Source organism: Papaver somniferum, chromosome 3 (assembly GCF_003573695.1).
Source record: "Papaver somniferum cultivar HN1 chromosome 3, ASM357369v1, whole genome shotgun sequence".
Taxonomy (NCBI): Eukaryota; Viridiplantae; Streptophyta; class Magnoliopsida; order Ranunculales; family Papaveraceae; genus Papaver; species Papaver somniferum.
In genome coordinates, this window is record NC_039360.1 from 213407281 (window position 1) to 213479369 (window position 72089).

Sequence of the window (72089 nt, forward strand, 5' to 3'; positions counted from 1 at the left end):
CATAACACTACATAGCTCCAGCTCAAACCCTGTAAAACTCACCAAATACACAGCCACATCTCCTTGTTCTTGCCTTCCAATACAGACCCATACTCCCATCAGTTTCATTTCCCTTTTCTTGAACGTGTTCTGTGCCATTCTCTTCTTTATGTATCTCTTGGACTTCTGTAGCTCCCAAACTCATCCAAACTCCTGTAAATTCAATTTCACAACAGACCCATAGTTCAGAAACTATTCAACAATCGTAAATCTTCACATTTGGTCCTCATTCAACCAATGACAGCTGATAGGTGTCTAAAACACCTTAATATTTATCTATTGTTTATGCTTTCTTTGCTAAGTTTTCTTGTAAATTACGCATCTTATGTTTGCTTTGAGTGTTTAGGTACTTTGGAGTCATTTATAACAAACAGAGAAGAAACATCGCTTAAAAGGACAAAAGTATTGGAGGCGGATTATTTCTCATTATTTGCTTTTATTTCTTCATCTCGATCTGAAAAGCATGTCGGCTTTAGTGATGCAAATATTGTCTGAAAAGCATGACAACTTTAGTGATGAAAAGAAATTGAAGAGAAGAAGTGGATTTGAGAAGTAAAAGACGGCTGCTATTGGTGGAAGAATTCAAGCGAACAAAAGAGCCTTCATTTGGAGCAAGGAGGGAATAATCGTCGTTGCACAGGCAAGCGCTGTCAGAAGCACAATGGAGGAAATGGAGTCATAATTCTACGGTGGCTCATATAAACTTATAGGGTGCCTAGAATTCTGGTTAACCCTTATCTAGTATACCTGGGAGGCTATATCCACGTTTATTCTCCTACAGAAGACCTAAAAATCAGAGAAGAATTTCTCTTATCATTTACATTTATTCCTCTCTACCTGAAACTGAGAGAAGGCGGCCATAGAGATCGTCAGAGGAACTCAGAGAAATCAAAGGGATTTTGAGTTAAGCAGTTAATGAAGTTGATAATTCAATCGATTCAGAAAATGGTGATGTTCTCTTAAGAAGAAATTAAGGAAGAACTGCAGTCATTCAAAGAAGAAATTGAAGAGATTGAGAGGGGTTTTGGTTCTATTGGTGTTGCCATTTATAAGCTGAGCAGGAAACTGAGTTCGAGTTCGATTCAGAAGGGGGATTTAGGGTTTTTACAATCAAAGAGAGAAATCCAGGAAGAAAAGATAAAAGTGAAGATGGGTTTTGGTCAGAGTTTGAATCCATGGAATTAAGAGTTCGATGGTGATATAGTAGTGGAGTTGGTGCTGCTGCTGAAGTACCACATGAAGAACTGCCGTGTAATTGGAGTTTGGTGTTGTCGAATTGAGCTGAGATTGAGAAGTAGAAGATGTTGTTCTGGCCAGTTACTTATGGGTTAACTGAGAATTAGAAGATGGTAGTACTAGTGCCACTGAATCTTGATGCCGATGGAAGAACTGGTGGGAATTATGGTCAAAAAAAATATGATTTTGGTGACTTGTGCTGATTCAAAGGGTTATGAGCTGCAATTGGAGATGAATCTGGTGGTGCAATTGGATAGGATGGAACAGCGTTGCTTCAAGGATTAATGGGTTGTATGAGTTAATTGATTACAGGAGCAAGGAGGAACTAAGATGGTGTTGTTGCCATTGAGTTCGGTTGGACAGAATTTGAGACAAGGAATTGTTGGTGACGGTATGGGTTGTGCAGCTTGAGTGTGAAGTTGCAGTTGGAGGTAGAATTGATAGTGAAGCTGGTGTTGTGTCACAATGAATAGATTCGCAGTGAAGGGTTGGATTTGTTGCAGTTAAAGCTGGTTCGAGTTGACTTGGTGATGCCTGGGTCTGTGATGTATGGGTATGAACTGATGGCATATGGGTATATGGATGCCATGTTTAGAACAGTGGGTTCTTGGAAGGCCTAAAGCTGAGATTGCAGAGATTATCTATGGTGGTAATGGAAATGCAGATGGTTTCATAACTCTTTGCAGAAATGCACTGGTGGTGTTGTTGCTGTGCAGATGGAATGATGATGATTTAGAGCAGAATGGGGCCGCTGTGAGAGTTTGAACTGAGCAAGAGTTGCAGATAGATCTACATGTGCAGTTGCAGGTACCGAACAAATGATTTTCATGATGCTGAAATGATAAGTGGAATTGTTGGAGATGGCAGTGCAATCACAGATGATGTAGGAGGAATCACAGGTCATGGGTGCAGCTGCAATGGAGGAACTCAATGAGAAATTAGGTCTGTAGATGGATTTGTTGGTGTTTACAGGCAAGATTTGGTGGATGCTGCTGCTCGTGAGGAAACTGATGGCTAGAGTTGAATGGAGATAGTATGGTTGTGACAGAGTTGGTGGTGCTGCTTCAAGGAACTGACATGGGTAGCTGTTAATTAATGGCTGAGAAGATGCAAGTTATGGTGAATGTGCAGCTGGTTATGAGGTTGAAGTGATGCAATCGATGGAGTTTGAAGTTGAGAGGAATGGCTCAAGTTCAGGGGTTGTGTTGATTGAATTTGAGTTTGCAGAAATAAGTTGTTGCTGCCATGGGGGAATCTGTGTGGAGCTATGGGCAAAGATTTCAAGTTTTGGAGATGCAGCTTTTGCAACTGTTAGTTGTGGTACTGATGTGGATTGATGAAGTTGAAAGTGCAGGGATGGAGGAAGTTATGTGTTGGTATTACAAAGGCTGCAACGTAATGCAAAGAGCAGTAGCTGGTGGAGCTGTGAAGTGTGCTGCAACTAGTGCAACTAAAGATGTCGGAGCAGTGCCTATGGAGATAGAAACTCAAATCTGAAGACAGTGCAACTAATGGAAACCTTGCTTCATTAGATATGTGTGTGACTGAATGGGTATGAATGCTAGATGAATGTTAGGTTTGCATGGGAGAAGAAATTGGCAAGAGTTAGCCTGGAAAGAAACAAAACTCTGCCTGTATTTTGTTCAGGCGAGTTAACTCGGTGAGTCGATCCGACTCAGCAGATCCAGTACTTACTCAGATGGATTTGGACCTGGCTAATCGGCTGTCTGAGATTCAGTTTTGGCAATGGGTTGAGCTAGTTACGGGGATTGAATTGTAGGTGAACAGAAAGGATATAAAAGCAAGACCTTTCCTATCTTAATCTAATCTCATCTTTTACTTCTACTTCGTATCCTAGGGTTTACAACATGATAGTTTTATTACTTCTTCTTATTTATGAACTCCATTGATATGAGTAGATAATTCTCTTTTGGTTAAGGAATAAATTGGATTTCCAAGCATGGGTTTTGTGCAATGAATTATTTTTGTCTCCATACTTGTTGCTTATGATTCGCTATTGATATTGTTTTATGATTTGAATGCTAGTTTAGTCGAGTCGCGAATCGATTGAGTTTGTTTTCATCTCTATTGCTAGATTAGGGTTATTATACGAAAAAGTGATAATTCCTGATTACGAGTAGCATAATTGTGAGTATTGCTTGTAGTAATACATCCTAGTAGTCACAAGTGGATCATAACCTATGTTAAAATGGATTAGTGCTTTTACACGTTCGTTTGCATTGATTAGTCTTATTTCATAGAACTTAGTGCTCTTAGGGAGTTAAACTTAATTGTGCTTTTACACTTTAGGTTACTTTCTAGGTAGAATTCACTTTCACATCTTTTAATGTGTTTGTTGATGACAAGAGGAAATTAACGGGATATTCTTGCGATCAAGGTATCCTAGGACTTTTAATAAAATGAGAGATTAAATATCAATTCTAGTTATTGTTACAAATTCATGTTTGTGAATGAAGATGAAATCCTTAACCAATATCTTTACATCTTTGATTTACTTGTTTATTTCTTGTTTTGCTTTTAGTTTATTTTACTTTACATAAAATAAAAAAATCCCCCCTTGCTTTTACATAAGAAACCGAAACATATTGACAACCCAAGACCTCTCTGTGGGAACGATCCTTTCTTACCATTGCTATATTTTATATTTTGAGTAGTGAGAAAGTGTAATTTATTTTTGACGCATACGACAGCGATCAGCATCAGCATTATTATCTTCCCTGTTCAACTGCAAAAAAATTCGAACCAAATACCCCATTTAATCCTTGATAAACAGTCACAACTCGTTGGCAAGCTGATGGCAGTAAAAAGAAACAACCGCAACGAAAACCCCTCTTGAATCTTCTCGGAAACAACCGCCAGAACTTATCATATCAACAACACAAAACCCACTACAGTAAACTGGTTTATTTCCTGAAACTCACAGCTATAGAACTTGACCCATATCTCCTCCAATTCGAACCAGTCTAGCCCTGAACTCGAGCCAGAAAAACCACCAGAACATAGCTTCAGTTCTTCCCTGATTTTCTCAGCTTCAGAAATTCTACAAACCCTTCATTTAAATCAGCCATCAAACCCTTATTCATTCTCATCTCAAATTGCCTTCAATTTCAATTTCTGCTTCAAATACATACCTTCTTCTGAGATCTCAATCTTCAAATCCCTTTATCAATTCCTCCACCAGCAGAAGCTCTCGGATTAGCAGAATCGTCTTCTCGACCTACCTGATTTCTCTCAACTGAAATCTCCCATCTGTTCTTGCTCTTGAAATTCAGCCGTTGCGTCGCTGCTTCTCGTTTCTCTCTTTTCTCAATTTCAAGAATAATTGTAAGAGAGAGACACTTCTCTGGATGTTAGGGTTAGGTAATGACTGAAATTTGTATAGGCACCCCACTGCTTCAGATAAGGGCTAACCAGTTCATGAAAGGCTTGTCGGTTCAGAAAACTGACATGTTTATTTTTTATCTTGTTCAACTGTCAGTTGCGGAAACTAACATTTCATTTTTCCACTCCTTTGATGCGCAACCTTAGTGATAAACACATTTTTGCGTCCGATTTGTCTCGATTCTATATATTGTTAGGGCTCATTTTTGTACTTATTATGGTGTTTTATTTATTTGTAGGTATTTTTGGCTAATAAACATTTTTGGAAAAAATTGGCTCGAAAAGTTGTCGGAAAGCACCCGGAGGACATTTGCTATTCGGACTCTCACTTTGGATAAGGGGTAACCTAATTACTAAGGTGCATCCCATTTCCAGGCAGTTGCTAATCGCACCCCTACTCTGGATAAGGGGCAACCATCTTCAACATTAAAAAAAAAAAGGATTTTGGCGGGAAAAAATGCAGTTAAAGAGCAGTTTTGGCAATCGTGATTTGAAGGAGTTTGAGGTCGATTAAACCTCTGATTTTTCATAGGATAGACTCCTTATGGGTCTAGGAATCTGATATGGGTGTTTAAATCGATTAGGGCTCAAACGACGAATTTTTCTCACAACAAGAAAATATGGAAAGTCACGTGTGTGACCTGTTTTAGGGAATTTTAGAGTGATTAAAACGTTGTAAACCTTCCCAAAGATTTGTATCTATCTAAGGAAGAGTTTAGAATAAAAAGGAAAGCACAGAAACGCGTAGAAATCCTAAAACAAGAAATTGTCGCAACTTGGCCGTGAAGAGAAGGAAAGAGATTTTGGAAGATTTGGGAGAGATTTAATCGGTATTTTTGATATAAATAGATGTCTTGGGTCATATAGAAGAGGTGTCGAGAGTTTGGGAACCTGAGGAGAGCCAGAGAAGAAGAAATCAGAGCTTTACCAAACTCTGTTTCTGCTGCTGCTGCTGTTGAAGAAGAAGAACGCGAAGAACATTGACCCTCGGTAGACAGTCGCAGAAAAGTGTCACTGTTTAACAGCTGAAGAACATTAAGTTGTTCAAGGCAGTCTTATTCTAGGGTCTTAAATCAGCGACAAAGCAACAGCTTTTCAGTAACAGTTCCATTGTAACAGCTGTTTTGCAACACCAATACACTGTTGCAAACAGTCTGTGTTATTACTTTTCACTCTTTTAATCATCTTTTGAGCAACAAACACATATTTTGAGATCATGACTAATATGAGGAGCTAAACCCCATTGCGGAGGCGATAGAGGAAGCTATTTTTCCAACAAAAAGTGGTATGTTCTATTTTATCTTTTTATTTGCAATAATTATATGATTATTTGCCTTGAAATATTATTGAATATGATTTTTATTTGAGTGATTGTGATCTATTTTGATGGAGTATGATTAGTTTTAAGACTTTTGATGCTTCATACTTGGTATTTACAATTGTTACTTTTGAAAATCTACTTGTTGCAATATTTTAGAATCAAATTAAACAAGAAAATTGCATAAATATAAGTATTGGTTTAATCACTTTGAACTTGGAAAATAGTGGAATCTTAGCCTCAGTGTTTCTTTTAGTATTGATATCATCTTTTATTGAGTTTGCTATAATTTTTAGTGAGTTTTCTATTTTAATATTAGGATTTAAGTCTAATTAATATCCTTCACAAGTCTGAGAATCGAACCACTTTTACCACTATCTACAAATCACATCAATATTTGGCGCCGCCGACGCGGACTTGTTTTTAGGGTTTTAGATTTATTTTTTTTATTTTTTTGTTTTTATTATTTTTGTCTTTTTTTATGTTTTTGGGTATTTATCTTGTGTCTACAGGTTCTGGATCATAAACAAAATTGAGCCAAGGAGTTTGGTGATTTCATAAAGACTTGGAACTAAAGATTAAAGCAAAAAGAACAAAAAAAAAGACAATTTTTTTTTCTTTTTTTTAGACAATTTTAGTTTAGGGTTTGTTTATTTTATTTTAAAAAAAAAATTGTATTAGGGTTTATTATTTTTGTAATTTTTCTTTATTTTTTTGGACTTTGGGACTTTGGGACATCATTTTTTTTTATGACCCTATGGAAGGGTACTTTAAATATAAACTGTTTGCAGAGAATGAGGAAAATTACGATATTGTCTCTGCACCTTGGGTTCGTACACTAGACATCGGAGTCAGTGGCCTGAGTCGATTATAACCGATTCATCCCCCGTATGGAACGGGAGGTAAGATTCTAAACACTCGCGAATCCCCTGTCAGCGAGTTACTGGACTCCTTCGTATGCATATATGTTGAGGACTGAATACGGACATTTATTTTTCTAGTAAAGGGCAAGGCCTGGCCATACAAGATAAGGGTTCGGATTTCATCACCGTTCTCTTCTTGCCCGCTTTAGGAACACGTAACCTACGCGAACCTAAGCCTAAAATTTTGACTAGAACGAGACCGATAGGGTAACGAGCTTAACAGGAAAGTCATTCGAAAAATATTGGTTACTCTTTTAAGCATACTTCGAAGTTCTTGACGGTTTCTGTAAGTTGAATGCGTGATGCGCCGCCTTGTAATACCGGTGAGGCCTTGGGTATCAAAGCTCCACCGAGCTTCCCTCGCCTCTATTCAACTTACGTTAACTCGGATTGATTCCAGAGGGGTTTGCTTAAATTGTAACGAATTCCCGTTCGAAGGATTAGAAGCTGGTCTAGAAACAATCTAAGTGGAGCCATCATGCTTTTTGTTTGCTAGAAATCAATAGGTTTGATTTGGTTGAGTCGGCCTTGATCTGTGTTTGCTTACCCTTCCAATTTAGAAAATTCTATTGTATGCCTGAACGTAAAAGAGACGCACTAGGTAGATTTGTTAAAGAGAAACCTAGTAGTTCGAAGCGTCTCGATTACCTTAATCTAGAAAGTCCGGCTTTTGAAGAGTCTTTTTTGAACGTTCTTTGACTGAGGAGAGAATCCTGTTGCTCCGATAGCGCCAGAAATGGCAACTTTGAAAGCTTTGTTGAATCCAACTAGGACTACCCGTCCTTCGTGTATTAAGTTAGCTGAAACGGAGGCACCCTATGAACTGAAACCTGGGACCTTACAGATGCTCCCAATCTTTTTAGGGAAAGAAAATGAAAACCCTTATTACCATGTTAGGGATTTTGAGGAAATTTGTAGTACTCTAAGAATTAGAGGCTTAGATGATGATGCTTTGAAACTTAGGTTATTCCCATTTTCCCTGAAAGATAAGGCCAAGTCGTGGCTGTATAGTTTGGACTCCGAGTCAATTGAGACATATGAACAACTTACATCTTCCTTTTTCAATAAGTTTTTCCCTAGGCACAAAACATCGTCTATTAGAACGCAAATATGCACATTTTCACAACAAGAGGGAGAATCTTTATATAGGTATTTGGAAAGGTTCAATGATTTATTATCCCAGTGTCCTCATCATGGTTTAGAAAAGGTTAGCCTAGTTCAGATCCTTTATGAGGGTTTAGATTATTCCACAACGACCATGGTTGAGTCTCTATGCACTGGTGGATTTGAAAACCAAACTGTTGATCCGGCGATGGAATTTTTTAATGAAATCGCCGAAAAAACCCAGCAATGGGGAAATAGTAGGGCACCCCAGAAAACAATTCTTTTAAGTAAAGGAAACGTTAATAGGGTAGAAGGAGGCTATGAATCAGATGCCAAAATTGCTGCTATAGAAAAAAGGTTAGAAACCTTAGAAGTGGGCCAGACTAGTGGTAAAGTGGAGCCTTTTTGGGAAGGCCAGAATATTGAAGAGCAGGCTAATGCTCTTTACAATAACACTAGATTTGATAACCGTCAAAAGATTGACCCATATTCAGAAACCTATAATCCTGGTTGGAGAAACCATCCGAACCTTTCGTGGTCTAAGGGCCAAAGTCAAGGTCAGTTTAGTAATTCTAATGCTTCCCCAGGTTTTAGCTATACTAAGAATCCTTCAGGACTAGCTCAGTTTCAGAATCAGTCAGATAAGAAAATCCTAAGTTTAGAGGAATCTCTCGCCTTGTTAACTCAGCAAACTGCAAAATTCCAGTTATCCGTAGAACAAAGTCTACAAGCTAGTAACATGATAGGACAAGAAAATAGTCAGGCTATTTCCGAGTTAAAAACCCAGGTTGATCTGATAAGTGATTCTTTGAGAGAAAAAGGTAAGTTTCCTAGTCAAACACAACCCAACCCTAGAGGAGTTCATGAATTAGGTGCAAAACCATCGAATCAATTGAATGTTGTTAGATCCCTTAGAAGTGGTAGAGTTGTAGACAATAAGGTAACCATGCCCGATAGTGAACATACTGTAGTTCACCTCTCAGGATCTCACCTCTCAGGACCAGTAGCTGAAGAGACTGATAAAGTTTCTAATGATGTGAATTCGGTTCCTAAAAGGTCTGATTTTAGGCCTAGATCCCCATTTCCTCAGCTATTAGTACCAACAAAGAAGGAATCGAACTTTAATGACATAGTGGAGGTTTTTAAGCAAGTTACCATAAACCTTCCCTTATTAGATGCAATTAGGCAAATTCCTGCTTATGCCAAGTTCCTTAATGATATGTGTACGCGAAAGGGAAAACTTAGCGTCCATAATAAATCCTTTTTAGCTAGTCACGTAAATTCAATCATTCAGAACACCACAACTCCAAAGTACAAAGACCCAGGTTCTCCTACCATTTCTTGCACAATAGGTAACTTCCGGGTAGAAAAAGCTTTACTTGACTTAGGAGCCAGTGTGAACTTACTGCCATTCCATGTATACTTACATCTAGGACTTGGTGAAATGAAACCTACTCAGATGACACTGTAGTTAGCTGATAGGTCTGTTAAAATCCCTCGACATGTTACCGAGGATGTTCTTATTGAGGTCGACAAGTTTATTTATCCAGTGGATTTCGTGGTCCTAGATACCCAACCTGTCCCTGACCCATAGAACCAGATACCTGTGATTTTAGGTCGCCCATTTTTAGCTACGTCTAATGCGATCATTAACTGTCGAAATAGTGTGATGATTTTATCTTTTGGTAATATGACTATGGAGATGAACATTTTTAATGTCAGTAAGCAACCTCATGAGCTAGATGACACATGTGTTGAGGAGGTGAACATGATAGAAGCCTTAGTTCAGGAGTCATTACCAAACATCTTGTCTGAAGACCCATTAGAAAGTTGTCTATCCCATTTTGGTTTAGATTTTGACGACGATAGCACTATTGAACAGGTGAATGCGCTATTAGATTCTACCTCTGTGTTAGACACTAATAGATGGAAAGCTAGGTTCTAACCGTTAACAGTTTCTGAGACTACCCTAATTCCTTCTTTAGAAGATCCCCCAAAGTTGGACCTTAAACCACTACCCGATACTCTAAAGTATGTGTTTTTAGGCCCATATCAGACTTTACCTGTGATTGTAGCTTCCAATTTGGATAATGATCAGGAAAGTAGGCTAGTAAATGTACTTCAAGATAATAAGGAAGCTTTAGGGTGGACTATAGCAGACATTAAGGGTATAAGTCCTACTGTGTGTATGCATCAGATTCATTTAGAGGAAGACTCCAAACCTTCTAGGGAGATGCAACGTCGACTGAACCCTAATATGAAAGAGGTAGTTCGAAAAGAGGTGCTTAAGTTGTTAGATGCAGGTATTATTTACCCAATTTCAGACAGTAAGTGGGTCAGCCCTGTTCAGGTTGTCCCCAAGAAATCAGGTATCACTGTAGTCCAGAATGATAATAATGAATTAATCCCAACCCGAGTGACCACGGGATGGCGTGTATGTATTGACTATAGGAAATTGAACAAGGTCAAAAGGAAGGATCACTTTACCCTTCCTTTTACCGACCAAATACTAGAGAGATTAGCTGGACATAGTCACTATTGCTTCTTAGATGGCTACTCCGGTTATAATCAAATCGTTATTTCCCCAGAAGACCAAGAGAAAACCACCTTTACCTGTCCCTTTGGTACCTTTGCGTATAGACGCGTGCCTTTCGGGCTATGTAATGCCCCTGCAACTTTTCAGCGTTGTATGATGAGCATATTTTCTGATACGGTAGAACGGTTCTTAGTGATGAGCATACTTTATGGGAAATATGATGCTTTTGAACCCTATTTTAGTTATTGAGGTCTTTGATGTGTGGGGCATTGATTTTATGGGTCAATTTCCTATTTCGTTTGATTATATTTACATACTTGTCGTTGTAGACTATGTGTCTAAGTGGGTTGAGGCGGTTCCGTGTAAAACGAATGACCACAGGGTCGTAGTCCAGTTTTTGAAAGAGAATACACTTACACGTTTTGGTACGCCGCGAGCTATAATTAGTGATGGAGGTTCACACTTTTGTAATAGACCGTTTTCTCTTTTAATGAAACAATACGGTATTACCCATAAAGTAGCAACCCCATATCACCCTCAGACTAGTGGTCAGGTAGAGGTTTCCAATAGGGAAATTAAACGTATTTTAGAGAAAACAATTAATCCAAATAGGAAAGACTGGTCGTCGAGGCTTACTGATGCCTTACGGGATTACCGTACTGCGTTTAAGACACCCATTGGAATGTCACCTTATCGTTTATTGTTTGGCAAGGTATGTCACCTGCCTGTTGACTTAGAGCATCGAGCCTATTGGGCTATTAAGAACTTAAACTTTCACTTGACAAGGCAGGAGCTCAAAGAAAGCTCCAGCTCAATGAGTTGGACGAGATTCGTAGAGATGCATACGATAGTGCTAAGGAGTATAAGAACAAAATGAAACTTGTGCATGATAGGAATATTTTACGAAAGTCATTTTCTCCAGGTCAAAAAGTTATTCTCTATGACACTCGTTTGCATCTATTCCCCTAGAATTTGCGCTCTCGGTGGACCGGTCCTTTTGTGGTCCGTACTGTTTTTCCTCATGGCGCTGTTGAGATTGAGACACCAGATGGTAGTAGTTCTTCGAAGGTTAACGGTCAACGATTGAAGCCCTTTTTAGAGCCTTTTCCTACATGTGATGTTGAGGAGGTCCCTCTGGAGGACCCTGTTTACCTTGATTGACCATCGAGGCGATTTTGTATGTTGTATAATATTTTTGTAGGTTTTTGGTTACACTTTACCCAGGTACTATCTTTCCGACTTCTCTCTTTACTATTTCCTCATGTTACTTATATTTTTGGTACTGTTCTTTGATTAGAAACATTGAGGACAATGTTAGATTTAAGTTTGGGGGTGGGGTAGAACTTTTTGTTACCTTTTCGTTGCAATAATTAAACTCCAGAGCCTAGAAATTTATCCCTATTAAGGATGGCACTAACCAATCTAAGTGGATGGAAGCATTTTGGTTGTAGGAGTTGAGGAACCAATCTGACTAGATGGCAACATCTAAAGAGTCTATTCATAAAAGCACAGAGCTCAGGTGTTAGAAATAACATGATAGTTTCACCATATCTCGTTGAGTCCTTTTCACTTCTGTTTTTATTTTCTTTTGTTTTTAAACTATGTTTCTCTAAGTGATTAGGTAGGGCTCACGATTCAAGTTGTTACAAATGCTAGGGTGAATTAGAGTGATTGAGATACAAAAAAAAAAAAAGACCAGACCATCAGACCAACTGGAATAAATTCAATAAAGTCGACCACTGGAACCCTTGTATATGCCAGTTGTGTTGACCTAGAGTTAGGATTATCAATCACCGGTTCCCTTGTATATGCCAGTGTGTTGATATTAGTCAGACTAGTATCTCAGTTCATTAGGATAGGTTCATTTTGGCGGAGGCCTTCAGACATATATGAGAAACACCGTTCACCTAGTAAACATCAAAACCATCTATGTTTTTCTATATCCATCTTCGTGATCTATCCATGCGATTAGTTTTGACTCCGGATATTGATGTCCATAGTGCGACTATCTGAGTAGAGCTCTGTCACTTCATATGAATTTTAGTATGCTTGAGTGCAAACTCGTGTACAACAATTGGAATTTCGCATCAGGGTACTTCCTCCTGTAGTCAATAAGTATGCCAACCAAGGAGATTCTTTAGTGCCTTCCAAGGTTCTGTGTAGATAACTAGGGTCTGGAGTAAAAAGGTTTTGTGGGTATACCTCTGGTAAGCCCTCCGGAGACAACACTCCGCCACTAGGGACACCTAGGGGTTTAAAGGATTATTGCATACGCTAAATGCAATCGACGATGCCTGCGACAGTGAGTTAGGATTTTATTTCTATTTTATTTTTGCTCGAGGACTAGCAAATAATAGGTTTGGGGGTATTTGATAGACACATTTTTGTGTACGATTTGTCTCGATTCTATATATTGTTAGGGCTCGTTTTTGTACTTCTTATGGTGTTTTATTTATTTGTAGGTATTTTTGGCTAATAAACATTTTTGGAAAAAAATGGCTCGAAAAGTTGTCGGAAAGCACTCGGAGGACATTTGCTATTCGAACTCTCACTTTGGATAAAGGGTAACCTAATTACTAAGGGGAATCCCATTTCTAGGCAGTTGCTAATCACACCCCTACTCTGGATAAGGGGCAACCATCTTCAACATTAAAAAAAAGGATTTTGGCGGGAAAAAAAATGCAGTTAAAGAGCAGTTTTGGCAATCGTGATTCGAAGGAGTTTGAGGTCGATTAAACCTCTGATTTTCATAGGATAGACTCCTTATGGGTCTAGGAATCTGATATGGGTGTTTAAATCGATTTGAATTGGCTCAAACGACGGATTTTTCTCACAACAAGAAAATATGGAAAGTCACGTGTGTGACCTGTTTTAGGGAATTTTAGAGTGATTAAAACGCTGTAAACTTTCCCAAAGATTTGTATCTATCTAAGGAAGAGTTTAGAATAAAAAGGAAAGCTCAGAAACGCGTAGAAATCCTAAAACAAGAAATTATCGCAACTTGGCCGTGAAGAGAAGGAAAGAGATTTTGGAAGATTTGGGAGAGATTTAATCGGTATTTTTGATATAAATAGATGTCTTGGGTCATATAGAAGAGGTGTCGAGAGTTTGGGAACCTAAGGAGATCCAGAGAAGAAGAAATCAGAGCTTTACCAAACTCTGTTTCTGCTGCTGCTGCTATTGAAGAAGAAGAACGCGAAGAACATTGACCCTCGGTAGACAGTCGCAGAAAAGTGTCGTTGTTTAACAGCTAAAGAACATTAAGCTGTTCAGGGAAGTCTTATTCTAGGGTCTTAAAATCAGCGACAAAGCAACAGTTTTTCTGTAACAGTTCCATTGTAACAGCTGTTTTGCAACAGCAATACACTGTTGCAAACAGTCTGTGTTATTACTTTTCACTCTTTTAATCATCTTTTGAGCAACAAACACATATTTTGAGATCATGATTAATATGAGGAGCTAAACCCCATTGCTGAGGCGATAGAGGAAGCTATTTTTCCAACAAAAAGTGGTATATTCTATTTTATCTTTTTATTTGCAATAATTATATGATTATTTTCCTTGAAATATTATTGAATATGATTTTTATTTGAGCGATTGTGATCGATTTTGATGGAGTATGCTTAGTTTTAACACTTTTGATGCTTCATACTTGGTATTTACAATTATTACTTTTGAAAATCTACTTGTTGCAATATTTTAGAATCAAATTAAACAAGAAAATTGCATAAATATAAGTATTGGTTTAATCACTTTGAACTTGGAAAATAGTGGAATCTTAGCCTCAGTGTTTCTTTTAGTATTTATATCATCTTTGATTGAGTTTGCTATAATTTTTAGTGAGTTTTCTATTTTAATATTAGGATTTAAGTCTAATTAATATCCTTCACAAGTCTGAGAATCGAACCACTTTTACCACTATCTAAAAATCACATCACTTAGTTGGTTCCAAACATCGCTCGCTTGTGAATGACGATTTTTCTCTTCTCGAATTCTTCCACCAACAGTAGCCGTCTCTTATTTCTTATATCCACTTCTTCTCTTTAATGTCTCTTCATCATTCAAGCTGTCATGCTTTTCAAACAGAATTTGCATCACTAAAGCCGACATGCTTTTCAGACAGAGATGAAGAAATAAAAGCAAATAATGAGAAATAATCCGCCTCCAACAGTAGTTGCTCATGAGATAAGACTTTTGCGCTGTTTCTTCTTCTTTTGCTCCGAATGACTCTAAAGTACCTAAACACTCAAAAGCAAACATAAGATACATAATTTACAAGAAAACTTAGCAAAGAAAGCATAAACAATAGATAAATATCAAGGTGTTTTAGACACCTATCACCCAGTCCCCTAGCGCCTTTGCCAATATTTTATTATTATTATTATTTTTCATCCTATTTGGCATAGGTTCATCGTTCCTTCGTGTTTTGGAATACTCGTTTGTGCATTATTGCTGAATACACTTGCACCATTTTAATCGGGGCTTACTCGATAGCTGCTCAGATGCCCGTACGTTGAATATTTATCACTAACCCAGAAATTCTGCTGGGAAGAACCACGAATTGAAGTAACGAAATATTATGAAGAACGTAGAATATTCCTGAATATTCAGTTAATGAATTTAAGGATTAGAGATAATTAACTGATGGCTCTATACTAGCAGGCATGCTGTCTAGGAGCATTAATTATATGAGAATTGAGTAATATGAGCTTGTTGAAGCGTCATATTTATTACGTATAGTCAGGGAAAAAGTTGTTGCATCCTGAAGATGTTATCTCTCTATACTAGAAGGAAAGATGTCTAGGAGCCGTCCAATCATAATGATTCTATACACATGTATTTTATATAGTCAGGGAAAACATTGTTACATCCTGAAGACGTTATCGCTCTATACTAGCAGGAAAGTTGTCTAGGAGCCGTCCAATCATTCGATTCTATATAAAAGTGATTACTGAAATTGCTCAGTATTCATGAGATATGTCGTTGTCTCAGTTGAGAGACTGCACATCTTCATATGCTCTGAGAGACATTATTCTAAGTCAGAGGTTCTTGCGGCATGAACTTTCATGCTTCGATGAGAGACATGAACCTCAATACTCTTCTGATTGCTGGATCAGGAGTATGTACAATTATGGTTTGATGATTTTAGCCTTTGTCGAAAATCCACCATCTACAAGTATTTGAAGGTTATGCAGGTTCCATAATTCCTGATATAACAAAAATTAATAGTATATTTATTGTTATATAAAGTATGTGTTTGGTCAAGTTTCATATCATGTTGTCTTAAGAAACCATAAAACCCAAACAAAGTACATTTTACATGATCTAGTGCTCTTTGTATATATATATACGTCTTTGATGTTCTTCTCCAGCAAAAGGTATTATATAATTAAAGAAGTTCTCCATCGCATTGGAAGGAGTTTCCATGGTGTAGACACTCTTGAGAGGTAAGCAATGAGGTTTTCTTTTTATTATCGTTATTAATTTCGATTCAAATTAGATCAAAGTTTGGAACTTGAATATTGATATCTTAGATTGTGTGTTTTTTTTTTTTGGATTTTGAGAATTCATCGGATTACAACATGCTAGTAAAGTTAGCTAGAGAAGCTATCTACACGACGATATTCGAAAATAGAAGTGGTAGTATTACCGATGATACTTAAATTTTTTGCTAGAGACCTATTTTTTTTCCTTGATAACCAACATGCCATCCATATTGTTTCAAATCCGACTTTCCATGAGCGGATAAAACATACCAAAGTGGATTTTCTCTTTGTAAGAGAAAACATGTTGTTCACGATAATCTGCACTCATTTTGTTCGTAGTCATCAAAAACTTTCATACATTTTCGCTAAAGTCCTATCAGCTGCAACATTTAAAAAGATATTTCCAAAGTAGAATTCAGTTGACGTTTTCACACTATTTTGAGGGAAAATGTTGATGGAGAAAAAAATATCAGATTGAAATTTACTTCTATACGTACGTCGATATTGGTTAATCACACATGGTAAGGATATATCATATACTATCTTTAATACATCTTTCTAAATATTTCTTCATTGTCATTTTAATATACAAGCTTTTGTAACGTATAAGAGCAAATCCATTTTTTCCTCATGGATTTAGGTTGTGCCAAATCACGTAAATCTTCTGTTTAATATTTATATTTCAAGGGTCCCTCATTTTCCACCTAATCCACTATTTGGATTACTATCACATGCTTGATGAATGGTTTCCTTCGCAAGATTCATTCTCCCAGTGTGTTGGTTAGATATAATTTATAATGTCCGTAGAGATACTGTAATGCATATCTTCTACCAGTACCTTACCATATATAAGACACCTTCTTTGATCAATATAAACAGCTAAGTAACGAAACCCTTTCAAAACCAACCAAGGATATTATATTCAGTACTATATTGAGTAGAAGGCGTGGACCTCAAATTGTTTTCATTTCTCGGGGTTTCTATCGTAACCTGCAATTAGCAAAGTGCATATATGGTATCCATTATTGGTCAATAACTTTTCAAATCATAATTTTAACTATTGGGCAACTAATACTACGGAAGAACGAAGAAAATAAACAACCCAAAAACATAAATAGTAAATTTAGTAGAAGTTTATACAAATAAATTAGATAGAGAGAACTTTAGATTGAGGATCATACATAGTGTTTCAAATAAGAAACAAGTTTTTTTTAGTAGTTCGTCCATCTCCTGCCGTTGTTATACCAATTCGACCTCCAATTACAAAAACTTTCTCTTTTTGTCCTCTTATAGAATATATATGGTTTTTCCATCTACCGTGGGGAGAATCCCATTATCTAAAATAAATGAAATTATTTTGTTTCAAACTCTGACTCGCTTTCTAAAACCTAGATAATAAATCCCATTAATTAGAAAAATCATGCTTTCTATATGTTTATTTCACTGAAATCATACTGAGCAAGAATTATCATGAAACCTCATAAAGTGAAAAGGAACTTGTTAATATCAATAAAATGTCATATTTAAAACATAAGAGAAGTGATATTATCTGCACCCTACCCTCTTGACCGGATAATTCTTTTGACCAGATAATAAACTAAGAACAAGCTAGTTAGTTAACCAATATAGAACAAGATAAAGAAATTAGTCACGTTGACATATGGAATGTTAAAGTGAAAAATATAATGAAAACATTACATAGATGTTGATCATGGTGATATCTTATTTGTATTTGTCTGAGTGTGATAAAAAAAGTGCCTACTAAAGTAAAATGTTAAGAGCTCGACTTTTTTTTAACATGTATAGTATACATAATTTTAACTCATGCACATTTTTATTCATTTTATAGTTGGCGCTTATAAATATCATTATGTCTTAAATCTTCACGCGGAGATTTTTGGTGATATAAAACATTTTCATTAAACTCGTTGCATCATTTCTCCGGGACATATAAATCTAACAATACACTTTTTTATTTAAAAATATAAATATATACATATGGGGGTTATTGGTATGTTATTAACTATGTTATAGTGTTGTTTATCTTATTTTAGGATTTAATTTATTATGAGACTATATGCATGCATCAAGGGATTGTTCAGATAAAGCTTCTCCAAACCGAATTACTTTCAGGATGTAATTATATCTAGACAGGAAGATTTGTATTTGTCTTTTTTTGATATGGGGAAGTGTATTTTTTTCTTACTAAGGGATGTGATTTTGAAACATTGATTATGTTTAAGTTAGTTTTTGTGTTTGATTGATTGTCCAAACAAATGTGTACTTATTGACAAAGAGATTGGATGGGAAGCATTACCATAAAAATGATAATAAAAGGTAGAATCATAATAACGGGAAATATTACAAACAAATAAATATTACACTGTGCGAAATGATCAAAAATATTTACTTAAGAAAACATGAATAATAATTCATGCATTCAATTTGGTTTTTAGAGATGTACTAGTATGGATTTATTTATTTAAATCGGTTGTTAACTTTAATTTACAACAATAAAAAAAAATGGTATTCTTGTAGAGCTTGACGACTCAGCTGTATATGCTATAGTGGGTTCTAAAACTCTAGCAGAACGATAAAATTCACTCACTTGACATGGTTAGTGGATAAGTTTCTTATGTTCAATTACCAAATTGAGATATAGTTTAGCTATACGATCTTAATTATCTAGTTTGTTGTATATATGTTTTTCTTTTTGTAAATGTAATTTGGTCAAGAAGTATCCAGTAACAAAATGATTTCGATGCGATGGTTATATTGAAATATCAGAACAGATACGAAAGAACATATTAACAAGGACCGGAATAAGCCAAGTCTTATTGGCGAGTTCGAGTCAATCAAGTGAAAGAAAATGGAACAATCTTCTAAGATGATCATTGTTATTTGACAATTTTTATAAGTATCCTAAACAAAAAATTGTTCTTTAAAACCGAGAAAAACTTGCGTCATCATAGTATTTGACAGTAATGTTAGGTATCATGATTCTTTATATAAATAAATATAAAAATATTTATATGCAAATGAAAAAATAATACCGTAATTTTTATAGAATAAATTGAGTTAGATTGTAGGTATTTTATCCAAATAGGCATACTTTCATAACCCGCGGTCAATTTAAAATTTCTAAACACAATTATTAAAAATACTCTTTATCCAACTAGTTTATCGTAAAAATATTCTTTATCCAATAATATTTTTTTCAATTGATAATGCATTATATAATCTTGATTGCAATGGTACCAAAAAGAATAACAATACTATTCAGTAAGGTCGACACCATATTCCATAACAACAATTTCGTATATAATCTCAACATTAAGGTAACAAGAGTTATCAAAGAAAACCAACTTAACCCATTAGGTCGCGAAATACAACACTAAAAAAAAACTAACTCATATTGAAAAAATAATAAAAATTTTATATAAAATGGTTGTTGTATACAAAGATTGTATATTTTTCATTCCATAAGAATTTCAATCATTTACAAGATTAAACCTACTTCATTAGGTGCGATGAAAGAATACTGAAACCTTATTATACAAAGAGTTTTTGTTTTCTGAGTCGAACAAGAACGAGAATTAGAAGAAAGTGAAATAAAGAAAAATAAAATAAAATGTGGTTTTCGGATTTGGGATACGTCATATGATAATTCAAAATTAACATTACATTTTAAGTGGGTTCAATTGGGGACTAAACCTTAGGGTATTTACTAAATGAGTGGCGTAAGCAAAACGTCCACATACTCGTATTGAGCTTAGCTGTAAGCGCGATGGCTACCAAGTTGATGGATGGCGAGTTAGTGTTAGTCTATTTGGAGGCTTAAAACACCATTTTGCTAAAAATGCACGAAGACTTCTCATCATGGTATGAAAAACAACCTAATGAATGATAACTTTGTTATCTATTAATCGTCAATTTTATTTTTATTTTTGGGTAGCAAAAATAGGATGGTACAAAGCTTGATGGGCCATTTATATGTAGCCCACAAGTAACATCAATCTCGATTTTGTTCAACATTTCATGAAAATAAAAATGGGGGTTGAGTAGGAAACTTACTGTTTACTCTTGCATTGATTTTAAAGCCAATGCAGTAGCCGCATGATTTTCCATTTTAATTAAAATATTAAAAGCAAAAAAACTTGTTTTTTCATAATAATACATCGAAATAAGTTTTGTGATATCTATTGCATTGGTTCACATTATATAATTGAGCAATTCAAGATATCGCGTTCATTGAGAAATTTGTAAACCCAATTATTAGAGTGTTGCTCGGTTGAACACACCAAACGTTATGTGAAGTTTGGTTGTCAAATTCAGTTCCAAAACTCGAACGCATGTGCTTGATTTGATTAATAGAGTCAACATAGCTAGGTTAGACTACGAACACAGAATTGTTCAGACTTGCTCTTGTTACTCATGAAGAACCTGAAGACGTATCCGTCTCAACAAACATATCATCCTAGGACCAATCCTAAGTCAGGACCGATCCTAACTAAGCGATATATGTTTCTACATTTTTATATGTTTGTTATCTTCGAATTTCTGATATGTACAAGGATTGAACTTGGAATTTTCATAAGATCACTAGTAAGGGATCGGTCCTACCAGATATCCTTAGGATCGGTCCTAAAAAAAAATCATTTTTTAAGGGATCGTAATAGAATAAATCATTCGACTCCTTTCAACTATAAGACAAGTTTCACAAGCATGCTTCCTTAAACCATGTGATTGAACATAAATTTCAAGGCATGATATCAACCCAAAGTTCAACACACTAAATAATAACGAATTACCAATTAATGTTATGTTGAATCTACGAAAGCCAAATAAATAAACTATATTTCGTAACTCCATATACCAAAGTTTTATAGAACAACTAGTATATCATTCCAAAGTTTTATATTTCATAACTCCATATAGTGGAGCATTGACACACTACCAAGAATGAAACATTTTCTATGGAAGTGTTTAATTGACATTATACCTTCCGATGAAAGAATGGCAAGATTCATGAACCGTAGATGAAGTACTTGTAGAATATTTAATAATGGAATAGAAACAACAAGCCATATTCTTATGGAATGTAGGTTCTCTAGAGCTGTGTGGATTACAGTTCCAGGCGGTCTTCATAGCATACAGAATAATGGAGGCAATGTTGCAGAATGGATCAAAAGCTGGTTCACGGATACAATGAATAATCTGGTTGATGATTGGATAGTCAGAATGGAAAACACGGCTTGGGAAATATGGAACGCCAGATGCAATCATACTTTTCAAGACATACAACCTAATGTAGTTGGTGTAATAAAGTGTGCACAGCTGCTGAATTCAGGAACAGGGAAATCCATGAGATTAAAGCATAAGAAAGCACCCCAAGCCAAACATCAAGCCGTAACCCCTTTGACTTGGATTCCACCTACTGCACCTTTTATTCCATTCTGTTGTGATGCTTTTTAAAAAAATTTGCATAACACTCATCACTCTGGCATTGGACTAATTATTAGAAATTTTGCAGGTTCCTTCGAATGGGGGAGATGCGCCTATGCAGGTCAATATGTGAATGCAGAGCAAGCGGAATGTGGAGGTCTCTTAATGGCTATGGAATGGGCGAAAGAAATGAGAGTTCAACAGGTCTGATTTGAACTTGATGCAGATGCTGTAATTGAAGCAGTCAATGGAGATCTTCATAAAGTTGCTTGGGAAAATCAGTCATTCATACTAGATATTAATTTTTTGTTAAGCAGTCAGCCTCTATGATCCTGCAAGTCTATTAATCGAGTTTGTAATAAGCCAGCAGATAAACTAGCTAGGCACGCAAGAGTCTTTAAAAAGTCTAGTACTTGGTCGATATTTCCTCCAAACTTCATTGTTTCAGCATTGAAGGATGATGAAAACTTTGTACCAAATATCAATTAGTTAATATATTCTTTTTTGCATCAAAAAAAAAAAACAACAACTAGTATATCATTCCTTGACCCTTTGATCACAGTAATGTGACAAAGTCACCAATACTAGAGAAACGTAAACAAACTTCGTATGTTATGTTTTCAATACAAACCGACTTGAAAGAAACGTAGATAAAAATGAAATAAGTCAACTTCTATGTCGCTAACCTCGAACAGAAGGATGATATGTTTGTTAATGACGTTACGTATTCAGGTTCTTCAGCGTGACATGAACAAGTTTAAACACTTCTAATTTCCTAGTCTAACCTAACAAAGTTGACTTTAGTAATCAAATCAACCAACTTCGAGTTTAAGAACTAAAATATGAAACTAAACTTAATGTATCGACGCTTGATGGGTTCAACCGAGCAATGCTCTAACACTTTTAGATACTGGAAAAGTATATGAAATTATGCTAGCTATTATTGTTATCAACTAAGAGTGATTTTGGTTTATGAGTTGAAATAAGTTGGTATTTGTTAATTTCAGAAATAATATTCTTTGCACATCTTTAGGAATTTATTATACATACCTCTTATTTTCCAAACATGCCTTGGTCACTATAAACAATTGAGCTTGTATTCTTACAAACTCATCTCATAAACGCACTACTTTATTTTGGGAAGCCAACTCGTTGATAGAGGATAGTAATCTAATTAGGTAAAATCTCTTGCGTTGCCATTGTTTAAAGTCTTCTTTGGGATCAAAAAGCTTTTAGTAGTGTCGCTGGTGGGATACTAAATCATATTGTTATTTTAGTATTCGATTAATTGATTTGATTGAAAAACGCTATAGTTATCCTTGATATATCAAACTTGTTTATTCTATGTTTCTTCGTTTCTGATATAGAGCCACTCAGATTTGTTTGAGGACTGACTATTACAGATCTAGTGATTCAAAATTTGGATATAGAACCATTGATCATCCATTGTTAACAAACTCTGATGTGTGTATAACTGTCATTAGTAGGAGTCAAGTTTTTTTTTTTTTTTTTTTTGCAAAAGTGAATTTGAAGATTGAAAGATTGAAGATTTTTCTTCTTGGGTTCTGATCTGTGTGATTGTTCTTGCATACTTTATTCTATGGAATCCAAACAAGTAGTTTATTTCAATAAACTTTAAGACTTGCTGTAAAAATCAAGCAAACTGTGTAGTTGCTTCTCCGCGTATAGTTGTTTGGATAGAGCTTGTTCACTGAGATTGTTCATTTCGATAATCTTGTCTTGGTATGGTCTTTGGCTTGAGAAGTTTATACTGAATACATTGAAGATCTTGGATGTGTGAGATTGATTAGTGAGTTGTTATTGAAACAAATTTAGTCCTTTGCTACTTTGGTTACGAAGGAGTTGAGATCAAAAGTCCTCACAACAGGTATTCACATGCGTAGATCAGATTGCTTATAGGCGCATGGATACTGAAGAAACCGAGTAATTTGAAGTTGTTTACTTAATATCAACTATACAAAGTTGTGGTAGTCAACTTTTATTACGGCTTAAGTCTGAGAGTATTTAAAACAAGACTAGGTCCCCGGGTTTTTCTGCCAAGAAGTTTTCCTCGTTAACAAAATCTTGCGCGTATACGTTATTACTTTTCTTTTCGCATTATAATTGTTATTAAAATTAAGTAATCACACTCGTATGTTAATCCACTTTGTAATTGATCATATAGTTCTGTTTGGTTCGAACTTAGACTATTTACTAAGTTTTATCTTGTTGGAGTAGTCTTTTGGAAGTTATTGTTTCTGTAAGATTACACAAGGTACGTATGTATAGGTTGATACGAAAAAATTACTGTGTACTATGTACCCTCGTCATTTCAAAAATATATACTCACTAAGGAAGATTCAAATCCACAACTTATTTATCTCCACGCATTGACACAACTCTCTAAGGCCAGCATTAGAGTTTGAGTATCATTCTACATTTCTACGCAATCTTATTCATGTAGGGGTTGTTGGAAATATGTTACTGAGTCAACCACTCGAGCCTATTTCTAAAGTGAACTGAAATTAGGTAAACTAAATAGAAAACATTAGTTTGTGATACAATATTGAAATAGACGTCTAACATTCAAAATGACAAGGAACAATTGCAATCCGAGGTATGAAGGTCTCTATATATTAATAGACATAATATGAAGGTCTGTGTCAAAACTTAATTTGAAGAACAATTGGGCACCAACAAAAATATGACGGTCTCTATGAAACCTTAATTTGAATAATAACTGAGAACCATCCAACAGTCAAGATTCAACTATCCTAACTGTCGATTTGTTTCGGCCAAACTAAATATAAAAACCCATATTTCCTCATGAATGACATACAAAAGAGCAAGGGGAAGGTACCAAGTGAATCACCAACTTTTTTATTTCAAGCCTAATAGATAATTTATTACGTGAACTTTAATCAAAGATAAAAGCATACAAGGGATATCATGAATAATCTCTAATCAAAATTCTTAAATCACAGGGAAGATTAACGTACAACTTGCTTGTACTTTAACTACAAAGAATAACTCGAATTATACAACAGTTAAAAAAGATACATGTTTGGAAACAATTAAGAACATATTTCTACATGTGCTTCAAGAATACCAAAGTGAAGTCTTTCAAGGTCTTAGCTTAAATATCGAAGAACCTTCAGTGTTGGAGGACAAAATTTGCAGCAAGATACACGATGTATAAAGGATATAAATTATATATTGTCGGATGTTTCCTATATATAGAATCATCGAGGCTAGATTGCTTTAAATGTAAGCAATAATTTCTTGCAATATAAGAAATTATCAATGGTGCCAAGTTTAAGTTATTTCCTTGGATACAAAAGGTTTGTTTAACTTGCGTTAAGGTTCTTTCTATAGTTTGAAATTTTGAGACAATTAAACATGAAGTAATTACTATAAGTAAATTACTTCCAAAGATAATTTCAACTGCTATAGTTAGGCACATGGATTCGAATTTGCAATTGCCTAAACCAAAATCCAAAACTTGGTTCACAAGTTAGATCAATTCTTGGAAAGAACTAATAATGTTTGTTGTGCAAAAGAATTTTAAGAATAACAACCATAAGTGTGTTAAACGTTTTTCTTAAAAATAAAATAAGTAAAGTACACCAAACCCAAGAATAAAATTTTGGTCTGTTGCACTTTAAATTCGCGAACTCAAGTGAGTTCCGAGTTCATGAACTTCAAAATACAACTAGATTCACGAATTTAAAAGATTGAGTTCTTGAAATCAAGTGATTTTGGAGTTCAAGAACTTCTCATCACTTGGATTAATGAACTCAATTTTTGGATTCGCAAATTTAAGTGATTTTGGATTCCAGGAACTTCAAATTTCAACTAGGTTCAAGAACTCAGCTATGGGTTCGCGAAAAAAGTAATTTTTGGAGTTCAGGAACTTCTGATGCTATGAAATATGTTATGTATGCTATGTAACTTTTATCACTTGGTTCAATATTTCAAAATACATCAATCAGAAACTTGAATCAAAATTTCACAAGATAATCTCTATTGGCTAAATTGTGAATGATCCTTTAGCAATTCATCCATACTAAAGTTCTCGACTTTGTTATGATAGATAAATAAATATAAGGAAAAAATGTCTGAAAGGAAAATCAGTTTTCGTTACTAACCTTTGATGAAGTTATTCAAGTGATATCTTCATTGTATATTCAATCTTCAAGAGTAACTTGGATGATCCTAAAACTTTGACTACCTAATATAATTTAGATAGAAGAAAGACTTTTGCAGGATACAAATCAAGAAATAGTTTTGGCATCTATATGTAACAACACAGACTTACATACCGAAAAGGCGAGGGTACCCAAATATACCTCAAGCTAAAACTTTTACTACCTATAAGTCCTTTCTCCGAAAGTGATTGTCTTTGGACTGATTCGAGACAGTACAACTAATCGGTTCACACTTTGTGTGATCGTCTATGGATACAAGATCGAGACAATACAACAACGAAGTGTGTTACTTGATAAAAAGGTTCGGACTTTAACAAAACACAATAGGATTCACTTATCAAGTAAATAGGAATTAACGTTTGTGTAATTTACTTTAATTATAATAAAACAATTATAATGCGGAAATATAAAGTAAATGACACAGCAAGATTTTGTTAACGAGGAAACCACAAATGCAGAAAAACCCCAGGACCTTGTCCAGAATTGAATACTCTCAGGATTAAGCCGTTACACAAAATTACACCAACTTCGTATGGTTGAGACCAAGCAACTAAACCTATAGTTCACCTAGTTCCATTTGTATTCCCACACATCCAACTTATAAATAAGTCACGTACTTGGATCAATTCCTTTGGTTCGTATTCTAAACAGTAAAGGAATAACAAATCTGTTTGGTATCAACTCTCTTCAACCAAGTGATATGAGTCGGACAAAGGCTCTTCCGTTTATCTTAACATAAACTCCTTCGTCAGGTCCTTAGATCTATCTTATGTTCAATTACCGAAGTAATCGTTTAAGATTAAGCCAACAACACTCTTAATCCAAAGAATTGTGTTGATGCTGATCTACTCAATTTATCAATCCAATCTACCATAAGGATAAACCGATTATTAGTTGGATCATTTTTTTACCGAAACAAGTATTGTGCACATCAAAGATTATGAACTCACAAATTAGAAATCTTCAATATCTTTTTCGTCTTCAAATCTTCTTAGATCTTCAATATAAACTTGCACACAATTACTTGAATCTTTTATGATCAATCACGCACAGAACGGAGTCTGTTAACGATGGATTTATCACAAGATCGTCTTTAAAACTAACAATAGTCTAAAGATCACTGTCGAAACTCTGAACTAGTTTGAGTGAATCTTATATCAGAAGAGAAGATTCTCAAGCATAAAAAAACTAGGTGCAATCAGATTTCAACCACCGTTAGTCAATCAAATCCAATCGAAAACAAAAGATAAACCACAGTTATCTAGTTTCCCACCAAGAGTACACGCTAGAGCTTCTCAATCTCAAAGAAGACTTTAAACTGAGCGGCCGTAAGAGATTTCACCTAACTAGGTTACCCACCTCTTCGAATAGGCGGCTACAACAGTAACAACAACAAAGAGGAAGTCCGTTGTTATGAAGGATTAGTTTGCTAGAAAGGCAAACTTCAAGTATTTATAGACAAGGAAGTTTGGACACCAAGGAATTTCCAAAACCGAAAATATTCTCAAGATATTCATTAAAGCACAAATTCGGTTTCCATAATTCCTGGAAATGCTCTGTCCAAAAATAATGATCGAAATCTCTCGGAAAATCTAATTAGTAAATGCACATTACTAATTCTTATATTTCCCTACAAAATGAAATTAATAACCTTAATTAAAATATTCTTAACTTACTTATGTTTCGATCCTGGAATTTCTTCCTTAAGCTATTAAGGAATAACTTTGACCAATTAAAGAAATAAACATTCACAACACGTGTTCAAAGTATGTCGACATCCTTACTTTGTAAGTTCTCCTTCACACTTACAACCTTGAAACCGATTTGCCACACTTTCAAACAAGTTTCGAATTTGTTCATCTGACTTTCAAGAACTACGCGATTGATCAAACAAACATTCAATCACAATCACGGGTTTAACGGTTCTACCTCCATGTGAGTACTGTGCATAGTCACACTAGCTTTCCAAAATTCGGTTGACTAGGTACTAGGATCGGTTCCCCACATATTTATGGTATCTAACTTATATGTGTCACACATGTCCATAGGATCGGTTCCCCTTTTCCTAAAAACATGTTGCACATGTTCATAGGATCGGATCTGTTAGAACATAGCTCGGTCGAACTCGCATGCGTTGCTATCTCAAGCATGTTTGTCAATGTTAGTGATCAAAACTATAAGTCTTGATTTCTAGTCTATTACAGCTAAGTATTGGACTAGGATAGAAAGTGTAGTTGAGCTCAAGGACTTCATGGCGATTCATCATACACGTATAAGAACTACTCAAGGAACCGGTGGAACTTCTCGACAAAAAGGTATGTGAAGACTTGAACTTATCTATCACTTAAAAGTCTATCTACTTTATCTCCTACTCTTTGAGACAAAAAGTCGTATGCTATATATATAGACTTTGATTATACACATTTGGTATTTCGTGCCGAGTATACCTCGCGTATCTATATCTCGAAATATGAGTTGTTAAACTTTTCGCTTTAACCAAGTTTATCTTTACCATGTGACGAAAGTCATGGTATGTTTCAATCATCTTGAAAATTGCTTTGACGAGAAATGGTGTAACAACTATATAACGTCCTCTAAGAATATTTCAATTATTGAAATGAGAGTTTAGATTGCATTGTTGTAGAAACACATTTATGTATAAGTCCTATTCCTATAACCAAAGTTTGCGAACTTTGTTGATCAAGAGAACCGGAAGAATGGCGTGAGACAAGTCCGTGAACTCAGTCCGCGAACTGCCTAAGTTCTCAAACCCGAGAATTTCTGCTGGAGTTGACAAACTATTTGCGTGAAACTAAGCCAGCGAACTCAGTCCGCGAAACCAGTCCGCGAACCGGCGAAGTTCTCATACCCGAGAATTTCTGCTGGAGTTTGTAAACTCTGCTCGGTAACTTAAGTCCGCGAGCCTAGTCTGCGAGCTTGAGAAGGTTATATATATGAAGATTATTTATGCACTTAAAAAGACTAAGGAATGCAGTTTGCAAACCGTGGCTTTAAAAGTTCATGAACCGATTCAAGTGAATCAAATCATCTTTGCTTCAATTATGTCTTGTGTAGTACATGAGATTTCCTTGCAATTGAACAACTCTCTAACTAGTTCATTTGAAATCATTTGAACTAGTTATGGTGAAGAAGAACGCGGTTGATATGGAATTCTCATATGGCTAACCTTTTGGTTAACTATTTTTGAACCAACAAGTGCATATGTTTGGGTACTGTTAACAAACCTAGAAGCGTGCATTGTGAATTGTGTGTAACAAGCTAAGTTTTCGATCTAACGGTTGAGAATTATTAGCTTGAATCTAAATCAGGTTTTCATTTAACGATAGATATTGATACTTTGTTACCAAGGTAACATAATTGCAAACCCTGATTTGAAAGACTATATAAGGGGAACTCTAGTATCTGTGCAAAACTAATCCCCACACCTCACGTGTGATACTAGTTTGCATACTAGAGTCGGTTCTCCTTTAACCTTTGGTTTTCTTCTTTTAGAACCAAGTTAACGACTTAAAGACTTCATTGGGATTGTGAAGCCAGACCGATACTACTTTTATCATAGTTGTGTGATCTGATCTTGCATCTTCTATCGTACGAGTACAATCAGATTGATTGTCTTGGGATTGATATCTCCGATAGGCAAGATATAAAAAGTAATCACAAACATCTTCGTATCATTGTTTGTGATTCCGAAACATCTTGTTTCTCTACCATACGATTAAGATTGTTGTGAGGTGATTGATAACTCTAGGCTGTTCTTCGGGAATATAAGACCGGACTATCAATTGGTTCTTGTTCACCTTGATTATTATCAAAAGACGGAACAACGCCTTTTAGGTTTTATCTGTGGGAGACAGATTAATCCTTTGATAGACTTGTATGTGTGAGACAGATTTGTTTAGTGTCAAGTCTTCGACTTTGGGTCGTAGCAATTCTTAGTTGTGGGTGAGATCAGCTAAGGGAATCAAGTGTGCAGTATCCTGCTGAGATCAGAGGCGTAGGGTGTACAGATGTACCTTGGATCAGTGAGAGAATGATTGGGGTTCAACTACAGTCCAGTCTGAAATTAGCTTGGAGTAGGCTAGTGTCTGTAGCGGCTTAATACAGTGTGTGTTCAATCTGGACTAGGTCCCCGAGTTTTTCTGCATTTGTGGTTTCCTCGTTAACCAAATTCCTGGTGTCTGTGTTATTTCTATTTCCGCATTATATTGTTTTATCTTTATAATTGAAATATTACAGGTTGTGTGTTTGAATCAATCAATTGGAAATCCGACCTTTGGTTGTTGATTAATATTGATTGATCCTTGGATATTGGTCTTTTGTACCATCCAAGTTATTCCTTGTATTTGATTTGAACTCGCAGTTCTTGCTTGAGTAAATTAAATCACGAAGAGAGATATAAACTCGTTGATATACTTTTAATTGATTGAGTCTTATTGATTCTCTTAAAAGTGTATTCGAGTTTGTCCATACAGATTTCTAAGTGAAATATTGGGTGGTGTTGTTAGACCCCCGCCTTTTCAATTGGTATCAGAGCAGGCAAACACGTTTAAGACCTTACAAGTCTGTGTTTGTAGCGATCTGACTCTATGGACAAGAGTACTATCTCTGATAAACGTGTCTCCAGAAATAAAAGTTCTATCTCGTCAAATTCTATTAAAGAGAAAGTTTCTTCAATCTCGAATATAGACGAACCTTGTGTTCTGACGAGACAGACTAACATCGACATGTGTGATCCCGATTACCCTTCAAAAGAGAGCTTCTCTGGCAATGAACGGGATTCAGCTGAAGAGAGTGAATTGATTCTAAATCTAGTTAGAATTCAAGCTGATAGATTTAATCGGTTGAAGCACCATGTCAATACTCTTCTTGGTGTAGTAAGTGATTGCAAATCCAAAGGTAATGCTGAAGATCAGTCTTCGTGCACGACTCTTGAGGCTAGTCTCAAAAATGATGCCTTGGAAATTGAAAATCGCTTGAGTAAGCTCTCTATTCAAGGATACTCAAAGCAATCCAATATGCCAATTACTTATGACACAAATAAAGTGACTTTATGCTCAGAAGTAAAAACGGAAGCCTCTTCTGGAAAAACGGATGTGCCTGAAGTCTTTATCACTCAAGGATGTTGCACATCAAATAGAGGGAAGAAATATTCTAACGAGGATATTAAGACTGTACTATCTAATCATTCTAATGATCAGAAAGTATGTCTTGTCGATAAGATAAAGAGTTCTATCAAGCGAAAGGGAACCTCTAGGATGAAGAAAAACTCCTTTGTCCAACTTCAACACACCTTAGACTTAATTCTTAAGGGTGTAAATGACATTCGTATGACTAAACCAATTGGTTTTCGTACCTACCCTGTGTATATTACCGGGAAAGTCAGTTCAACGAGTTCCTCGAACACTCAAGAGTAAAACAGACGTCTTAATAAACATCGTCTAAAGGAAGATCGAGTTATGGTCTCTGGAAATAACTCTTCCCCTGGTAAGAAAGGAAGTTCAGAAGAAAGAAGAAAAATTGATGAAATTAGAGATAATCTGAAAGAGAGAATTAAAGGGTATAAAGAATTCGTCAACAGGTTGTCTTCCTCCTCAAACCAAAATTCTTCTGGTAAGAACTCAAACTATGTCTCGTATTTTGACGACAGTAAGTTTTATGATAATTTCTCACATAAAAAGGAATCCCTCTCTAGATTAAGGAGGAAAAAGAGACTTCATCATAAACACAAATATTTTAATAAGCTTAAAGATCATACTTGTGCTAATTAATCACAAGGGTAAAGAACTTACTCATAAAAATCCTGTTGAGTAAGATGTGTCATTTTCAGGTATACCTTAAGCATACTACTTCTGATTAGTGAAGCTATCTTCTTATCGTCTATAGCCAAACTACTGGTCTGCAAAAATGATTGCTTAAAGTATTTTTTTTTTTGTTTTTTAAAATAAAACTTTTGTTTGAGTTTTTCCATGGGTCAAGTTTGTTTTCGCACGGATACCCGTTCCAGCACGAGACAACTGTTTGTAAACCCTAAAAGTCTTGCTTCCCTAAAAAACCCTTAAATATCCGACCTATTGAGTTTCAAAAGTCACGTTCGGATACTCTAGGTTGGTCTCTGGGTTTATTTAGAATGGCGTCTTCTTCCTCGTCTTGCTATGGTGGTTTTGCAAGGGGATTCCTTGACAAAGGTTTTGTTATTGAGTCCAAGAAGAAAAGAACCCTTGTAGATGAAGATCATCCTAACTCTTCATGTTATTTTTCCTACGTTCATGAGGATGCTGAAAAGGATGATATGATTTTGCTGAAGTTGTTCATGACTTTCTTAAGTACTTCGGGGAAGCAAAACAAGAGCTCATTGTTACGCTGAAAAATCTTGATACATTGAAACCTGAGTTGGAAAAGGTTACTGCTGACCTTGGTCTCATAAAGTCTTACATCAATGATCTTCGCAAAGAGAATCACCTCTCTAATGCTGCAATGAATGTTGTTGTTCACAAGCTCAAAGACTCGTTGTCTAATGAGGATTCTGAACCGTCCATATGATCTTAGTTCGTGTTCGGAATTGCACTGGAGTCTGTTTTCCTTTAGCTTGTGTTATTTATGTTGTCTAGTATGTCTTCCTTTTAATTTAGAATAACTAGTGCTTTGAATAGCAATGATTGTGACTACACATAACTATTATTTTTCATCTTCTTTTTTTTTTTTTTAGCTTTATTGGTTTAAATTCTAAAAACTATTTGGAAGATGGTGTTTTTGTAGTATTAATCTTTATGATTTGTTATATTGCAATTTGTTATTGGATATTGGGGTTTACGACCGTGAACTATATTTGTCCCATACTTTGTCAAAAGTAAAGTCGTTCGTGATTAGTATTCACGTATTGATAAAAGAATGAATGGACTTTTGAAAAATACAAAAGTTAAGCCTATATTCTCAAATATTTGATGGAAGATAGGTTAAAATCTTTTGGTTTTCAAGGATTATGTCTATTAAATATCGTTATGCAAATAGTGATGGAAAATAGAATGAATCCTTGTATATTCCGTAGTATTAATCATCCCTGATCCATATTTTATGTTATACTGTGAGGCTCCGTAATGTATCTTATGTTGAGCACTATATAACCAATTTGATTACTTCTAGCTTAGTTGTTGTTCCGTGAGATATGTTATGTCGAGCATATTGAACTAAATTAATCATCTTGTTTGGTTATTTAGTTATTGCTCCGTAAGTTTTCTTATGTTGAGCAAAACAAATGACAATTAAACTGATTACTTTTGTAATTAGTTTGGTTGTGTATTCCAATTAGATTAATTATGGGTTCTCTTGTAATTAATCTAGTAGAGTATTTTCGTATCTCCATAAGTTCTCTTATGTTGAGCATAATCAATTGAATTGATCACTTTTTGTGTTTGATTTGATTGCATATTCCGATTAAATTAATCATGGGTCTACTTGTGATTAATTTGATTGAGTTTTTGGATATAGGAAATCATTCTCATGGTTTTTTGTGTCCAATATAGGAAAACTATAAGTCTTGATTTCTAGTCTATTATAGCTAAGTCTCGGACTAGGATAGAAAATGTAGTTAAGCTCAAGGACTTCATGGCGATTCATCATACAAGTAGAAGAACTACTCAAGGAACCGGTGGAACTTCTCCACAAAAAGGTATGTGAAGACTTGAACTTATCTATCACTCAAAAGTCTATCTACTTTATCTCCTACTCTTTGAGACAAGAAGTCGTATGCTATATATATAGACTTTGATTATACACATTTGGTATTTCGAGCCGAGTATACCTCGCCCATCTATATCTCGAAATATGATTTGGTAAGCCTTTCTCTTTAACCAAGTTTATCTTTACCATGTGACGAAAGTCATGATATGTTTCAATCATCTTGAAAATTGCTTTGACGAGAAATGGTGTAACAACTATATAACGTCCTCTAAGAATATTTCAATTATTGAAATGAGAGTTTAGATTACATAACCAATGGTGGACATAAGCATTGTTGGGTAAACACAATTATGTATAAGTCCTATTCCTTGAACCAAAGTTTGCGAACTTTGTTGATCAAGAGAACCGGAAGAATGGCGTGAGCCAAGTCCGCGAACTCAGTCCGCGAACTGTCGAAGTTCTCAAACCCGAGAATTTATGCTGGAGTTGACAAACTATTTGCGTGAAACTAAGTCCGTGAACTCAGTCCGCGTACCGGCGAAGTTCTCATACCCGAGAATTTCTACTGGAGTTTGTAAACTCTGCCCGGTAACTTAAGTCCGCGAACCTAGTCAGCGAACTTGAGAAGGTTATATATCTGAAGATGATTTCTGAACTTAAAAAGACTAAGGAATGAAGTTTTCAAACCGTCGCTATAAAAGTTCATGAACCGATTCAAGTGAATCAAATCGTCTTTGCTTCAATTGTGTCTTGTGTAGTACATGAGATTTCCTTGCAATTGAACAACTCTCTAACTAGTTTATTTGGAATCATTTGAACTAGTTACGGTGAAGAAGAACGTGGTTGATATGGAATGCTCATATGGCTAACCTTTTGGTTAAATATTGTTGAACCAACAAGTGCATACGTTTGGGTACGGTTAACAAACCTAGAAGCGTGCATTTTCAAGTGTGTGTAACAAGCTAAGTTTTGGATCTAACGGTTGATAAATATTAGATTGAATCTAAATCAGGTTTTCATCTAACGGTGGATATTGATTGCTTTGTTACCAAGGTAACTTAATTGCAAACCCTGATTTGAAAGACTATATAAGAGGAACTCTAGTATCTGTGCAAAACTAATCCCCACACCTCACGTGTGATACTAGTTTGCATACTAGAGTCGGTTCTCCTTTAACCTTTGGTTTTCTTCTTCTAAAACCAGGTTAACGACTTAAAGACTTCATTGGGATTGTGAATCCAGACTGATACTACTTTTTTCGTAGTTGTGTGATCTTATTTTGCATCTTCTATCGTACGAGTACAATCAGATTGATTGGATTGAGATTGATTTCTCCGATAGGCAAGATATAAATAGTAATCACAAGTATCTTCGTCTCATTGTTTGTGATTCCGCAAAATCTTGTTTCGCTACCATACGATTAAGATTGTTGTGAGGTGATTGATAACTCTAGGTTGTTCTTCGGGAATATAAGACCGGATTATCAATTGGTTCCTGTTATCCTTGATTATTATCAAAAGACGGAACAAAAACTTTTATGGTTTATCTGTTGGAGACATATTGATCCTTTGATAGACTTGTCTGTGTGAGACAGATTTGTTTATTGTCAAGTCTTCGACTTTGGGTCGTAGCAACTCTTAGTTGTGGGTGAGATCAGCTAAGGGAATCAAGTGTGCAGTATCCTGCTGAGATCAGAGGCGTAGGGAGTACAATTGAACCTTGGATATGTGAGAGACTGATTGGGGTTCAACTACAGTCCAGTCAGAAGTTAGCTTGGAGTAGGCTAGTGTATGTAGCGGCATAATACAGTATGTGTTCAATATGGACTAGGTCCCGGGGGTTTTATGCATTTGCGGTTTCCTCGTTAACAAAATTCCTGGTGTCTGTGTTATTTTTATTTCCGTATTATATTGTTTTATCTTTATAACTGAAATAATAAAGGTCGTGTGTTTCGATCAAACAATTTGAAATCCGACCTTTGGTTATTGATTGATATTGATTGATCCTTGGATATTGGTCTTTGGTACCATCCAAGTTATTCCTTGTATTTGATTTGAACTCGCAGTTCTTGCTTGAGTAAATCAAATCAAGAAGAGAGATATAAAATCGTTGATATACTTTTAATTGATTGAGTCTTGTTGTTTCTCTTAAAAGTATATTCGAGTTTGTCCATACAGATTGCTATACGAAATATTGGGTGGTGTTGTTAGACCCTCGCTTTTTCAGGTTCCCCTTTCTGCTATAAACCTTGTTGCACCTCATACAAGGTTCGGTTCCCCTTTGTGATGTACTGCACCTCTTATTAGGATCGGTTCCCCTTTCCCAAATTTGGTCAGAAAAAACACAAACCTGATCATACCATCTCAGGTGATTACTTAAGATCGGTTTCACTAGTAAAAGTCATACCAATACATAAGTCAGGCCTTTGTGAATAGTTCTACCAAGAACACAAACAAGTTGTGAGCGGTTATACTTAATCAGACATATTGGTCATTCATAAGATAAGCAATGAATAACAAAACCAATAACACATGGAAATTTCCTTTTCGGTTCACAAACAAGTTTATGAACTTACTTCCTTAGAACACATGTAAAACATTGTTTCCTAGGATAAAATCCTCACCTCATACCCATACATAATCACAATAACATTCAAATGATTATGGCGATGTCTTATCTACAAAGTTTAATGGTTAAGCAATAAACCTCGTATTGTATTCCTTAATACTATGTCTATCTAGAGTTCAAATATGCTTCGCAGTTTTTTTTTCAATAAGCACGACTTGAAAGATAGTTAGGGAATGAAACAGTTCAAGTCAAATATCATTAACCTCAAGTGGAAGGATGATTGTTTTCGTTGTAGCTCCTTGCTTCTTCACATCTTCAAGACTTTGCAATACTTGTAATGTCTCATATCCTAATACTTTCAAGCTAACCTATACGAAGTTGACTCTAGTACATAATCAAGCGACTCTTAACATGAGTTTTGATTCACTAAAATATGACAACTAAACTTGAAATACCAACGCTTGGTGGGTTCAACCGAGCTATGCTCTAACACATACCAATGCCTGCAGGTCCAACCGAGCATTCACTCTAACAACAAAGAAACATAATAAAATTGGAATAAATTTTGTCGAGAGTTGCTGCTACAATTGATGCATTCGTATTTTGAATTTCTAGTGCTGGTTATCTTCAAAGATATCGTTGAATCTTGGTAAGTATTCGAACATCTTCGTATTAACACCTTTGTATATCATGCAAACGCTTTAAGGAAATATGACCTATGCCTAAGTGAATTGCGTTTTTGGTTTGATTGTATGTTTACATTAATGGGTTGTTGTTGATTTCATTTATATCAATCTTTACTCGTGTAATTTATGTTTTGTGAAGTTTGATTATTCAAAATCATTGAGACAAAAATTGGTGCACAAGGCATTTGTGAATTTTCCCAATGAAAATTATGTGATGATTGTGAGATATTCACACTATTAGTGTTATAATTTGCATCCAATAAACAAATCACCTTTAATTATAAAAATTGTCTATGACGATTTTTGACAAATGAAGATTGAATAGTTATAGGTTTGTGAAATATGACCTCCCCGCCTAAGTGAATTCGTGATTTAGGTTTGATCGAATTTTTACATAGGTTGTTGTTATTCCATTTACATCAATCTTTATTCGTGTAATTTATGTTTTGTGAAGTTTGATTGTTCAATATCAGTGAAACAAAAAATGGTGCACAAGGCGTTTGTGAAATTTCCTAACGTAAATTATGTGATGGTTGTGAGATTTTCACACTATTTGGTTGTAATTTTGCATCCAATAACTTACTCAAACAAATCACCTTTAAGTAGGCCGACCGAGCGAAGCGAGGGAGAACTCTATATATGGTGACTTTATGTCAATGGGGGACGTGACTTTTTTTTCTTTCCAATTTGACAAAAAAGATTGGATTTGGTGTCATACCCTGGAAATTTCTAAATTATCCCTCAAATATGAGAATAGGCAACCAAAGGATGTGGGTTCGAACCCCACTGAACCCACGATTTTCACTTTTCTTTCCTTCGATAGTTTCCAACTTCTCCTCCTATTCGTTCACTTTTCTCTGTATAAAGTAATGAAACCCAAACTTCAATTCTGAAACAGGCGTAAGAAAAGTTGTAATTTTTGATCAAATCTTCGTTTCAGACAATCTCCAACAATTTTTTGTCCTTACCCTCTTTATTCTATGCTACTTGAAAAAACCCCGTTTTGCTGCTGTTAGGTTTTAAATTTTGGGTTTCTCTGAAGAACAAGATGAAGTGAGACGCATGATTATTGATTCAAAGACACATGAATATTGATTCAAAACTCAAGACTGCTTCTGATTTTCTAAAGGTATGATTTCAATAATGAATCCCCCAATTTTTATATTCTTTGCATGTGAAATTGGGGGTTTAGGGTTTCATAAAATTTCCAATCTGATAAACCAATCTCTTCATCGAGTAAAAGTTTCAATTTCACCAAGTTTATTAGCTATGAAACTCATGTTTTCCTCAATATGATCATGGTTATGATTTCAAGGATTTTGGTAACTTTGTTGAATGTTGAATTACTATTGTTGTTTGTAATAATCTTATTATAGTCAATAAAGTTGACTGAATGGCTTAGCATCTGGTGCTAAAATGATTGTCATTTGGGTAATAATTCACTATCTAATCTCCATCTCTGATGTTTTGAAATTAGTCTCAGGAGTGTCTGGATGAATTGCATTTTGTTGCAAGTAGCAATTTTTACTCTACTACTTAGACAATAGGCATGGTACCCTTACTTCCCCAGTCATCGGGATAGCTTAATCAAAGGCCCAATTTGGCACTTTGCACGAAGTTGGACACATGGCTTAGTGGCCAAAGAAGGAAATTCATCTTTCTCCTGTAATCCATGAACTTGCAGTATGCACTAATTCAGCTATATATCCATGTTAAAGCTTTTGACAGTTAACCAATGTGTTGTACGATATGAGTCACGTTTTCGGTCGGCCGTCCCACCATGGCAGCGGTCATCTAGTTATAAAAAGTGTCTATGGTGATTTTTGACAAATGAAGATTGATTTTTTTTGTTTTTACAGATCAATGAATCAACACAAATTACCAAAAAAAAACACAAGTAAAAGCCGCCTCTTATATATACACAATTTATAAGCGAACATACCAATTTTATAGGGTTGATAAAATTTTATACAATATATAAGACAAACAAATCATAACAAATCTTGGTCGTCGGATCGCCCAACTGTCATAGTCCTTTAGCTTAATGATGCATACTGTGGTCTTCCCTTATCATTTAAGCATGTGCTCTTATAACTTGTTAGTCATTGGTCAGTTAAGTAGTTAGCATTGCCCGATCAGATAGTGACATGTGTCGACTATCTGATCGTTGTTAATAGGTCTTCACTTCCCTTAAATGTGTAAGAACCTATTCCTTTTTCTTTAATGAAGAAATTATTTGCTGTTTAGCTTAGTAGTGTTAGCTTAGATCTAAATTCACTAACTCTTGATTCCCAAATTGTACTGAGTACAGTACATTTGGCATCAGAGCCGCTCATATTTTTTTTCAATGGGCGCTTCCGATCCAAAAACTGTTAAGGATGTTATAGATTTGATTCAGCGACAGCAGCTGAGCTCCGAAAATCAATTTACTTCTATTGAAGACAAGCTTCTTTTACAGCAAGAGAAGATTGATTTGAATCAAGCATCGATCAACCAACGACTCGATGAGCTACTCGCCCGTCTTCCATCTACCTCGAAATCTACTCAACCAAAGGATTCAGGTGGATCCATTAATGGTGCTCAGATCGACAATCTTCCACTCTTTAGCTCAATTTCACCAGGAGGAACTTAACATCAACTTAATCGAGTACCCAAGCTTGATTTTCCGAGATTTGATGGCGACAATCCTCATGGTTGGATCCAGAAATGTGAACGTTACTTTTGGTTACACAACATCGATGAGAGTCGCCTAGTAGATATTACAGCTATCTATCTTGATGGAAAGGCCGATAAATGGTTTCTCAATTTTCAGGTTGGTCGAAATCGTATAACTTGTTTTGAATTTGCTCATGGAATTTGTATCAGATTTGAGAACCCTGTTGAAGAAAATTTTATTGGGAGTTTTAATAAGCTAGTACAGATTAACTCTGTAGAGGAATAATTTGAAGAATTTGAGTCTCTCAAAGCCCTTATGCTTGCTAACAATCCTTCCCTAAGTGAGCACTATTTTATCATGAGTTTCATCAGTGGGTTGAAGGAAGAATTACGAAATTCTGTAGCTATGTTTTACCCAAAATCTCTTTCCACAGCTTTCTCCTTAGCAAGAATGGAGGAACAAAAGTGTCATTCTACTGCTACCAAAAATGTTAGACCCAACTCTAGTTCTTTCACTTATACTATAGCTTTCTCTACCACCACTTTTCCTCCAAAACCAGTCTCCACATCATACACTACTTCCGGGTCTACCCCTACAACTCCAAAGGCGTACTCACCAACATCACTTAAAACTGCGTCAACCACTCCTATTATCAAACGCTTAACACAAGAGAAAATGCGCCTTCGCAGGGATAAAGGTCTTTGTTATAATTGTGATGAGGTTTATTCATTGGGTCATAAGTGCAAGGGTAGACAACAATTTTTCATGTTGCAAACTGAAAGTTCTGATACACATGACACAGAGGTTGAGGATGAGGTTTTCGAAGAAGCTGTAGAATCACCAGTTGATTCTGACATGGAGATTTCTCTTCATGCTCTCACTGGTACTACCACAGGTGATACTATTCTCATTCCTGGTCTTCTAAAGAGACAATCCATCTCAATTCTTATCGATACAGGTAACACAACTAGTTTCATCGATTGTTCTCTAGCTGCTAAACTCAAATGCAAAGTGGAACACACAACTCATATGTTAGTCACAGTTGCCAATGGGGAGAAAACTGTAAGTACTGGTATTTGTTCTAAACATCCTTGGAGTATGCAGGGTTATCAATTCTCTGAGGAATTCAGGTTACTTCCACTAGGGGGTTGTGACATGGTGCTAGGTGCTGATTGGCTTAGGAATCTAGGTGATGTTATGTTTAATTTCTCTAAGCTCAGTGTTTTTTTTGTTCATCATGGTCAGCACATTACATTTCAAGGAAGTACAAATTCACCTTTCCTACTCATGATGAGTGGTTCAGCAGTTAAGAGATTTATTGAATAAACTACTCATGGCCTCATTGGCCATCTCTTTTCAGTAACAACTAATCCTATACCCCCTCCAACTCCTGCTCCTTTATTACCTATGTTATCTTAATATAAGGATATTTTTGATGAGCCTACTTCATTACCTCCTCATAGAATCTTGGACCACTCTATTCCATTAAAACCAGACTCTCAACCTCCAAACCAAAGGCCTTATAGATTCTCTTACATTCAAAAAGGAGTTGTGGAACAACTGGTAAAAGAAATGTTGTCTTCTGGGATCATCCAACACAGTCATAGCCCATTTGCCTCACCAATTCTTCTTGTCAAAAAGAAAGATAATACATGGAGATTTTGTGTTGATTACAGAAGACTCAACAACATCACTATTAAGGACAAGTTTCCGATTCCAATTGTAGATGAATTGTTGGATGAGCTAAAAAGATTTCTATTTTTGTCTAAATTGGATTTAAGAGAAGGTTATCATCAAATTCTTCTGAACCCCATGGATATCTACAAAACTGCATTAAGAACTCATCATGGCCATTATGAGCTCAAAGTCATGCCATTTGGTTTAACTGATAAGCATGTTAGTGCTACATTTTATACCCATATTTATATTAGCTAAGACTCAATATTTTTGGCTAACAATACTATTTTAGTGCTTTTGTAGAAAGTACAAGCGAATTCAATAATCCGGTAAATAAATGGTTGACCGGAGTTTGCGACAAAGAGGTCCAAAGATATTTATGTGGCCGGGCTGGTATTTCTATATATCAGCGGCACTGAAACTATTTCACAGACATCTCATTCAGTTGGCTAAAGACTGCATTTGTTCCAAGCACCTGGAGGTCCTGGACCCAATTAGAACTTTGAGAAGCAAAGAGTAGACGTGGCTAAACTCTCCATCTCTTCTTGTTGGTGCAGCTGATCGTAATCAAGGAGAGGCGCAAGTGGTGCTATAGTTTGAATAGGCAGTAGTCGGAAAACCAACTGAATTAGCTACTGCTGCTTCTGTTAATTGTTATGAAGAGCAAGGATGAAGATATTTCGGCTGGTGGATTTCTGCTCGAGGGACATAATATGGAGCTGCGGTCGTGAGCTAATGAATGAAATACAATCTGAAGTTGGAGTTGAATCGAATTTCTCAATGTTGTTCAACAGCGAAGAACAAATGTGTTGTGGTTGGGGTTTGTGGTTAGCGTACATTAACAGTTGCATGCAGTGGTGGTCAATCTGGGAAGGTGCCGAGGATCGACGAACAAATGATGGAGTTACGCCGTTTTTAGGGAGAAATTATGTTTGGATCCATTTTTATTGGATTGATTTTCATATGCTGAGTTTATTCATCTTTATATCATTTTCTATGGCTTTGAACAAAACTATGTGTAGCTAAATCCATTATTAGGGTGAAGGATGAACTTGTAGGTTTAATTTTACTTATGTTCTAGAACAAGGGTTTTCACCAACTTTGAGCTTAATGTCATTTGTTTGAGTTTCTATTTAATGGTTTATTCTCTATGCAATTTCTCATATTCTATGCCATGTATAGTCTATTGTTAGGTTGATAGAAATTCTCATTGAACCTTATTACCAATTGATTTATGAATATTCTTAGACTAGTTATGCCTTGTATGATTAGTTCTTAGGATCTCTACCTTAGGTTGAGAAAAAACAACAACTTTTGATAATTCTTGTCAATAAATTTTGAATGTCATATCTTCCATGTACTAGCTAGAGTTTCTATTATACATGAGTTATTTTGAAACCTTGTGATAGAACGTAAGTGAAACCTTGGCTTACAAGGGATTCCGTAGCTCTAATACTTCCACATACTTGATTACATTTTCTTATAAACTTGCTTGAGTCAATTTGTTATTGTTTTCTTAGTACAACAATTTCTGAAAATATTGGATTTGGTTGGATAGTTCTTGATATTAGTTAGTATTAGTTTTCACACTCCTTGAGGGAACGAACCGTACTTGTTGTTTTCTATAATTTCGATACAGTGCACTTGCGGTAAAACAAAGTCGGTTTTCCGACCCATCAAGTTTTTGGCGCCGCTGCCGTGGAGCGGTTGTGGAATATTGTAGTTGGTATTTTGTACATAGTTATTATTTTTTGTACATAGTTTATGTTTATGTTTATTTTTTATATTTTCTTTTAGTTATTTTTACCTAGCTTATTTGATTTTTTTCTTAGGTACCTTAATCTGAAGAGCGACGATTGGAGTCAACAACATGCCTAAAATAAGTACTTGATATTCTCGCAAAGCTTTTGCAAGGTGAGTTATTGAGAATTACTTTGTATAATGGTTTCCAACGAGTTGTCTTCTTTTATAGCTTTTTGGAATCTTACCAAAAGAGCTGAGACAGAGGAGTCATTTGATATTTCACCTGAGGAGTATGCATATGCACCATCTCATTATCAAGAACCTGCCGAGTGTGTAAATAATGATTGGAATTATTCTCATAGGTATGATCATTCCGGACCTTGTGAAGGTTATGATCATTACCAACCTTACCCTGGTTATGAGCCACAATTTGTTGATTCCAATTATTATTCACACATTTCTCCATCACAGTATGAAAGAGATGATCAATCTTACTGTGATCCATCTGCATCACAACTATCTTTGATAGAACGCCTCAATATTGAAATTGATGAACATACCAAAGCTAATGAGTTATTTTTTGCCGAGTTTAGTAAAAGTCATGATTATATTGCTCAACTTGCTGAACAAAATGCTTTGTCGATTGCTCAACTAACGCAATCGGTAAAAGATTGTGGTCTTACCGAGGATACAAGTTTTAATTTCTCTAATACTCTTGATATTTATGATGAAACCGCTTTAGGTAATGAATCAATGTGTATGGAGAATAATGATAAACTTGATTGTTGTGATCATAGGAATAGAGACATTGTCATACCAAGTGAAGATGGTGTATTTAGTCCAACTCATGACCGTGTTAATGATCACTCGCCTATTTAAAAGGATGAGTTTAGGATTGAGGACACCATTCTTTTAGATGGTGTGACATATCAGTGCTATAACAATGATGCTTATGAAGAATGTGTTAATTCCGAAGAGACTGTAGTTAAGTCTAACGACTTAGAGACATTACACTCTATCTGTAAGGTTTGTTCTAATCATCTTTATTGTGATATTCCTATTGATTCCTTGGTTGATGATGATTATGATGATGATTTAGTACAGGGTCACAAACCCAGTGGAGAATTTCATATACCTAGAATTGTTAGCACAACTTTTCAGAAGATTCCTAATTTTGGATTAGAACTGCGTGCTTCTCCAGTATTGCTAGATTATTTTGCATCTCGTGACTTCTCTTTGCATGTGCATGTCTCCCAGTTCGCTTCAGTTCCATCTTTAGAGAACCCTTTGACTCGGTTATTTTTGATCAAAATGATACATCCTTTGCAAAAACCAGGTTTGAGGGTAGTTCTTTCTTTTTTATAACCTCAATATCTTTATGTTGCTACATTGAGGATCTGAGGTTGTCATTGTTTGTAAATACTGTATTTTGGGTTGATCCCAAAATTTTCAAGTTATTAGTTTATGGGGTTCCTTTATGTATATTCCAGTAGGTATTTCTATTTTCTTGTTTTATTTTTCTTTGTTTATTTTCGCTTTTTCTGAATTTCCCATCTTAATTTTTACGTTGGATGTCTCAATTACATTGAGGAAAATGTAATGTTTAAGTGTGGGGGAGTGGTTAACTTTTTACATTTCTTTTCTTCAAGAATGTTCTTGCAATTTATGACCAGCTGTTGAGCGGGTCTATTGTAGGTTTGCAAGTATATTATGACCAGCTGTTGAGCGGGTCTAAAAATTTTAAAAATTTAAGAAAAAAAAATTATGACCAGCTGTTGAGCAGGTCTATTATTTTGTTTTCTTATCATTTTCTTATGACCAGCTGTTGAGCGGGTCAATTTTCATGTATTTTTTTATCATATGATGACCAGCTGTTTAGCGGGTCTACAAAAAATAAAATAAAAAAATGATCAGATGTTTAGCGGGTCTTTCTGCCTAGCTGTTTAGCAGACATCTTTATCCAGTGTTTAGTGGATCCGTCTCGCTGTTTAGCAGACATCTCTATCCAGCTGTTTAGCGGATATTTATCCAGCTGTTTAGCGGATATTTATCCAGCTGTGGAGCGGATATATTATTTGTTTTGCTCGAGGACTATCAAAATATAAGTGTGGGGGTGTTGATAAGCACGTTAGTGCTACATTTTATACCCATATTTATATTAGGTAGGACTCAATATTTTTGGCTAACAATACTATTTTATTGCTTTTGTAGAAAGTACAAGCGAATTCAATAATCCGGTAAATAAATGGTTAAAACACGAGCTAGACCGGAGTTTGCTACAAAGAGGTCCAAAGACATGTATTTGGCCGGCCTGGTATTTCTATATAACAGCGGCACTGAAGCTATTTCACGGACATCTCATTCAGTGGGCTAAAGACTGCATTTGTTCCAAGCACCTGGAGGTCCTGGACCCAATTAGAACTTTGAGAAGCAAAGAGTGGACGTGGCTAAACTCTCCATATCTTCTTGTTGGTGCAGCTGATCGTAATCAAGGAGAGGCGCAGGTGGTGCTATAGTTTGAAAAAGCAGTAGCCGGAAAACTAGCTGAATTAGCTACTGCTGCTTCTGTTAATTGTTATGAAGAGCAAGGATGAAGATGTTTCGGCTGGTGGATTTCTGCTCGAGGGACATAATATGGAGTTGCGGTCGTGAGCTAATGGATGAAATACAATCTGAAGTTGGAGTTGAATCGAATTTCTCAATGTTGTTCAACAGCGAAGAAGAAATGTGATGTGGTTAGGGTTTGTGGTTAGCGTACATTAAGAGTTGCATGCAGTGGTGGTCAATCTGGGAAGGTGCTGAGGATCGACGAACAAATGATGGAGTTACGCCGTTTTCAGGGAATAAATTAGGTTTAGATCCATTTTTTATTGGATTGATTTTCATATGATGAGTTTATTCATCTTTATATCATTTTCTATAGATTTGAACAAAACTATGTGTAGCTAAATCCATTATAGGGTGAAGGATGAACTTGTAGGTTTAATTTTACTTATGTTCTAGAACAAGGGTTTTCACCAACTTTGAGCTTAATGTCATTTGTTTGAGTTTCTCTTTAATGGTTTATTCTCTATGCAATTTCTCATATTCTATGCCATGTATAGTCTATTGTTAGGTTGATAGAAATTCTCATTGAACCTTATTACCAATTGATTTATGAATATTCTTAGACTAGTCATGCATTGTATGATTAGTTCTTAGGATCTCTACCTTAGGTTGAGAACAAACAACAACTTTTAATAATTCTAGTCAATAAATTTTGAATGTCATATCTTCCATGTACTAGCTAGAGTTGCTATTATACATGAGTTATTTTGAAACCTTGTGATAGAAAGTAAGTGAAGCCTTGGAATACAACGGATTCCGTAGCTCTAATACTTCCACATACTTGATTACATTTTCTTATAAACTTGCTTGAGTCAATTTGTTATTGTTTTCTTAGAACAACAATTTCTGAAAATATTGAATTTGGTTGGATAGTTCTTGATATTAGTTAGTAGTAGTTTTCACACTCCTTGAGGGAACAAACCGTACTTGTTGTTGTCTACAATTTCGACACCGTGCACTTGCGGTAAAACAAAGTCGGTTTTCCGACACATCATTAACCAATGCACCTCCAACATTTCAGGCACCTATGAATGAAGTCTTTGCTCCTTGCTTGAGGAAGTTTGTTTTGGTATTCTTTGATGATATTCTGGTTTATAGTTCATCCATGTCTGAGCACATTGAGCATTTGCGAATAATTTTTTACTTTCTCAGACAACACTAGTTATATGCTAAACTTTCAAAGTGTTGTTTTGGTCAATCACAGTTAAAATACTTGGGCCACATTATCACTCCTGCTGGGGTTTGTGCTGATCCAAACAAAATTGCAGCAATGCAAAATTGGCCAATTCCAATTTCTATCAAAGAACTGAGAGGGTTTCTGGGTTTAACAGGATATTACAGGAAATTTGCGAAGAACTATGGTGCTATTTGCAAGCCTCTTACTGATCTTTTGAGGAAAAACTCCTTCAATTGGAATGCAGTTGCCTCCTCGGCATTTGAGCAACTCAAGCTGACCATGTCCTCCACTCCAGTGCTTGCATTACCATATTTTTCTAATCCATTCACTGTTGAAAGTGATGCTAGTGAGCATTTTCTTGGTGCTGTCTTAACTCAAGAAGGTAAACCCATTTCATTTTTCAGTTCCCCCTTAGGGCCAAGAGATAGAGCCTTGTTTACCTATGAAAAATAATTTTTGGCTATAGTTAAGGCTGTACAGAAATGGAGGCATTATTTGCTGGGGAACAAATTCATCATCCAAACTGATCATCACAACATTAAATACTTTTTGGAACAAAAAATCACCACAATTTTACAACAAAAGTGGTTAATGAAATTGTTGGGTTTTGAGTATGAGATTCAATACAAGAACTGTAAAGAGAATATAGTTGTTGATGCCTTATCTAGAATACCAGCTCCTGCTGCAACTTGCTCTGCTTTAACTATGTCTCAGCCAAATTGGGTTCAGATTTACTTCTCAGCTATGTTGGTGATGACAAGGTACAACAACTCATTGCTCAACTACTTATTTCTGCTGACTCTGTTCCCCATTATACTTATAAATCTGAAATACTGAGATACAAAAATAGAATATATGTGGGAGCTAGCAATGGGGCAAGAACTGCAATCTTGAATACTCTTCACACACCTGCTGTTGGTGATCATTCTGGCATTCAAGCCACTTATGTCAGGGCAAAGTCCCATTTATTTTGGACTAAAATGAAGCCGGAGATTATCTTATTTGTCACTGAATGTGACATTTTCCAGAAAAATAAAGGTGAATGCTCTTTTCCAGCTGGTTTACTGCAACCTCTACCTATACCTGAGCATGCATGGCAGCACATCGCCATGGATTTCATTGAAGGTTTACCCATGAGCGATAGGAAAAGTTTTATCCTAGTGGTGGTTGATAGACTCACCAAGTACAGTCACTTCATGGCTTTGCAACATCCTTATACCGCTGCTTCTGTGCTAAAGTTTTCTTGGATCAGGTATTCAAATTGCATGGCCTTCCTTCTTCCATAGTTTCTGACAGAGATAGAGTATTTACAAGCCACTTCTGGAAAGACTTATTTAAGGCTCTGGGTACTATCTTGAATCTCAGCACTGCTTATCACCGTCAAAATGATGGCCAGTCAGGGAGAGTCAATTCTTGTTTGGAAACTTACTTAAGATGCATCACTGGTCACAAGCCTACTAAGTGGTGTCAATGGTTACCTCTTGCTGAATGGTGGTACAACACTAGTTATCATACTAGTTTAAAAATGTCACCATTCCAGGCCTTATATGGTTACCTTCCTCCACACATGGATTTTCCAACATCAACCACCACTTTTATAGCTGCTGTAGAGTCTTATCTCAAAGACAGAAAGGCAATGATTGATATTCTGAAGGAGTCTCTACACACTGCTCAAGCAAGAATGAAGTTCTTTGCTGATAGATCCAGACAAGACATGACATTTGTTGTGGGATACTTAGAGTGTCTGAAACTGTAATCTTATATGCAAGCTTCTGTGTCACTAAGGAAGAATTTCAAGCTATCTGCCAAATTTTATGGGCCTTTACCTATCATACAAAGAATTGGACCAGTTTCCTACAAGATACAACTTCCAGACCATGCTAAAATTCACCCTGTGTTTCATGTGTCTCAATTGAAACAACACATTGGTAAGAAGCACATTCCCTCTCCTACATTGCCAATTGTTGATCATGAAGGTGAAGTGATTATGGTTCCAGCTAAAGTATTACACCACAGAACCATTTCTTAGGGCAGAAGGCAAGTTCAGCAGGTGCTCATTCAATGGACAAATTAAACTCCAGAGGATGCTACTTGGGAGGATGTTGCCACCATTAAGTCCCACTATCGCAATTTTATCCTTGAAGACAAGTATAATTTCCAGCAGTAGGCAATGTCATAGTCCTTTAGCTTAGTGATGCATACTGTGGTCCGCCCTTATCATTTAAGTGTGTGCTCTTATAACTTGTTAGTCATTGGGAAGTTCAGTAGTTAGCATTGCCCGATCAGATAGTGGCATGTGTCGACTATCTGATCGTTGTTAATAGGTCTTCACTTCCCGTAAATGTGTAAGAACCTCTTCCTTTTTCTTTAATGAAGAAATTATCTGCTGTTTAGCTTAGTATTGTTAGCTTAGATATAAATTAACTAACTCTTGATTCCCAAATTGTACTGAGTACAGTACACCAACCCCTACTAATTTTACTTTTCCCATGCTTACATAAGGTGGATCCCTTTCCGGGGATTTATAATTGGTGTTTTTGGTTCCCATTGCCATGTAAGAGGGGAAATCTTTTTGCTCCCACAATGCGGGAGCCTGATCGAACTAGCAGTTTCGTGGCCGTAGGATTTTTGAAGATATGACGTCACCTAACAACGAGATAATCCCGATTATTCAACAAATGCTTGATCAATCAGGGTATTTTAAAAGGAAATTTTGTTTTCTTCTTTTGCAAAATACTGTATAGTTTATTGGATCCTAGAAAATTTCTCTATGAAAATCTTTAGTACAAGTGGAGATAGAAAAGTTGGATACTGTTCTTAATGATGACAATGCATGTTTGTTGATGTTGATGTTAATGGTGATGATCGATAATAATCGTAAGGTCCATAAGTAAATATGAAATGACAACCTCACCCATGATAAATCCACTATCCAAGTACGAGATGATGAAGGTTGTTCTGTGGATAAAAAAGGTTGTCACAAAAATTCAAATTTAATAACACTGGTCATGATGATAAAACTTAATAAACACGGATTTTTTTGTACAATTTTAAAAAATAATGAATCATTATTGATCGTAATTATCCTAATATCCAATTCAGAAAACTGTAAAAACCCGTATTTTATAAAATAAGCTAGTGGCAGACTGTTGTGGATTCGCTTCCACTCTCTGATTCCAAATCTGCCCATCTCTTAATCGAACCGCCTAAGCTTGATTTCTACGTAAAAAGACACCGACTATCAGATCCCCACGGCAGGATAGCGCGATTTCTTCGATATATCTACTGGTACAGCTTATTTGATAAAACTCGCCAAATAAACAGTACTTGAGATAAGTCAGATTCAGATTCAGACTCATTACTCAGATTTACTTAATAATTACTTCCAGCTGAAGTTTCCAAGGGTTTTTAATAGCTTTCTGTCTCTAAAAATTCCGAGAAAGAAATGGTTCGACAAGAACAACATCAACACAGGATGGATGGTCCATGGATCCTTGAAGCTGTTCCTCTAATGGTTGTTGGTCTCATCACTGCTCACGTCGTCGCTCTGGTAAATCCCAAAAAGAAAAGCCCTAATTTTATACTCCCTCTTTTCATTTTCTTTCTCTTTTTAATTGTTAGAATCCGGTTTGATAATTTCTTTCTGTGTGTTGGTAGGTTTACTGGATTTACAGGTTAGCTACGGAAAAACAACCTCAAAGAAGAAAAGCCCACTAGTCTGTCATTCTCTCGAAGTGATAATAATACGGTAAAGTGAAGTACAACCCTAGTTATTACTTCAATTTTTGTTAATTATGTTTTTAATAACTGATCTCACTATGTTTTTAATAAATTTGGTAGAAATTGAGTTTGGTTTCATTGAATTTGGTCTAGAATTTCAAAAGTAAAGGCTCTGGAGAAAAATTAGGGTTAGTTGAATGGATTTAGATCCTGATTGTATTTGTCTACTGAGATTTAGTGATGTAATTTCATTCTTATGCAAAGAGATAGCATACTGGCTTGAAAGAGAACCAACTGTATGCGGTTGAGTAAGTGTACTACCTATATATGCCAATTAGCTTCTTCTAAGGTCAGGGAGTCTCAGTTTCTCTTCGGGTCAATTATGTTTCTGGGGATCTGAGCGAAAAAAACGGCTGGGGCGCAGCACTGAGTAGATGAATTTACAAATGATAACATACTTTTGCAACTGAATGTAGAATAACAATTACCAAATTGGGTGGGTGAATGATGTCTTTTTATTGTTTATTAACTGACAAATTGCTTCAGGTTCTAATGTGATTCAACACAGGTTCAAAAACCGTATAACATGAGCTTTTAGAGCAACACTTTCTAATAGTCCAACCTGAAAAAATGTGGAACAACTTTGAGATTTGGTTCTGATATCAGTCTAACAGTCTCGGTCAAGTTTATGTTTAAAAACTGTAGAAAATTACGGACCTATTGCTATGGATTCCTTCCATGCAGGTTTCAAGTAATGATGACAAACACTGTAGTTAAGAAGTGGAATCCTGTAATCCATCAATTCCTAGTCCAGTCACTTGTAAATGGTATATTTTGACTGAAATCCGTCAGAGTATTATTAACCCTTCTCAGCTTTGCACTATACTATGCATTAACTTGCTAATGGAATTGTATCATGCAGTTCACATTAGGAGGTATTCAAAACTGTTTAGGAGAAGAGATCAGCTGTGACTTGCTGCTGTTGTGTATCTTTTGTTTATGTATTTGGTCTGATGTGTCAGAGCATTGTAATAAGAGAAAACCGGCTGCATGTCCTCGAGGAAGTGTACTGCACATATGACAATTAGGTTCTAACTTCTAAGGTCAGGAACTGTATCATGCAGTTCAGATTACGAGGTATTCAAAACTGTTTAGGAGGAGAGATCAGCTATGACTTGCTGCTGCTGTGTATCTTTTGTTTATGTATTTGGTCTGATGTGTCAGAACATTGTAATAAGAGAAAACTGACTGTATGTCCTCGGGTAAGTGTACTGCACATATGACAATTAGGTTCTAACTCCCAAGATCAGGTAGTCAAGTTTCATTGTGAAATAAAAATGCTGTGAGACCGACTGTTTCTAGGGTGTCTGAGTGGAATAATGGCTGGCACGCAGCACTCAAGTAGAGGGATTGAGAAATTTGCAACACTAAACTTTTGCAACTTAAAGAATTCTTTTTATAAGAACTATGGTTGGTAGTATGAGAATACGAGACAGGTTGCAAGTCAACCAAGGAATCAACGTACTATTCCAGCGGCAGTTGTCTTCAGTTTGTTAGCAATTGCAGGGAAGTTCTATGCTTTAGGTTTTATAGCTCATGTTAATATAATGTCAGTGATTGGACAGGTTGACTATATCCTTTTGCTGCTTAAGAACTGGGACATTGTTTAAGCTCTAAAATACTCTAACTTGTTGCAACAGAGGTTTAAGATCATATAACATGAGCTTTTAGAGCCCCACCCTCTAATATCTGAAACAATTTTGATTTTGGTCTTGGTCAAAACTTACGTTATAGGAAATTACTGACACACTGATATTGATTCCTGTAATGGAGTTCTCAAGGTTGTGAGCCTTGACAACAAATAGTGATGATGCATACTCCGATCTTCATCTGCATTATGACGTGGGTGACTGATGAATTTGGTGAAGACATCTTTCTACCCATAAATACGAATTCCTGTCTTGTGTGTCTCGCGGATTTTATTGAAACCCAGTAGAAAGTTATTGACCCTTCTTTGATTTGCTTCTGCTCCAGTGACCTGTTAATGGAACTGTATCTTGTAGTTCAAAGCGCAAGTTATGCAGAACTGTTGTATTGTGTTAGAAACACAATTCTGCTTATCCCCAGTTTGATGAAAATGATTGATGCTTATTGGAGTTGAGAAATGTAGTAAAATTTTATAGAAAGCCATTCTCCCAGAAAGTTTTTGAAAGGAAAACTTTAGTCAGAGTTCTTTTCAAAATCTATTACTACCTACGTTTTTGGAAAAGAGACGCTATCACTTTCTCAGTTTGGCCTATTTCCAAAAACGGAGGGAGTATATCGTGATAAAACTTGTAACACCATTGAAAATTGATTGAGGAATCCCATTTACCATTTTAACTGTCGTTCTTCTTTTTCCATGTTTGTTATGCAATTTAACTGAAGTATCTTTCTTTTAACCTGTTGCACATGCATGTTTAGTAATTATTACCCATATCTAACAAAACGAGTTCTGGATTTTGCAGGTTAACGATCATGTAGCTGGAGAAGAAGTGAAATCTACTAGTTTCCACATTTAGGATTCCAGGTTGCTTTCAGCCATGTTATTTCGTCATTCATTTAAACTTGTAGGCTGGGAATAGTGACTTACACTCTCCTCCTGATGTATATTCGATAATTAGAATTTACGACTTGTTATGTTTCTGTATGGGGTTTTAGTACAATCTAGTTAAAAATTGGTTCCCTTGGCCACAGTGACTATGATATCTACGTTTTTCTTTGTGTCTGTTTGCGTTATTTGAATTTAAAATTTGTATATTTTCAGGACTCATTTTTTACTCTGCTGGCTCAAGTTACCTATGGACATTACCATGTCCTCTAAAAGTTCCGTCTCTAAAGTTGTAGACAGTATCAAAGGAAGGATTACCCACCTTTGCTCGACTTACAACGTTGCTCGAAAATCTGGTAACCATCTCGTCATGCAATGCCTGGTTGCAATTGTTGCCTGATCCAAACCACCGCCCTGCCAAAACCAGCACATACGTTGCCGCCTCCTGTTTCCAGCCGTGGGCACTGTGGCTAAAACAAATTACGCTGTTATTCACCTTAACAGAGCCCGCTGTTCTTGTTAAAGTCAGAATCCCACACATGCAACTTGCAATGCTTGTACCATGTAAATGGAAGAGCTGAAGAAACAAATGAACTTAATTTACGGGGTGATGATATATATTTCCCGACATAGACAGAAATTTTCTTACCATCCGATCAGGTTAAATACCATTGACTTAAACCCACGGAATTCCGTCAATCATAATGAGTTTCAACGTCCAAGTAAATGGGAAATATAAAGAAAAATAAAAATGACAAAGATTAATCCGCTCGAATATTTTGGATATTGATGGCAAGAACAAATCATACATACGTACGACGATGTGGACAAGATATTGGCCCCGAATATCAAAAGTGTTGTCTGCACCGATTTGGTGGGGATGTTGATTGATTCGGTAAATTTGGTTGGAGACTTGGAGTGCCATGCACTCGAGGGACGCAATTCTGCAACAAAAGAGTGTTTTATGATGAAGTTTTGAGGTTGTAAGTACGGGTTGTTCTATTTTTTTTCCCGGTATATGATGAAGTTTTGAGGTTGTAAGTATGGGTTGTTCTATTTTTTTTCCCGGTAAAAAAAAGAATTTGATACTGACGAGTTTTGAAGTCAATGACTTTACCACTAGTTGTCTCGGCCTACTCTTAACATTTAACACATGGCTCAGCACTTTCACATGTTCAAGATAATTTCTCGTCGATTTCAACATATATGCATTTAACCACGTTCCCGCATGTCAACCTGTAGGGTATTTTTCCTTCTTTGCGCGCTGCATACCGGGCTCAAAAGAACCATTTTTTCTCCATTTTCTTCTTCGTTGATGACTTACTTCCAAATGACGGTCATTCCCCGTATATGTGCCGTAACTGCCTGCAATTAAGCTACGCCCGATGGTTATTTTCATTAGAAGAGTGTGTAATATAAATTTTGTAACTTAATTTAAGATATAAATAAGATCTCTCCTAGATTTGATTAAGATCTCTCCTACATAAAAAAAATTCACCATGCCTCCAAATTGTCTATAAATACTCAAATTTCTCACATTAAACTCATCCAAACACAACACGAGCTGTTACAGTTGACAAGGAGTACTAACCACTCCATAACTGATATTCTTTCACTAGCTAGTTGTTAATCATGGCTGCTCTTAAAATGTTTCACCAAACTTATTCCTACTTCTTTACCGTCTTTTCTCTCTCAGTTCTTCTGTTATTCATTCAACACTGTTCTTGTTTCAACCCCAGAAACTTATATGCGTCACCAGCTGGTAACTCCGGTTTCTCATCAGCTGGAGCTACGTGGTATGGAGGTCCAAATGGTGCTGGAAGTGATGGTAAGTCGCGATGGAGTGAGACAGCGAGTGCATACATGCACATTAGATAGATAAAGGGAGAATATAATTACACATTGTATTAGCATTTTATATACAAATATATATGATGTACACGTTATCAGTAAAGATTTTGCGTAGCCAGAATGTGACTAGCCATCTTAATTAGCTTAGTCTAAATTACCGTACGTTTTCTGCCGTCAAGAAAATGACATTAACCATTGGCAAACCATTTCTATCTGAAATATGCTAGCGCCTATATGCTTTTCTATTGTAAGGGCAATACTTAAATCTGAGGTCCAGATGCTTATGAATCTTTAAGCTACCATGAAAATAAAAGCAGTACGATTATCAAGTAGAATCCTACGCCGTTTCACTAAAAATTCAACATTCGCTGAATTGTCATCTTCATGTTTTTCTTATGCTAAAAAGTGATGGTGTTAAAAGATCATGTTTTGTGTACACATAATAGGTGGTGCTTGTGGTTACGGGAATGCTGTAGCGCGATCACCTTTCTCTTCAATGATATCAGCCGGTGGCCCTTCTCTCTATAAGTCTGGCAAAGGGTGTGGTAGTTGTTATCAGGTGATGTGTGAGAATATATTAACGGTCTTAGACTAATTCTCTTCTATTTATCAACATCATTAGTTTGTCACTCTTATTAATAATGTTGAATGAATAATTAAATTTGTAAGTCTCTTGTTGGATATATAATACAGGTAAAATGTACGGCGCATACATCCTGTTCAGGAAAACCAGTAACTGTAGTGATTACAGACGAGTGCGCAGGTTGCGTCTCAGAATCAACCCCATTTTGATTTGAGCGGTACAGCTTTTGGTGCCATGGACATTTCTGGCCAAGAACAACAACTGCGCAATGCTGGCGTTTTACACATAGAATATCAACGGTATGTTTATTGTTTTCTTCTTAAATCTGTTGTTGCCTAAACAAAGTTAAACATAATGCCTGTTGCATGTACACATGCAACATATTCCAAATGATTGTTGATCATTAAGGGCATAGGGATTGATATCATTTTTGTGTCACTTGCAGAGTGGAATGCAGCTATCCAGGCACGAATATTGTGTTTAAGGTTGATGCGGGATCAAATCTTCACTACTTCGCTACATTGGTTGAATACGAAGAAGGAAATAGTGACATTGCTTCAATTGATCTTCAAGATAGTTCAGCTTCTGCTAATTATTGGCGACCAATGCAGCAATTATGGGGTGCCGTATGGAAGTTGGACTCAGATTCTGCATTGACAGGTCCATTATCTCTGCGTCTCAAGTCCTCAACTGGGGAGATGCTTGTTGCATTAAACGTCATTCCAGCAGGGTGGGGTGCTGGTGCTACTTATCTCAACTTTAATGAATAGCTGCTATGTGTAGCTTAATGATCTATCAAGCAAACAAACTTGCTAGCTAGATGAATTAAACAACTGTAGGAATTAAATTTATGATCTTGGTAATTATCTGATATATGTATCCATCAGATAAATCATCTTCATAGATATTAATTACAAGGAGGTTTCGCTGCTTTACGCCAGCCCCATATATTATGAGCAGTGTAGCATGTACTAGTGTTACTGCACCTATTAATAAAATTCACATTTCTATTTTTCCTGATAGCGCACCAATTAATGAAACTTGCATTGCAGATGTTCTAGAAATCGATGTAAAACAATCTTGAAACGAATTAGTGCATGCAATAGAAAAAGTGAAGGGAAATGTGATGCAGGGCGGAAGCGTTGAACAGAATTTAAATCCAAAACTCATACATTTATGAGATAACATTCAAAAAACACAATACTTTTTAATTCATCCAAGACTGTTTAACACCAAAACAATGAGCTCTTTATATAGATAACTCTTCTCATATTTCCTAAACTATCGAAATACTGATTACCTAAAATAAGAAATATTGCTAAACTAATAAATCCCTACATAAATAATTATACTACTAGAATATTCTTCATAAATGAAAATAACTTAATTAATTATAATATTATTTTCTAAATAATAATAATAAATAAGAGAATAATACCAATAAACAAATATACTTCCTTTCCTAAAGTACTCCACCAAAATGGCAGATAATGGATGTATCGACGAAGACTTGATCGTGCATCACTTTAGGCCTTCGGCAACAACAAGCCTATAATTGAAATTTAGTTAAGGGTAATATCCTGGAATTACATGCAATATAAACTGAACTCAGAATTTTGTAAATAGAGGATCTTTTTCGGGCCCCAAACGAAAAATTATGGAACCTACGAACAAAAAGAAGAGAAAAGAAACATAGTTTTTTTTTTTTTTTCTCCTCAGAGAATTTGATTTCGTGGTCCATTCATCATTAAGAGTTTGTTCGAAGGCTAGTCAAATGGCAATCCATAGAGCTATCTGTTTCATGCTTTCAGGCTTCAGCTGACCAAGGACCATCACTTGGTAGCTACGTAGAGCAAGCACCATAATACGAAAGTGGAAAGGCAAAGAGTACTCTCATGAAGTAAGGAAAAATAGTAACGCTGCTAATGCACCATATCAAAAGGGAAACATGGTTTTCTTTAAATGGTTTTACGAAAGACTTGGTTGAACATGACATGATTAGTTACTACTGCTAAAAGCAACTAGATTCGCCTGTCTAGGACTTCGATGATGAAGTTTTGGCGAAAATAGGATTTTAACGACAAGTGAATCGCTTGGATTAAGGTTACTTAGATAGGGAGACTCCACTGTCTTTTTTTTTTTTGGTAAAAGAACTGAAAAAGACCATCAATCATATGGTCTGGATTCCTAGATTGGAAATTACATTTCCAGGAATTTGATCTGCAGTCCAATTACTAGCTTGGACTCCATTTGATAAAGCATGAGCAGCAAGAGTATGAGCTGTATTATTGGCATTCTTGGGAACGAATTTGAAAGAAACTCCGTTAATCAATCTGCTTTGCACCTTGATACTGTCAAGAAATCTCCATATTCTCCAGGGGGTTGCGGGTCTCGCCATTGAGGATATTAACCACGACTTGACAGTCATCTTCAATGATGACTGATTCCAGACCAAGCCAAACAGCTAGATCAACAGCCAGGGAGAGACCATCAGCTTCTGCCTCTACTGGTGCGTCAGATGAACCCAATCTTGTACTAGCACCACAACATTTACCTTCATGATTCCTAACGATAGCTGCAGAAGCATAGTGCCCATTTTTAGCATAATTAAACGGATGCGGAGTTCGGAAAGGGTTTTATGACCATCGTATAATCCAAAGTTAAATCTTCTAATAGAATAGCGTTTTAGGGAGGATCATTGGGTTGGAGATGTAAGATATCTGGTTTGGCCAAAATTTTGACTCAGCTTGAATGTTGCTGGATCATGGTCGAATCAGAATATTTGGGGAGACGAGTCCGTTCATGGATCCCAAATTGAGCCAATTATATAACAAGAGAATCTAGCTTTTACCAACTCTATAGAAACATGTGATTGTTATTCGCGCATTGCAAATTGACTAGGTAAGTGACACACAAATAATGTTAATTACATTAGATTAGTTAGACCAATTATTTAATAATATTTCCCGACAGTGTTAACTAAAATCTTTTGAGGTGCGGTATAAAGAATTAGGTTGTCGTACCGTAGCTCTTTGAGCATTTCCAATATATAAAAGGTCTGCTAGACTTGGCAAAATCGACAAAGCAACTAGCCGTTTAACATTCAACTAATGTCTAAATAACAAAAGTATCTATAGCACGATTCGTACACGAGGCACAAATTAGACCCATGGCTGAAAATCTAACCACGGGAACTGTAATAACTCCTGCAATGTTGATCAGTACTTTGTTACAGATTACTGTTGTCATCGAGCAAAAGATCCTTTACCAGCCCTCATAAGAGAAATATACAAGAGTTCATTCCATGTATCCGGTATACCAGGCAAGCACCAGTGACTACAATCCTGATGAGTCAATGCAGCTGCAATCCTCTCTTCATACGTTGCCATGTAATTTGCGTAAATCGAAGGGTGTCCATCAGTTCTGTAGTAAGTAAGTTTCGTAACATTCAAGTATATGACAGGAATCTTCATTTTCCGAATTGTGTCTTCCAGTAATTTCACCTGTGATGGATTCTTCTCTACAAATGTTTCATTGCTCATGGTCGGTTCCGTTTCTCTGTTGCACTTCCCGCCAGTGTTCCATTTACCTCCACTGCGTAATATATTTCGATAACAAAAATTAAGCCGAAGGATACTAAGTTATAGGCACAACAACTTATCGTTTTGATCACTTACCGGAAATGGTTAACTGAATATCCTCTGAAAACAACTTGGGTTTTATTAGGGTCAATGTTCTTGTCCATCCATTTCCTCCAAGTAGTAAGACCCTTCTTATAGGCCTTGCTCATTTCCATTTTCGGGTGCAAGTAATCACCTTCTTGAAAATAATTTATTCTGCAATTTGGAACCATGCATGTTAATCACATATATCGGAATGGTGCGAGATTAAAATAAATATGGGCCTTGTCTCTATACATACCCATTGTTAGTTTTATCCTTAATCCACCAATGCCATGAATCAAAGATTACAAGATCAGCGTCACGATAGAACGATGATGCACGCTCGTCAATCATGTCTAATCTCATTGTCACTGGTTCATTCATGTTAAGCTTGTTACGGCGATTCGGAGGGTTTGTTTCAAAAACCAGATAAGGAGACCACACAAATCCTACCGTGCAGTTGTAATCTTCGTATTTCAACGATCTATCACCTCGTATCTTGTAATCTATACTTCCTGGGAGCCAATGAACTCGGCTTTTATCCGGTACGGCATTCCAAAGGATGCAGATAAGAGATTCAAACATATTTCTATTCAGAGAATCCCCAGCGAACACCACTTTTTTCCCTCTTAATCTTTCCAGAAAATCGGATGCATTAAGAAGGCTGCAACAAAAAAATAAATAAAGAATTTAAGTACCCGCCTCACTTAGCGTATATACTTGAGGTCAGACATTCGAGTCCCTGGACTAGAGTTTCTTGATTTCTTGAGAACTTCCCTAATTACATTTAAAATAACTGGCTCACAAATCTAATGCTGCTTATTGGTTCTGATTTCTGTTTCCCTTATGTTATTAATCTAAGCTGGAAATGGTCAGTCCAGACAACGGATTCATGAAGCACATGAGTGGATAACTGATCAGTGGCTTTGGAAATCTTAGAAAATCTTTAACTGTCTCAGTCGTGGAGAATAAAAAATCTACTATATCCAGTTGTCTATGAAAAATACAGTATGACTAATAGGAATCTGATAATCTGGCTGTGGCTCTGGCTAATTCAAAATCAAATTGGAAACTCAAGGCAGAACTAATTACGATTAAGACTAATCATACCTTGGGAAATTAGTCTTGCATCCAGCATTTGTTGGATGAGATTGCCAATGCCATTGCAATTTTAGAAATGCGTCATCAGGTCTCCCATTGCTGAAACAATTGAAAGGTTTTCTATCGATATAAGGACAAGAACCAGGAGGATAAAATGGTTCTCGGATGTTGTCATTGGCCGGCTTTACCCATTCTCCCTCAAAGATATTGCAATCATGACGACTGTGAGAAAAAATGGCATTCACAATTTCTTGTTTCTCATTGTACGTTCCAGTTCTGTTACTTGGAATATTACTAGTTGCGGTAACAGCATTTGTTTCATCATCCGCAATAACCAGTTCCTCAACTTTAGGAACACTGCCCGAAACAACACTGCTCGAGTAGTTTGTAAATGTGCTACTACTTTCTGTTTGATTCGTCGGTATGAAATCTCTCCATAACTCTGGAGACGAAGAAGAAACTATGGTTTGATTGCTCGCAGTAGAATTTTTCAATACCTCTTGAGAAGAGTTGTCCAAATTTTCTTGAGAAGCATTCGAAGAAGAAGAAATTGTTTGATTCGCTGGGGAAGTGTTTTCTTGAAGAGGATCCGAAGAGAAAGTACTAGTAACAGCAGTAGTGGTGCTAGAACTACTATCAAATAACAATGGAATTTGTCTATCAACTTTTGCAAGATTATTTTCAAGCATCGGGTTCATAACTGATGGAAACATGGAGAAAAATATCGTTAGAATAAGAACTGAAGCTCCAAGGACGAAACCGAAACCAATAAGTACTAATGATCCTTTTCTCTTTGAACCTGCACGAAGTATGGTTGTGGATGATGATGCGTTGTTGTTTGCACCATGATGAGGAGATAGTTTTCCAACCATGTGACATAACTTCTCCCAAATCCCAAGTTTTTTCATCAGGATCTTGAATTGCAAAATGAAATCAAGTTTGGTTACAAACTCCAGTGATATAACCCGAATGACATACGGAATGAAGATCTATGTTGTTCAATACTGTTCCCGTTGACGATCAAAAACAAGATATACGACAATAGCTAGATGCAAAATACAGGCATTAATCGGTATTTAATTAATTAATTACGTGGATATATATATTCCAATAATTAAAGGCAACTTGCATTTTTTTTTTCCCTTTCTTTTTCATGTTACTGTTAACCCAACAATTATAAACAAATAAAAATGCTAAAAGGTACTTCCTTTTTATATTAGGGTCATCTGTTTCAAAACATGTTGCATTTGAGTCCAGCACTAGGCATGCATGACGCCATGCACTACAGACAAGTACGAGTAAGAGCCTGCTTTCGGTGTATTATGAGTTTACAGGAAGAAAACACTTGGAAAGTTTTTCCTTTGCGTTGATGTTAATTTTCTTTTTTTTTTAATACAATTGGTGAGTGGAGTAAAGGGTACTGATTTGATGGAAAGATAATGAAATGGAGAAAGGATTGGGGAGTTAATGTTTAGACGGCCTGTTTCAGAAAAACAAATGATGGAAAAGAGTTAATGAGGTTCGTTGAGGTTCTTGTGAGAGACGAAGGAGAGTAAGGAAAATTTCAGTTCATCTTTGGTCGTAATTGCTTTTCAACTCATGATTGAATGTAGTGGAAAAAAATGTAGTGGAATAAATGAACTTGCAGATGCCTTGTTTTCTACAAGTACAATTGGAAGTCTTTCAATATCAATGTCTTAATGTCTACGACTTTCTTCACCTAAATATTTACTGATCCGTCCAAAAATATGTAATAATCGAATCTCAGTTTGATGTTATAAGTGGGAAAAAAAATGTGACACTTTGAACGAAGAAGATAGTGTTTACAGAAGTCCACTTTCCTGAGACAGACCTAGATACTGTTTACAGAAGTCTACTTTCCTGAGTCAGACCTACATCAACTTTATAGACTAATTAATAGCGTCCACCAGTAACTCGGAACAATTTTCAGGCATACGGTTTATTCATAAAATAAATTACTAGAGAGAACACTCCGGGAGTATAGAACTTTTGATAAAAGAAGACTCTAGTTCTCATGAACTCGGTACGTTCACTTAAATACTTTGTATTTTGGTACTGGAGTTTTGATTAGGAACCTATTTTTGATCTTCAATTCCTTTGACATTAAGGAATAAACCTAGATCGATAACCAACCTTTAAAGAACTTTCTTTTTGACATATCTAGGCCATTTTTTGTTTTCTTTTGATTAACTTTATCTTTTATTAATTTCTTTTAAAATTAAAATTTTCATCCAACGTCATTATTTCTCCACAAATATGTTAACTAAATAGATCTTATTTCCTTTACGATCCCACTATGAATTTAGATGAGCATTCCAATAGAAGTTCTTCCATTTATTCTGTGACGAATGAATAAACACATGAAACCAAGAAATTTTTGTTGCTTTGTCGATGTTTTCTCATGTTTTCGATAAAGCCTTCTCATAGAAGTATTTTCATAATGTTTTCGGTGATATTAGTAGACAATTGAAATGTAGTTGATGGTGCTTGCTGGCAACGGCGGTTCCAGGTGTTGAGAAGAAAAATTATAAATATTTCATGAACGTATAGGGTAGAATGTAATTGAATGTTGCGGAATTTTTATATGAATTTTACCATAACCGTTAGATTTTCTCAATAAAGACCCATACACAGTAACTTTGTAAAGTTTTATAAAATAAAAAGTAAAAACAAAATCAAAGTCATATGAAAGTCTCGATAATCAACAATTGTTTTAAGTATTATTCTTCATATTTTAATAACTAAATATCATCAATAAAAAATAATTACTGATATGTTGGTCTAACCTAAGTTATATAAATAGGAACGACCATGTTTGTTCTTTGCTAAGATTGAGTGCTTATTTTGTGGTTTAGTTCCCATAAATACTTTTCAAGAATTTCGTCACTCAATTGGTAATCCTTGCATCAACCAACATACAATAAAAACTACTTTAATTAATACTAGATTATTAAATAACCTCTCTTAAATAATATTTTCGGTCCCGAGTCGGGGACAACGTGTCAAATTAATGATTCGTTAAAATTATAAGATAATATTTTTTTGATTATCTATGTAGGCCCCATATGAAATATAAATTAATAATGCATTATACATATTTAATACATTAATGATTTACGAAGACTTTTTGAAAAATAATTTAATTGTCTTCTGTTTTTTGCTAAAATCAATATCGCACTGAATTTCATCTCTAATTTTTCTTATCATCGTAAGAATTTTTGATGTTGTTGGATTATCCTTGTTGTGCTTGCATAATGCTCTACGAATTTCATTGGTCATTGTTGATTTTTTTAATACCTTTAAGATGAGAAGCCGTATTGTGTTTATGATTTGTTTAGTATGATTTAATATTGTATTTATATAATGTAAAATATTTTTTTATTTGTCAGCAGTATGATTTCATATGAACCCACAATTGGGGGATATGAAAACTAATTGGGGGATATGAATTACTTCCCCCAACCAAAAATACTAAAATACTAAGGGGTGTTTTGGGGGACAAAAATACTAAAATACCCTTCCCTCAAAATAAAAATCAAAAAACAAAATCATATCCCTCATTTCCATCTTCACCTCTTATTAATCTCTTTTAGGGTTAGGCCTTTGAAACCTATAAATTCTCCGTTCCCTTTCGAATTTTAAAGTTTCCCCACTCCCTTTCAAATTGTCTTCTCCTTCTCTACCGGCTCCTCTCTTTGAAATCGATTTTTTTTTTACAGTCGGAAGTGATGAAGACCATGCCAGAAGTGATGAATACCATGACGGAATTGATGAATATCATACCAGAAATGATGAAGACCATGCCAGAAGTGATGAAGACCATGCCGGAAGTGATGAATATCATGCTGGAAGTGATGAAGACCATGCCGGAAGTGATGAATATCATATCGGAAAAGATGAAGACAATTCCGGAAGTGATGGAGACCATGCTGGAAATAATTTTTTTTACATCGCCGGAATTGATGAAGACCATGCCGGAAAATGGTGCCGGCATGCTTGGTAACTATCTTTCAATGCCGTAACTAAGTGCCGGCATGCTCGATAGAAATCTATCAATGCCGGTACTCAAGTGAAAAAAAAATCAAGTTTCTGGATACTTTACATCATGTGCCGGCAAAGAAATTCAAGCAACATACCATGTCGGTAGCTGTACCGACATGCTCGAGAAGTAACAGACTGTGCCGGAAGTGGACTAAAAACCAAAAGAAAAAAACTCAAAACGAACTGAAATTCAATTTTCTAGTAGTGGCAAACATTTATGAAAATTTCCAACAATTGTCGGCATGGTTTTTTGGTTGAACACTATGCTGGCACTGAGCTTTTTCAGCTGCAAAAATGGTGGATTCAAAGAAAAAAAAATCAAATTTTCAACCTCTTAGCAACAATTCTCTCTTCACAATCATCCTTCATTTACACCAAAAAAAGTTCCCTCTCAAATACTTAGATTTTTACTAATTTTAATTAACCACTAAACCTGATTAGTGAGGGGTATATTAGGATTTTAAAAAATATTAGATAAGGGGTGATCCTGATTGGATATTTGGATCCAATTTTTGTCCTTTTCCTCTATCCCCCAATTAGTTTTGATATCCCCCAATCGCGGTTCTTTCATATTGTAATACTATTATTTATTTTTTGATAATAAATAAAAATTTATTTTGAAAATATGATTTGATATTGTGTTTATAAAAAAAATATGATTTGATATTGATATTGTGTTTATATAAGAAATAAAAAATATGATTGGATATTATGTTTGATATTGATATTGTATTTATATTAGGAAATATATTTTTTTTCCGTAAAAGAGGCGAACCTCAACTGATACATTCAAAATGCCGATTTCGGAAATCGGAAATCTTACATAAGTTTTTCAAAATCATCATACATTCTTTCAAGATAATATATCTTCCCTAATTCTTGACTAACAATTTGAATCCTTCAAACATAAAAACTATTTCAGAACACCATTTCTCTGACTCTTTCAAAAGAAAGAGACAGGACCAAACATCATCAAAGGGCCAAACTGATTTTGAATAAAAATCAATATATATCACTGCGTCAAGCAGTGATTGGATCAGATCAAACCAAGTGTTTGAAAGAACATGTAAAAAACATGAACTTAGGTTTTTTAAATAAAATTACCTAATGCAATTTAGGTAATAGTAACAGCGTCTCCAGTAACGGTAACAGTGTCTCAGATAACGGTAACAGTAGAAATAGTGTCTCAAGTAGCATCGGTTATCTGACTCGGTCTTTAAAGGTCTGAATGGGAACGAATCGATCTGAATCTACATGGAAGATTTGTTGATAGTTTCATAAATATGAGAACTTGGTGATAATCTTGATCTGGTTGTTGATGTCTTTGTTTCACAACAAAGGGTTGTTGCTGTATCTGTTTTTGATGCTGGTAAAGTTTAAACTCACCGGAGTATCTTTACCTGCCAGAAATTCTCTTGGGAAAACTCTTCAGTAGTAGCTGACGGTGTTGAAACAACTCGTCGGAGCTTTACTTCCTTCCATAAAATTTCTTCATCTAGAATGGGGCATCAAACCACTTGAAGTTGAAAATCACCAGACTTGCAACAAACATAAAACAGTTCACTGACAACAACCCAGAAAGTCAAAGAAAGAGAAAGTATCACAAGATCTATATATTAAAAATTCAAAACAAGCATTAAAACTTTAAAACTAAAACAAGTTACAGAGATAACTAAAAACATAACAAGTAAAGATTCTGCTAATGGCCAATCACGACCAGAATTATAGAAAATTGCAGATCTGCGATGATAAGGTGAAGATGAATCTGATGTTAAAACTGTTGAGGTTTCCTCGTTTGGGTCATGGATTAGGACTATAGATGCTGATGATATGTATTGGTTTCCTGATTGAGAAAAAACACAACACATACCTGCACAAAAAATCACAAACCCAAGATAGAAAAAACCCCAAAAATACAACCTAACCGGGGCAGAAAATAAGATCCAAACGGTGATTAAATCTAATAACCACAGATGATGATTAAAACTAGGAGAAAAGGGTTTTAATGGTGATTGATCGGCTCAGATCAGCTCCAAAAGGATCGGATTTGAGCAGGGAAGCGCTAATGTAAAGGGGTTTTCGTTTCTGATATTTTCCTAGAGAGAGAAACACTTTTAGATGAGTTTGTCTTTTCCTTTTTATATAGGAAATATAAAAGATATGATATGATATTTTATTTGGTTAGAAACTAATTATTTGATATGAAATTTATCTATAAATTAATAATTATTAATTTATCGGTTAATTAATATCTCGCTTAATTAATAAATTTTGATGGACCCGACAACATTAATTTAAAGAGTTTCTAATGTAGTAATTAAGAAGAGAAATGTTAAAACCTGACTTTTGTAAGTGGTACTGCTGGTGGAAGAAGAGCGCGGTGGCCCCACTACCTGCTGGTAAGAGGATATCAAAGTCTTCCTGGGTTTGACATAATAACATCTTCAGTTAGCAGAGTGCCCCATTTTATTTTATTTATTTTTGCTGGACAAAAAGCAAACAAACACGACAAAAGAAAGAAAACAAACAAACAAAACAAATATCTCGGGCGCCAAAGAAGACTGGATATAATGGGGAGGAGAAAACGACCAAGTTTCACTATAATGGTGGATTTTAACATAGGTAGATAGATTGTGAGCAACAATATTAGCATCATTGTTGATAAAATCGAAATTATGTAGATCTGAAGTTTTTAGCTAAGCATCTAATCTCTACGATGAGGGGTATGATTCTCTAGGGAGAGTGAGGTATGGTTAATCAGGTTCACCACAATCTAAGCATCCCATTCTATTATGCAATTGTCCACATCTCTAGTTTTTGCAAATTTTACCAAAAGAATAAATCCATTAGATTCAGCAGAGAGGCGAGAGGATTCTTGAAAAAAAATTAGACTGATAGCCATAAAAACACCACTGGAATCTCTGGTAATAATTTCCACGTCACTCTCATCATATTTATTACTTGCATCAATATTAAATTTTATCACATTAGCCGGAGGAGAGGATCATCTGGTTGGTGATGACTGATTAACCTGAACATCACTCTAAGGATTAATTAAATGAGACAAATTCATAGTTTTCCAATAAATAAAGGTAGGGAGGAAACACCATTAATAACAACTCTGAAATAGGGAGATTTTTCTTCAAACACTAACTTATTTATGGCCTTCCACCAACACTCGCAAGAGGAAAGTAGTCATACCAAAAACATAACCTCCATCGTTCAAATTAAGGAGCTGAGACAATATAATTTTGATGAAATTCTCCTGAATATTAAGTCTCATAGAAAGGTGAGAAGCAAAGAGTAAAACTTGAGTGTTCGGGTAATATAAAAAAAGGTGAGTAATAGTTTCATCTTGTGACTCACATAACCTGCACTTCTTGTCATACCCATCCCAATATTTGCTAACACCCCTAAGCCATTATGTATGACCCTTGATATGAAAGTTGAACATTAGGAGGCATAAATCTTAGGCTCCAAAGTTACTTTGGATTGAAACCAGAGTGAGTACGACTGGAAGTATTACCTCTACAACTAGACGGTATCAAATGAAAATATTTTGAAAGTGAATTCTCCTTTAGCGTTCAGTTTCCAAATTAACTTATCTTATTCAAGATCTTCAACAAGATAGATGTTTTTTATGTGAGACACTTCCTGCTAAGTAATATGTGTGGAAAGTAACTCAATATTCTATATTTCAGGATTTCTGAAGATGAATTGCTCGACCTTGAATTCCTGATTAGTATAACCTCTATGGAGAACGAGATTATGAATGAGGTCTTTTACAATATTTAACATATCTCAAATAATTATCTTCATAATCCTTATTGAGAGGTGATTTCTCTTGATTCAAGATTTAGGCAGTGGAGATGAAATGAACCGAAGATTGAGTTTTACCAGTAAAGCAGCATCATTTTTAGGTTTTTAGTTCAAAACTACTCCACATGCTAAAGAGATCCCGGAAAAACGCTGCACAATTTTTTGAGCTATATTAGGACTAAAAGATTTCAATGAACAACATGAGACCAATCTGAATCGACTAGATTTTGAGGAACCACATATTTCGTTTTTCCTCTAAGGAAATATAAAATCACCTAGTATATTTTTGGAGTATGTTTTTATATCTTCCCAAGGACTTCAAAAAAATAGTAAAATGAATACCTTGAGAACACCTTTAATTAGATTTCAAAGGCCACGAGATGAAAAATCCAACAATTAATAATTGCATGACAACGAAAAATTTTGCTTGATAAAAACTAGCATTTAATTTGATTAACTACAATTGAATTTCGATAAATTAATTATTTTGTTAAAATAATAAAATTCGCTGGTCCCAACCAGGCTTGTTTAAACTATATTTTAACCCGATAAATTAATAACTTCGCTAAATAATAATTTTTTTTGATCCCAACGGTATTAATTTATCGAAGTATTACTGTATATCATAAATGAATGAACTTTTAGCTTTTGAGAGAATTTAGTAAAATATATTTAATGCCTCGATGTCATTATCAAAGATTTAAGCTTGTTGATACATTTCATCACATGAAAAAACTGCAGGAGATTTTATCAAATAAAAGGGAGCAAAACATGGATTAAGACCAAAATCTAGCCAAGACCTCTTTTTTCACAAAAATATATATAAAAACATTCAGGAGCCGATGAGTTCCCTTAGTTGGCTCCACCCTAATTTTCTATGACATTATAGCTTAGATCATCTTCAACGTTATTAAAAAGTCTTATGTTTTAATGTTACATAAGTTATTAGATCCCAAACTATAGAAAGTTTATTTCCAATAGCTAGATCCTATACAATAGAAGTAGTGACATGGTCGCGCACCCGTTTCATATATTTACCCATTTTTATTAAATTATTTTTCAAAACAAAACCGAAAAAAAAACAACCTAAACTTTATCCGCACATGAAATTGTTTATTAAACTTTACACTATTGGAGTTGGTTTATGAGCAAAAAAAAAAAAAAAAATCTTAGTTTTGCAACATGTGTAAACCTTTCTAAATGAAGGTCTAAATAAAATCTCCATGTGAGATTATCATGCCCATTGTTGGAGATGATTATGGCCAAAGTTGTGAACTCGTGAATAGCGACACGAGTCATTTTCATGTTTTAAGGATCGGGTCACATATTGAATCGTGGATCGAAGGTTCACTGCTATTACCTTATAAACTTAAATTAGGAATACGTTAAATTCACATAAATCTAATAAAAGTCTATTATTACAACATAAACAGACTTGGATGGTTCAACCCTTAACCAAGTGAACAGGTGGACAGGGGATCGAATCCTCCTTAACTAACTTTTTAAGTTAAAATGGGATCCGTCAGAAAAGGCACAAATTAATTTGACTGGTCAAACCAATATCAGTCAAAAATCACATATTTTGAGAGAATCTTTTTGATTCTCAACAGATATACGTTCCTAGCAACAATTCGAATCGAAATATTAAATATTGGATCGAATTGTAAGAGTCAAATCGTTACTCGTACAATTGTAATAACTATGCTTTTAGATAATTCTTATGGTATGAAGGTAAAATCATATATAACTTAAGGAGTATCCACATATATGTGGATCCGCCGTAATGATTGGGTAAAATTTACCATGGGTAAATATAAAAAAAATGATCCATCCCGTCACTAATAGACCAAATATTCCAAAAAAAAAAAATTACGAAAAAATCATCGGGTTGTTAAGTGTGCGCTTTCAAAATTTTGAAATTAGGAATGCTTATAAGCGTCACTAATGTGAACAAAACCACAACTTTATTAAGAGCACTTATATTTGTCCTTAATTGAGTCTATTCCAAAAATGAAAAATTTCATCCGATGAGTAATGAAAAAAAAAAGAATATAAACATCCGGACATTCATAATCTGTGCGGAAATCCTATCGATAAATTTGGGAAAACTGGAAACCCAAAACCTTGTAGAAGGTCTACGGATATCTCAAAAGGAACCGCCTATTTTACATCAATTTACACAGGCTGAAAAAGTGGAAGTCTAACAATACCACCCAATATTTCGTTTAGCAACCTGTGTGGAAAACTCCAATACAATTCCAAGAGCATAAACTAGACAGTCAGACACAATCACGGAAAAGTATCCAAGAGTTATATCTCAGTTTCTCAAATCAATCTGCAATCGATCATATATAAATCTGTGAGCCGGATTAATATGAGAAACAACTTGAACGGTACCAAAGACCAATGTTCAAGTGTCAATCAATTTCAATCAACAACCAAAGGTTGGATTTACCAATTGATTGAACTACGCACAACCCGTGATATTTCAATTATATAAAAAAATACAATGCGGAAAAGAAATAACACAGACACCAGAAGTTTTGTTAACGAGGAAACCGCTAATGCAGAAAAACCCTGGGACCTAGTCCAAATTAAACACCACACCGTATTAAGCCGCTACATATACTAGCCTACTACAAGATTAACTTCGGACTGGAATGTAGTTGAGCCTAATCAATCTCCCACAGATCAAGGTACATTCGCGTTCCTTACGCCTATGAATCCCAGCAGGACTCTCTTGATTCCCTTAGCTGATCTCACCCACAACCAAGAGTTGCTACGATCCAAATTCGAAGACTTATAAACCAATCCGTCTCCCACAGAAAAGTCTATTCAGATAAATAAATTTGTCTCCCACAGAAATACCTATGAAGTTTTGTTCCGTCGTATGATAAATCAAGGTGCACAGGAACCAATTGATAATCCGGTCTTATATTCCCGAAGAACTTCCTATAAATATCAATCACCTCATAATAACTTACTATATGGAAGTAGAACTAGTCATTGTGGAATCACAAAGAATGGGACGAAGAGCTTTGTGATTACTTTTTATATCTTACCTATCGGAGATAAATCTCAAGCCAATCTTAGAGAAGATAGTACTCAATACGATAGAACAAGTAAGATCAGAATACACAACTACAGAGAAAATAGTTGGATTTGGCTTCAGAATCCCAATGAAGTCTTCAAGTCGTTAACCTACATGGTTTTGGAAAAACCAAAGGTTAATGGAGAATCGACTATAGTCGCAACTAATATCACAAAGGAGGTGTGGGGATTAGGTTTCCCAGTTTCTAGAGTTCTACTTTATATAACTTTCCCAGTCGCAACTAGTATCAGGGTTTGCTTAGTTAGCTTAGAACCACAGGGAGGACCTCTAGTCACGTCTTTGTTCCACTGCTTCAACTGTCTAGCACAGAAAGCAAATGGATGTATGACAAAATTCCTTATGCCTGCAGGGAGATTAGTGGTCACCAAAACTTCATTTTCACCTACTTCCAATCACCTTATGCAAACATATCTTCTACACACCCATTTATGAGAGTTGAAACAATCAAGGAAAGTGTCTAGAGTTCTCTCTCTCTCTCTCTCTCTCTCTTATTGTTAGAACATTTACACAACTGAATCCGTGAACCTAACTACAAAGAGAGTTCTTGGATGTTACCAAAGACCAATATCCAAGGATCAATCAAGTATTATCCAACAAACAAGGTCGGACCTATCTATTGTGATTGATCAAGTACAACCTGTGATATTTCAATTATAAAGATAAACAATATGATGTGGAAAAACCTGGGACCTAGTTCAGATTGAACACCAAACTGTATTAAGCCGCTATAGACACTATCTTAATACCAATTAACTTCGATCTGGAATGTAGTTGAGACCGAACTCAGTCTCCCACTGATTCAGGTACAGTCGCGCTCCTTACGCCTCTTGAATCCTAGAAGGACTCTGCGCAATTGATTCCCTTAGACGGTCCCCCACAAACTAAGAGTTCCTTCAACTCAATTGAAGACTTTAAACCAAATTTGCCTCTCACAGATTAATCCTATGATTGATTTCCCGATTTACGATCTAAACAGATGATCGTATCAAACGAAATATCCAGGTGATGGAAATAGATATGCCACCCGAAGTGCAGCCTATATTATTATTCACCTCACAAGTATAAAACTTGCGGAATAAA

General features: G+C 35.6%; 1 protein-coding gene, 1 long non-coding RNA gene and 2 pseudogenes across 2 annotated transcripts; 2 read left to right on the top strand and 2 right to left on the bottom strand.

Moving 5' to 3' along the window:
- Window positions 1-8018: 8018 nt before the first annotated feature.
- LOC113362434 lies at window positions 8019-8118 on the bottom strand (annotated as a pseudogene).
- A 41751-nt stretch (window positions 8119-49869) lies between these two features.
- On the top strand, window positions 49870-53037 carry LOC113358601. The gene is made up of 3 exons (XR_003364690.1): window positions 49870-50059; window positions 50167-50257; window positions 52737-53037. It is a non-coding gene; the product is annotated as an uncharacterized LOC113358601 (long non-coding RNA).
- A 1414-nt stretch (window positions 53038-54451) lies between these two features.
- On the top strand, window positions 54452-56023 carry LOC113360614 (annotated as a pseudogene).
- Window positions 56024-58267: 2244 nt separating this feature from the next.
- Window positions 58268-61038, bottom strand: LOC113362086 (protein trichome birefringence-like 2). The gene is made up of 4 exons (XM_026605078.1): window positions 60026-61038; window positions 59175-59579; window positions 58931-59089; window positions 58268-58847 (listed from the first exon to the last, which is right to left on the bottom strand). Exons 1-4 carry the CDS (start codon window positions 60922-60924, stop codon window positions 58499-58501), a joined length of 1812 nt encoding a protein of 603 aa, XP_026460863.1. The 5' UTR covers window positions 60925-61038; the 3' UTR covers window positions 58268-58498.
- Window positions 61039-72089: the final 11051 nt, after the last annotated feature.

Excerpts from the sequence above, each read along its gene's own strand:
- LOC113362086 (XM_026605078.1), bottom strand. The coding sequence starts at position 60,924 with ATGAAAAAACTTGGGATTTGGGAGAAGTTATGTCACATGGTTGGAAAA. Across the intron at positions 59,580-60,025 it reads TGCAAGACTAATTTCCCAAG|CCTTCTTAATGCATCCGATT; the intron begins GTATGATTAGTC and ends TTTTTGTTGCAG. Across the intron at positions 59,090-59,174 it reads AAGGATAAAACTAACAATGG|AATAAATTATTTTCAAGAAG; the intron begins GTATGTATAGAG and ends TCCAAATTGCAG.